This window comes from Cupressus sempervirens, chromosome 6 (genome assembly GCF_028749045.1).
Source record: "Cupressus sempervirens isolate cs-2001-9-10 chromosome 6, ASM2874904v1, whole genome shotgun sequence".
Taxonomy (NCBI): domain Eukaryota; kingdom Viridiplantae; phylum Streptophyta; class Pinopsida; order Cupressales; family Cupressaceae; genus Cupressus; species Cupressus sempervirens.
In genome coordinates, this window is record NC_143123.1 from 437,409,081 (window position 1) to 437,481,169 (window position 72,089).

At 32.1% G+C, this 72,089-nt stretch overlaps 1 pseudogene; it reads right to left on the minus strand.

The window, feature by feature from the left end:
* Nucleotides 1-25,091: 25,091 nt before the first annotated feature.
* LOC149552929 (DNA mismatch repair protein MSH2-like) lies at nt 25,092-58,695 on the minus strand (annotated as a pseudogene).
* Nucleotides 58,696-72,089: the final 13,394 nt, after the last annotated feature.

Genomic DNA, 72,089 nt, shown 5'->3' on the forward strand with positions numbered 1-72,089 from the left:
TGCTGATAACATGTTTTATAGAAGGGACAAATCTTGGTCCACACCTTACCAAACACAAGTCTCGGCTCAAGGAAGATTTCTTCAAATGGGTCCAAAACAATCCTTCCCAAAAGAGAGCACACAACTAAAGAGAAGGGGGACCCATTACGAAGGGTATACAGATGAAAAAAATCCATCAAGATAGAAAATTGAGCATCTAAGCTAGAAATCAAGAACTCCAAGTAGACAAAAGATCAATGAACCACCTTAGGAATCCATAGAGGCCAAGAGAACCTCATATCCACAATCCCCAATGTAATCCATTAAATGTGGCAAGGAAGGGGTAGAACAAAGAACAGCTGCACAAACACCTTCCCAATACCATCAGAATGGTCCTCCTCATCAACATCATCCTCCCTAGAAAATTCATAGTTTCAAAACCCACCTCCATTCTTCTTCCCACTTAGAGCCATAAATCGAAATGCATAATTTTATCTATTGTTAATAAGATCAATACTCTTTTTTAAAATATAAAGAAATTATTAGAAATGAACTTATTAAAAATATTTATAATTTCATTATTTTGATATACAAAAGTCTTCTATAAATTTTTTAAATAAAAACAATTATTGTTGAATATAATAATCTACTTAAATATATTTGTATTCACAATCAACAAATTCAAAAACATCACTTCTTCAACAAACTTGTCAAAGATAAAATCATTATGAGGAAGCCTCCAAAAGAAATCCTATAACACCAAACCAAATCAACCAATCATAATTAAGATCAATAATTTATATAATATATAAATAAATATAAACTTTAAAATGGTTTTAATTACAACTACTAAAATAATATTATAAATTGCAAATCAATTACTATTTACCACTTCAGAGATCTAACTATACCATGAACACTTGTGAATAGTGTTGGCCTATTAACAAATAATGTAAAATAAAATTATTGAATAGACAACCAATAAAAATATTAGTGAAATAAAATAGTTAAATAAACAAACATTGAAAAAATTAGAAAATAACTTATGAAAAATGTTATAAAAAATTAAATATCTAACCAACCAAAAAATAGTGGATAACATTTTTTTTTAAAATATTGTTTTGGTCCCTAAGGGCTCCCCCTTTGATAGAGAAGGAAAGAAACAAAGAGAAACAAGAAGTGTGGAAAGAAGATAAAGTAGAGTTAAGGAAAAGTGAAAGTGTGTAGGAGTGAATCAGCCAAGCAAAGATCAGAGAAGAGAGAAGACATAGCAGAACTCAGATCTAAACAAGTAAGGTAGTGCTAAATCTTACAAATTGTTTGATTATTACTTTCTTACCATTGTAGAAGAAAATTATCTTAAATGAGTGGACCTAAAAAGTTTGTGAAATCCTATGGTAACATTGATTAGTGATGTTTGTAAGTCCTTTAGAGTGGGCCACTCTTTAGACAAGACCACAGAGTGATAAGGTCTAGATGATCTTTCTATTAAAACCCATTAACTAGGTCACACTAAAAATGTGAATGTAACCTTTAACAATGAGATAACAATTTGGAGTAAATTGTTTACAAGTGTAAATTGTGAAGTTGAACGATTTCACCTAGTTATTTATTTTGATGTTAATAAATTTTTATTGGTACTAAAATATTTGGGAGGCCTATAGGATAATTGGTTATAACGAATTCATCCCTCCCCCCCTGTCAATATCTAACAATTGATATTTATTACTGTAGAATTATATCAGATCAAACATGGGCTTGGCCAAGAAATAGTGAATGAAAAATGAATTATGTGGGCATCAAGAAAGAAGTTATAGCTGCTAGAAGTTCATCTATCAAAGTGCAAAGACAATAAAGTCAGTTTACAACACACCAATATCATAGATGTAAAATGAGGGAAGCCATCATTATCTTCAAATTCTGCTAAAAGGAGAAAGACCCAATCTTTTATTATTATAAGAAAACTGAGCTAGGCCACATATATTAGTACTTGAATGTGGAATTTAAGACCTCCTATATGAAGGTCACCCCAATTCACTAGTAGACTGTCGAAGAGCTCTCAAAAAGTCTCAATCTTACTCCATGTGTGTAAAATGAAGGAAATCCTCAAACTTAAGGCTATGTAAAAAGGGAAGTGCCCCTATATAATTTTGTGTATCTATAGTGGACAAATGTCCGTGGACTTGACTAGAGGTTATCTTGACTCCTTTCTTTCCTACTAGTGCCTATTTGAATGGAGGAACCATGCAATTTTTTTTTTATAATTTATAAAAAGTTTGGCCTAAACCCTTTAGTGATAAAAATAAGTGGCAAATGATTGCTAATGTGCAACCAAATTCAATAGGTCTTTTCAATAAATTCTCTCGTTGGGAAGTGAAATCCATGGTCAAGAGTTTAACTCAAAACATGTCACCGCCTAAAGGGCAAAAAGAGAGAAAAAATAGTAGATAATTAAATAATATAAAAAATTTGTCAATGGTAAATATGTAGACATGATTTTTTTATATTTCAATTAATTATCTAATCCTCATTTTTGTCAAATAAGATGCAATCCAAGTCCATCGTTTTCATCCAACCTCAAATTGAATCCAAGACTTTAAGGAAAAAACCCAAGATTTTAATAGAACAAGTATTATTGAAAACTATTTATCACATAACTATAACAAAAATTCATATGAATACATAAAAATGATAAATAAAATAATTAAATAGCCAACCAATGAAAATAACTTTGAAAAACGTTTTGCACTTTGCCCAAAAAATATCGCATCCATTCAATTTAGAATTTGCACCAAGTCAAAGTTGCACACTCTATAAAAACAAAGTAGAAGTTTTACATTTTCATTTGTCACTACTCCTTATATAGTGTTTCGCACAACATCACATCGGAAGGAAAATTCAGATTTGTTGTAACTGAAGATCAATTATCTAACATGGAAGCTGCGAGGGCTCAGGACAGAATTGTTTCAAGGAGGTATGGCAAGCAATTATTTTTTTAATAGACATGATTTACCTACAATCAATAATGACAATTTGAATTTTCATATATATGTTTTCTATCAATGAAGATGAGGTAAATTCATCTTCATTGAAAGTTCAGTAAGAAGTTGTTTTACAATAGTAATGAGGAGCACTCTTTGTGATTTAGAATAATGATGTTCTTTTGGATTTTACTATTTTTTAAAAATAAATATGTGTGAAAATAGCTATATAAATTGATTTAGGTTTTCCGATTGTGTATGTGTTTCTAAGTATGAATATTTCCTGAAATTCTCAGTAACAAGGATCTTTTTTTTTTATTTAGAATAATAACATTGTTTTGGTTTTTACTGTTTTTAATATAATAAATATGTGTGAAAATTGATATATAAATTATTATAGGTTTTCGGATTCGATTGTGTATGTGTTTTGAAGTATGAACATTGGGGATGAAAGATAGCAAAAGATGTATAACATCTCTTGCTATCTTTAATTTTCATTGGGATGATACATATTATCTTGCATCTTTCATTTTCACCCTGATGATGGATCCCTGTGTGTGATTGGAAGGGTTGATGTTTAAAAAAAAAAATCACAATTGAATCGATAAACCTATGATCTTGCTATCTTTCATTTTCATCCCCATGATGGATCCCTAAGTGTGATTGGAAAGGTTGATGTTAAAAAACACATTCACAATCGAATCCAAAAACCTATGATAACTTATGATAGATTATAAACCTAATATAGCAAATATGTTTGAAAATAGTTACATAAATCTAATATCTCTTTGTATCTTAATAGTTGATCCATATTTCTGACAAGGCTCCAAACTAAATATTATCTATTTAAGAAACATTCACTAATCCCATCACAAAATTTCTAAGCATAATAATCTGTAGAACTCATGATATTAAATTCTGAAAATTTATATTTAAATTAATGTCACTTTCAAATATATTTTAGGTATGATTCTAAAGGTTGATGCAGATAAAATTGGCATTCTTGAATCCACAAACCAGGACAATAAGTAAGAAAAAAGATAATAATTATGCAAGTATGTTTTCTACACAATCTTTTAAAAAATGATTTAGATTAAGCAATTGTTCCCCTTACATTTCTATTCTGATGCAAAAGTTCTTAGGGTCCATTAATCTTGATCAGCTAGTCTGTATTTATATATTTTTTTAAAATATATTCTCTTAGACTTAAAAACTAAGTTTTATATGATAAATAATAATATTGTTGTCATCAAATTTGATTCTGGAATGGATTGTGTTTTATTTTTCACATAACTTTCCAATCACAGAATGTGATCCATCATTAGAATGAAAGAGAGAAAACATAATGATAGGTAAAAGAGTGATATGAAAAGTTGATGTAGAAAATAAAACACAATACGATCCAGAAACCAGGAAGACATTCTTTTAAAATGTGTTAGAAGTAGTCAAACCCATGTGGCTAGTTAGTTGCAACAAAACTGCCAGTCTGTCATACTTCCAGCCATTGACTGTTAGTGCTGTCAAAATAATACCAGATCCTCTGCAATGAATGAGGAAGTTAGTTTATTTTCAACATGAATTCAGGGAAGCTCTACAAACCTATAGGTGTTGTAACACATTGTGTGCAGCCAGATTAATAAAATAATTTTTGTTATCTGCTGTCACCATTTTCTTTCTCTTTTCTATTTTTTAATAAAATGTTGCATGACGGCCAAAAAATTAATACAAGGGTTGTTAGGCCCTTACCTTGGGGACGCCATGATTGCAGAAGAAGAAAATGCTATGTTGCAATGGAGGGAGGATGTAGCCCTCAAAAATTTCAGAGGAATACAGAGAAATAAGTAAACTTAAACGAGAACAAATTTGAGAAAATTGGCAGGAAAGTCTAGTTGGAGACTCGTTCTTCTCAGCCAGGCCTTGGGTTTCTTATATACAATGCAACTCAGGCGGGTATTACTCTGGTCTATTTAGTTGAGTACATTCATAATCGTTAAGTTGTTTCGTATTCTTGCTTAAAGATTTGTTCCTTTATGGGTTTTATGGGTAATTGATAGTGGCTTGGCAAGCATATTAGCACCCTTTAAGTTTTATGGATATTTGATAGTGGCTTGGCAGGCATATTGGCTCTCTTTAAGTTTTGTGTAAATAGAAACCAAAGAATTTAGAACAAAAGAGGTGATAGTTGTGTCTGAAATTATATTGAACGCCATTCCTGAAAATTCAAGGTTCGCTTATGGCATATGTGAGGTCATAAAAAAAATTGGTCCCTAAACATTCTTGAAATTTATCAATTACTCTCAATGCAAATGGCTCACGCGTCACATATATCTTACAAGATACTGGTACTTGGCAATGTTTAAAAAAGCTAAAGGGTAATTCAACTTGCAATTCACAGTGTCTCCCAAACAGTGGGTCAACATGCAGCTAGTCATTACAGAGAAATTTTGAATTGTTCCCGACTGCCAACAGCAACACAGATTAGAAGAACAGAAGGATCTGCTTTGGTATTCAAGTTTTGTGGTATACAAATTGCATCTGATTTCACTATAGAATTTCATGTTTCAGGGAATGCAATCCACTTGTCAGCTGTTAGGTCTCATCAAGGGCTAGCCACTTGACACATTTGTGCTAATCTGGTATATCATATTCCATGTGCTTTTGGTAAAAGAAAGAGGAAACGATATTCTCTTTACCTTTTTGGAGACATTCAGTTGCTAAGTTGTATTGGATGTCTTCAGGCTTAATCCAAATTTATCTTGACTTCCTACTCTCTCTCATGAAATAGATAGTCAAGGAAGGCTGTAAAATTTGGGGAATACAATTACTTGCTAGCTATCGGGTCTTCCAAGCTAGTTGATAATAAAAATGGCATGATAATTTTCTTAGCAAAGTTTGTATGTTTGCTATGTATACCTTGCATTTGTGTAGCAAGACTCCCTCATATCTCCTTGTTCATCCTCTTCTGCAATGACCAACATTAAAATGCTTTGAGATTGAAGGTAGTGGTGCTTTGTCATGCTTGAAACCTGCAAATGTGAAAATAATAGATGTTTCTTTAGTGTCCTTTGCATGATCATCTTAATGGTGGTCATTGCTACTACAACTTTATTTTGTTAGCTGAAATTCTATACGTTTTTGTTATGCATGAAATATATTAAATTATTACCATGGGCTAGAAACTACAGTGCAAGAATCGCTACAATGTTCTGTTCATGTTATAACTTTCTGATGCATAACGCTTTTGGCTGTACATTGTTATAATATTTCTTGTCAACTTAAAGTGCTACAAGGAATACTGCAACAACTGAGATTATGTGGATTCTCATACTACAACCATGAACATGCTATACCTTATGAGATTTTGTGCAAAATACAATTATAGTGACCATGTAATCAATGTTATGATGCGATCTGAAACTTCCTCTTTTGGAGTGCTCCACTTCTTCCACCCTTCTTGTTATGCACAAGTAATGATTGTTTTTCTTCTCCTACTTTGCATAACCAATTGAAGTTGGATTTTGTTCCCATGGCCATCCATGATAAGCACGGTATCTCCCTCGGTTGCCCATTACTGTACAACATGTGGAAAAAATACATGCTACAAAAACACCATTGTCATGGAAATATATACATGTTTACAACACAAAAATATCTTGTAACGATAGCAATAATTGTGAACTTTGCATATATTTCGGATTCATATCTCCTTTGAGTGTGTTCTTACCTTCCCCTTCCTATTGTCTTGGAGAGTAGATGGTTCTTTTGTCATCCTTGCTATGCAACATATATTCCTTAGTGGTTTTGTATTGCACAATATCATAAGCTATTTCACATCTGACTGGTACAAGGAACAAGATACTTGTGTTCTTTTGTAAAATATCCTTCTTGCATTTGAAACATTAATGAATTAGTTACGCTTTTTATGCCATTCTTGATTTCCCATACGTTGGGTTGACTCTTTCCTAGGCTTGGCTAGTGGTTAAGTTGGCAGAGTTAAATCCCTCCATTTCTACTTCACATATACTGGAAAGAGTAGTCTCATATTCTTCTGCCTTATTTGAAAGTGCTCTGTCTCCGAAGGCTCTACTTTGCCATCTTGAGGCAGAATCTCACTCTCCTCTACTACATTTTTCTTGTGTTAATCTAGCAGAGACAACCTGCAAAATGATGATTCATAAAAACAGGAATAGAGTATATTTTACCTTTCTTGAACCATTCTTGGTCTGTGCATGGTGTAGACTCCTTCAAACATTCACCAATCTCCATGTTCTTGATTCCAGGGCACTCTTATTGAGATATTTTCTCAACTCAAACTGTGATGCTTTGAGTGGGCATTGATTCTCCTTCCCTTATACTCTATCATAGCCCATCTGTGTTAGTAGCTTGGAGCCTACACCCTTAGTATGCTTTTCAAAATTGCCAACAGATTGATCAGATTTCACATTTTGGAAGAAGACATGTTTGTTGCTCTCTTTGCATGCATTTCACTATCTAAGAATTGGAAATTAGGTTGATATTGAATAAATACTAGTGTATATTTTTCTTCTTTTAAACCAAAATAGAGAACTGTATAAAAATCGATATTCCTAATGCTGATGTGTAGAAGGCTGAAAATATTAGAATTGTATGTCAAGATGAGAGGAGCACCATACTGCAGAACAATGTAAGTTTGTAGTTGTGCTTCATATTGTGCGAAGTCCATCTTCACATTCTGTGCAATCAAACACATTTGTTTCAAAGGACTTCAGTACTACCTTAACCATTCAATCGATATTTTCACTCTTCAACGCAATTGAGGTTGGATATGATGAGTTAAAATAACTCTGAATTTTTTTCTTATTCTCTCGTCCATTATACTCTTTGCCATTCTTAGTACTATTTATTGAGTGCCTGCTAGAAATATTTTAGGACTCACTAAGCTGTAGGTCTAACATGACCATTCTTCTACTTTAGAATGTGTTAGCAAGCTATGACATTTAGTCTTGTCTGTGTTGATGCAAAATAGTGTACTAAGAATAAACTGGTCTATTATCTGTAGAGTGTTTTTATGTGTCTTTGGGAAAGTTCAAAATCTAAAATGTTTTTCAGAAATCTTAGACATGGAGACGTACTTGCGTGATTTCATTGAATGTAACTATGGAAATATGATGTTTACAGCTATCAATTGAAGATTCTTGCCACAGCTATTGAGAGGAACACAATTGTTCTACTAGAAACAAGCTGCGAAAAAACACATATTGCAGTTCTCCTTATGAAATATATTGCTCAAAACCTGCAAAAGGAGCACAAGGAATGCCTGATAATATTCTTAGCACCTGCAGTTGCATTAGTCAAACAGGTAATGTCGAGTACACTATTCTGTCAATCTAAAATAACATGAGAGATTCGATGTGGTCAAGTGCCTGATTGAGAACATAATCATAACCTCTCTTCTTCAACTTTGAAAATTCCAGCAATTTGAATATATAACAAGACACACAAACTTGCAAGTGGCATGTTATATTGGAGGAAAAGCAATAAAAGACTGGAAAGAAGCAACATTGAATGAGGTAACTAAATGAAACTTGAATATAACATACCATTGGATTCAAATTGCTTTTCTATTTTAGTTCTGAATGGTGTGGGGATCAAATTGCAGGTGCTTGTGATGACTCCTCGGATTTTACTTGATGGCTTGGATAATAGTTCAATAACCCTAGAGAAAGTCAACCTCATGATCTTCGATGAGTGCCATCATGCAAGCAAACATCACCCATATGCTAAAATTATGAGGGTAAGTGATTGAATTTGTTTCTAAAATTTTGTTAAAATATGAAACTAATTAACAATTTATATGTTTGTATTGAAGGTTTATCAGAAAACGTCTCAACAAAAACCCAAAATATTTGGAATGAGTGCATCGTTGGTCACAAAAAAGGGTGAGTACACTATCTGATATAGGAAAATAAAAATAAAGCACTATCATCAAATTTAAGAGACATTTTTCCTAAGATCTCATCTTTCTAGCGGGTATGCATATGCATCATATATTCTTTTAGATTGTATGTACCTGGACCTATTAAATTTTTTCTGTTCTGACAGTTACTGTCTGTGCCTCATCTTACAAACCTACAATTTTTTATCATTATTCATATTCTTGACTGATGATGATATAGAAGTTGTTGTGTCTTTGGCCCAACACTTCATGTCATTGTTTCTGGATTTTCATGTCCTCCTCGTTTCGTGTTTTTATGGATGATGCTTGAATGATTATCTCATTTCAAACTTGTCACATCCCATCAGACGCCTCCACAGTGAATGTGCAAGGAGAAGATAAAATATATATTACAAAAAGAGATAGTAAACAAATAAATAAAATAACCAATTAGTATGATTTTTCTATGGATTGATGTGGAAATTATTAAGAAATAGAAACTATAAAGAAACATGGTGACAGCAGATAACAAAATTATTTCATTAATCTGACTGCACACAATGTGTTACAATTTCTCTCTATTTATAGAGACTTCCAACACCTATAGGTTTGTAGAGCTTCCCTAAATTCATGTTGAAAATAAACTAACTTCCTCATACATTGCAGAGGATCTGGTATTATTTTGACAGCACTAACAGTCAATGGCTGGAAGTATGACAAACGGGCAGTTTTGTTGTAACTAACCAGCCACATGGGTTTGACTACTTCTAACATCCTCCCTTAATTTCTACCACTAAAGACTCTTTTAGTGGGAGAAATTACAATAAGAAATTTAAACATGATAGGTCCCGGCATTAAGCCTTTTGAGGTACCCATTTACAACATAGAAAATTCATTTTTCTTGTTAAGTGGTTTTAGCTTACCACAAACTCTTCGAAAAAAAATGCTTGAGGATCTTTCACCCAAACAAGTGGTTTTTGTTTACCACAAACCCTTCAAGACTTTTAAGTTTTTCACCTAAATAAGTGGTTTTGGCTTACCACAAATCGTTCAATAGATTTACTTAAACAAGTGGTTTTGGATTACCACAAACCCTTCAAACTTCACAAAACCATTGATCCAATGATAGGTAAACCAACTCTAAACTTTTCTCTAGCATACTAATATTGAATCCATATGAAAAATAATCCATCTACCGAGTCACATGGGTACCCAGCGGTTGTGTTTGCTAGTTCTCTAGGAATATTTTTTAGATACATGGTTCATCAATATACTAAAAACTTTTGAAGTGTCGGGTACAACCGATAGTACACCTCTTGCTACAACCATCACTATTGTGATCTTCATATTGCAAACATTGACTTCAATGATCAGCCTTTCTTTTCATTTGACAACAACATATCTTCTCTAGCTTGCTCCAACTTGCATTTCCACAACTCCTTTTCTTTATCAGTTTGTTGAGGTTCCCCAATTTCTTTATTTACTAACCTCTATAAAGCCTTCTCTCTTAGAGAATTCTTGACTACAATCTTCCAATCTGCAAAACCACTTCCATCAAAGATAGGCAAAACTTCATTTGAAGAACCCATGTTAGCAAAAAAATCGGCCTTCAAACAAATCTAGCAATATTCCAGCAGCATAACAGCCCTGCAACCAAATATCACTCCAAAAAAAAAATCAGCCCTGCAAACAAACCATTTCCAACAATATATTTTCCTTCAACAAAACCCTCTAGCAATATTTTTAGCTGAACTTCTAAATGAATCTCCAGCTGAACCTGGCTAAACTAGGCTCTGATACAATATTGAAAATAGAAACTATAAAGAAACATGGTGACAGCAGATAACAAAATTATTTCATTAATCTGACTGCACACAATGTGTTACAATTTCTCTCTATTTATAGAGACTTCCAACACCTATAGGTTTGTAGAGCTTTCCTAAATTCATGTTGAAAATAAACTAACTTCCTCATACATTGCAAAGGATCTGGTATTATTTTGATAGCACTAACAGTCAATGGCTGGAAGTATGACAAACGGGCAGTTTTGTTGTAACTAACTAGCCACATGGGTTTGACTACTTCTAACAGAAATGCTATACTTCACCCTGTTTGGTTGAGGACAAACCCCTGGTGTAGTATGGTATGCACCAAATCCTCTTCCCAAGTATATGATAGAGCAAAAGAACAAGGAAAGGAATGAGGCCTATGGTGTAGTACACAATGCACTAACATCTTTCTCTTTTGGGGATGCACTGGGGACAGTGGATAGTTATGCACTGTATATGAGCTGACCATTATTCTTAGAGTGATTTTGTAAGAGCCAATAATTATTGTCTGGTGTATCCTATATTAGTTAGTCACTATTGCGTAGTAATATATGATGGAGCTACTCCCCGTGTATGCGATGAACAACAAGCTAGTTAGCTTGTACTGTACCTGCAGTGTGAAGGACCTAGTCCTTGTATAAGGAACACCTCCTCGAGACCTCTATGTTATTGGAAATGTTGGGCAAGCATATCATAGTGGTCCAGACCACTATGTTATGGAAAATGTCAGGCAAACATTAATGTGTACCTATGATGTGAGGGAGTTAGTCCTTGTACCCATGTGCATATGGCTAAGTGATAAAACTAATGACTGATAAATATGGGTATGGAACCAACATTGGATGGTAGTAGATATGTTTTATTGGATGGGACCAAGTTCTTAGTATCACATAATTAATAGATAAGATTAAAGATATCCAGATCTCATCAAGAGGAGAGAGTAAACTTCCTTTGATTGCTAAATATGAAGCCTCTAACTTACCTTGGGAGGATACATAGGGAGGGTTACTAGAAGTGTTTATAATCTTCACTTTGGAATTAAACAAAAGTTACTTGGTTGTTTTAGTGAAAATCAAAAGTAAAAATAAAAGTTGCAACTGAGGGTGGTTGCTACATAGGCATCAGGTAAACCAAGTTCAAACACTAGAGACCTATGAATCCCACTTGAGTTTAGATTAAGGATATAATATTGTACCATTGAATGATCCTAATTAAGTCAGACTCTTGGTCCACATTTTCTTTGAAATCCTTCAATTAATTTTAAGCCTATGAGAATGGTTGGCTAACCCTAAGACATCCTAGGGAGAGTGTGAAAGGGAATATTCTTATAAGAATTGTCAACAAATATCAGAGTGTGTAGTGAAATTTGTGTTATTTAATTTTTATTTATTTGATAACCAAGTTTTACTCTAATTTGAGATCTTGTCATGTCTGGTAGTTATCATGGTATATCTAAAAATACTAAGATTTGTCTCTTTATAGGAGCATGAATTGCTAATTATACAATTGGCAACACCCTGCATGGCTAGTTTGCAAAATAGTAACGAGACTCACCAATTCGTCAAATATCTTATATTTTTATAAGGCATTTCTATTAATATACTTGGCTCTCTGAGTCACTGCTGAGTCGCCATTGAGTTCGAGCCGGGTCACGAGTCTAATTGCCCTTGCCGAGTCAAAGCCGGGTCCGAATCTCATTACTTTGGTTCGTAACTATCTTAATACTTGACATTACTATATATTTGAATGAGCAAGAGAGAATGCTTACAAATTAAACAAAATTGAGTTGGTTGATTGATATCCTTTATTTAATGGGACCAAATTCATAGTATCGCTTAAATCAATAGTTAAGGTTAAAGAGATCAAGATATCATCTAGAGGAGAGAATAAAATTCCTTTGATTGCTAACTACTAAGCCTCTAACTTCCTACAAGAGGATAAGTAGGAAACATCACCAGGAGTGAACCGTCAAGGCTTAGATCTAGGTCTAGGGATGACTCTAGTTATGGAGACTGAACACTATCATTATTGAGCATGGAGTGTGATATCATTGTTGCCAACATGGTGAATGGAGGAGTATTTATAATCTCCACTTCAAAATTAAAAAAAAGTTACTTGGTTGTTTGAGTTAGTGAAAATCGAAAGTAAAAATAAAAGTAGCAACTTAGGGTGGTTGCTACATAGGTATCAGGGAAACCAAGTTCAAACACTAGAGACCTATGAATCCCACTTGAGTTTAGATTAAGGATATAATATTGTACCATTGAATGATCCTAATTAAGTTGGACTCTTGGTACACATTTTCTTTGAAACCCTTCAATAAATTTTAAGCCTATGAGAATGGTTGGCTAACCCTAAGACATCCTAGGGAGGGTGTGAAAGGGAATATTCTTATAAGAATTGTCAACGAATATCCGAGTGTGTAGTGAAATTTGTGTTATTTAATTTTTATTAATTTGATGACTAAGTTTTACTCTAATTTGAGATCTAGTCATGTCTAGTTGTTATCATGGTATATCTAAAAATACTAAATTTTTTCTCTTTATAGGAGCATGAATTGCTAATTATACAGTTGGCAACACCCTACATGGCTAGTTTGTAAAATAGTAACGAGACTCGCTGCAAGTCACCCAGGTTGGCGAGTTAGGTTACCCGTGACCATGACCCACGAAGTCATCAAATATCTTATATTTCTATAAGGCATTTCTATTAATATACCTTGCTCTCCGAGTCGTCACTGCAGAGTCAGATTGAGTCCGAGCCGAGTGACGATTCGAATTGCCCTTGCCGAGTCAGAGCCAAGCTGGGTCCGACTCTCATTGCTTTGGTTTGTAACTATCTTAATACTTGACATATTGCTTTGGTTTGTAACTATCTTAATACTTGACATAACTATACGTTTGAATAAGCAAGAGAAAATTCTTATAAATTAAAAGAAATTTACTTGGTTGATTGAATTAGTGAACATTGTTAAGTAAAAATAATAACAGTAGTAACTCAGGGTGGTTGCTAAAAAACTGAATAAAACTTGTTTTACCCATAAAATAGCAGGATTTGTCTTATCTCATGTACTTAGGAATCATCCTAGGTTTACCCTTGGTATAGGCAAAATAATTTAATATGTAAGTGAATAGAGGCTTTTGCACTGAGATATTAGATTAGTAGTAGTGAAGAACGGACACCAAGAACAAGAATAAGTGGTACTGGTGATTAATCCTTTTTTAAATTAAGTCTAGAAATTTCCTAACCATAAATACTGATTCATTCCATTACTAATATAATCTAATATGATACAATATACTGTAATTATGAAGTATATATCTCTTGGAAATAACACTCAACAGTTCGTAAATAATATATTTAATGTTGAGAAGATGCTATTAGCTATTTATATTTGCATTGATATCCGCAGGGTTTTCTTCCAGCAGTGATTGTGAGAAACAAATAAAACAAATTGAAGAAATCTTGGATGCTCAGGTAAATCTGATGACCCCTATTGTGAGAAACTAGTAACATTTCCGTCATTTCTTGGTGTTTTCTTCATTTCTCGGATCTTAATTGTAACCGCATTAATTAACATGCCCAAACAGACCATTACAGTGGAAGATAAGCGTGAACTTGAGTCGACTCCAGACCCTCCAAAGCAAATAACTAAATTTTATTCCTTGTCAATTGAACATCAAGCCCTACAAAACAAATTGGTTTCTGTGCATCATCTTTTTGAGGAAAGCAAAGCAAAAAGCGTCAGAGCAAATGTTGAATATTGTCTTCAGAATCTGGGTTTGCTTTGTGCTTTAAAGGTATGGTTTTTTACTATTTTAATATTAAATTTTTATTTCAGTAATGTTCTGTTGAGATTTTCATTTGTCACACTGAACATATATAGGATGTTAAAGAAAATATGTTTGTAGTTCTCATGGTATTTAAGATGGGCAATTGGAGATGGATTTACTGTTGCTCTAACTAAACCCCTTCTGTTATCTGACTTGTTTTCATTTGAACAAACTAGTAGTCTAGCAATCCATGCTTATAAATGACTTTGTGCATGCCAAAGCAACCAAAACGTATATATCTTACTTGGTAAGCATGAGCTGCCATAGCTGTGCTGGACTGTAATGTTTATTTCAGATAAACATTTTACCCATCTTGCATTTCAGATACAAGTATAGCCTGGATACATATGATTGCATATCCCTGTAAATGCAATTGCAACAGAGGATCTCATGGCAAAGTCAGTATGCACAAAGAAAATAAGGTTAAAAAGCATTTTAGAACATTAATGTTCTTTTATAAAAATGAAAACATTGAAGTTAACAATAACTGATCACTTCTCATTGTCTCAAATAGCTATTTGTTGAATAACTAAAATGATCTGGTAATTTGTGAGATTGAGGATTCAATGTAAATTATCGGAATCAGCGGCAAAGTTCAAATGGTGAGTTCAATTAACTGGTTATTGGAGTTTTTAACAAAATCTGCATTTCACCCTAGGATGTATTTTTTTACTCAAATACAGAATTTTGCAGAACTCTTTTGACGATACCGTTTGATTTTTATGGACACGCTTTCTTTTTAATATTTCAGAGGCCAAATCATTAATTCCTTGGCAAGTCTTAGTATGGTATCTTCCATGCACGACTCTATTGTTTGATCCAGCTGTCACTTGCATCAAGTGCCTTTTTGTGCAGTGGCTACATGACTGTTATTTATCTTGATATTTTTAGATTTTGACTTATAAAAAAATCAGTTGATCCTTTCGGTTGTTCATTAAAAATCATAAAACTAGTTTCTTTAGATTTAGAAGGTTTAAGCACTCTTATTGGTACAACATTCACATGAGTTTATCTCTGAAAACTTCTAATCCTTTAACCGATAGTGATGCTGATCAAATATTCTAAAAGCAATTTAAAAAAAATATTTAGAAAAGAAAACTATTGATAAAATTTAAAAATGAAGGAGAATAAACCTGCTACTGAATCTTATGTTTTCTACATAACTCACCTCCTTCTCTGTAGATGGAGAAACGATGTTCTCATTAGACCACTAGAGTTGCATTTTTCATTCACAGACAAACTCAATGCAGTTCTGATGATCTAATTAAAAAATGATTTCAACACTTACAACTGCAACCTCACTTATTTTATAAATGAATTCACAGTCTAATGAAAATACTAAGTCCTGTATGAAGTCTCCAAACACATGCTTCATTAATAAACTAACTGAAAATGCTTTGAATATTACATGAATTCAGAGCGAGGACCTTGCATGCAACTTTACTACTGAGATTTTCTCCACGTGTCTTCCACAATTTTGCTAAATTATCATTATTATTCTTTCACACTCTAAACCAAATACCTGCGCGTCTGCTGAATCGTGGATTACTTCGTCACTGCTTGATGCCTGCCTGTGTGTGTACTATACCTGCAGGTTGTGCCTCTTCCACAGTCATGTAGCTAACATGCACAGATCAATCACCAGGTTGTTCAGACCTAATTACATTAAGGTGGGTTCTTTTGATATCCACAAAGTAGATTCTGTCATCATATAGATTCCTCTCACTTTGTTTTTTCATGGTTCTTTGGTCAACTAAACTTCATCTTAGTTACTGTTCCACTATGTGATCCAATGAAATTTCATTTCAACTATGCAAATTAAGTTTCTTACGATGAATCCAAAAACATACCACAAACTGTTGTCAAGGATCAAGCTTATCTATACCTACTCGGCTGTCGTAGCTGGGTGTAAATCTTTTTCTGCCTGTAATTAAGTCTAAGGCAGTGCATCGATTGAGCATAAGTGCAGGTGTAAATCTTTTTCACTTTTGTGATCCTCTACTCCTTTACGATATACTAAAATGATCAAGATTCAAAAGAGATAAAAAGACTTACAAATAGGGCTTGGGAAACATGATTTTGTGTATGTTAAAAGAGATAACATCTGGACAACATCTTGATATTGGAGCTTTGCTCCTTGAGAATGATGTTTTGTTCTGCTTTCAGTTGCTTAAGCTATATCCTATATGTCTACACTTTTGCCTTCACACACTTTATAAAGGATAGCCTCAGGTCTAGTGGTTATTAATAATAGCTAAGTGAATTTAATTGTTTCTTTATGATAATATTAATTTGTTCAGAACTTTTATTCGTGTCTTCTTGTTACATAACTAATTATTAGACTACACGAGACTGATTTTATACATTAACATGAAATCTGTCAATCATACAGGCTGTTCAGTTATACAGTGAAAAAGAGAAGTTACGTGAGACTGCTACTGGAACGGTAGAAATGGAGGAATATGCTCTAGATGATTATCTAAAAGATGCTCGTAGACTCTTTGAAGAAGAATTACCATCTGGTATGCATGTCCACCACACTTTCAAGGGGTAGTAAATCATGAACAATAACTTTCACACGAAACTTATATGGTCAGTTGAGAAATCTTTATTAATTTTTTTGCTTTGCACTTCTAGAACCTAGAATAACTGACATAACTGCTAGGATGGTCAGAGTGCCATCATGCAATCCAGGCCAATTATATAACATAGATGTAAGATTGCTAAATATTTGTATAAATAGGCATTCTAATGACTCTGAACGTTCATAACATGGACATTGAGGAGTCTATTAAGAAATGCAGCTAAAAGTGATCATCATCAAACAAAAATACATCTGACTGAATCCGACCATCTTACTCTGAATTCAATTGTCATGGATTTTCATAAATCCGAAAGAAACAAATTACAGCTGAAAAAACAGTAGTTGTTTTTCTTGTAGTATAAAATGTTGTTACTTGTTCGGTGTAAACATCAAATTAAAAATATTGAATTTGAGACTTCAGATGTGAACGAATTATTCAAGACACCTGAAGGAATTCACAATGCTGTTAAACATGGCATTTTAACTCAAAAGTTGGAGCAGCTAGTGCATTTTTTAATACAGAAGAGGTACGAGAAATCATAGTAATGTGATATCAGTGTCTATTTGTAGTTTTTTTATTGCATTTTGATAGAAGACTGACTCCTAGTTTTAACAGTGATGAAGATCCCAGAAAGGTTTCCTGTATAGTATTTGTGGAAAGAGTGATTGCAGCTGCAGTAATCTCAAGTTTTTTTACAACAGATTGATTGTTTGAAATGTCTGAAGACTGATTTCTTATCTAGTGTAAGCTCTACATTTGGTGGCAAGACACAGAAAAAAGCTTTAGAGAACTTTTCTTCTAGAAAGGTTGGTTGGATCTTTCATTTACTGGAAACAAATGTTAATTTGATTACGACCATGCTATTCAAACTTACCTAGATGTTAAATTTTTCTTAATACGTGGTTCAAATTTTTTCTTAATACGGTGTTCAAATGTTACATCAAATTTTCAGTTGCATCTTTTTCAGAAATATATTTATAAAGGTTATTGAATTATGATGTTTTTTGAATATGAATGTGCAGGTTCAAGTTTTAGTTGCAACAGATGTGATTGAAGAAGGTATTGATGTAAAAAATTGTAACTGTGTCATCCGTTTTGATTTACCCGTAAGCCCGCGCAGTTATATTCAATCTAGTGGACGTGCTCGCCATGAAAACTCAGAGTTCATCTTATTTGTTGAGAGGTAATTTGCGAATATAAATTCAAGTAATTAATGTAATGTTCAAGCTTACGGCTTTTACCTTGGAAAAATGAATAATTTTTTTTTTTAAAATGTAAATTACTATGTTCTTATCTGTTTAAAAAATGCATAAAATACGTTATTACAACAAGCTTTGAGTTTGGCATCATAGTCTAAACCATGGTCCCTAGGAGATGCATGATGTAAATAATCACTTTGTTTTTTCAACTTCAGTAGAATGTGAGTTTAGCTATTAATTATGGAAAATTTCATTTGATGATTTCAAATACCATAGAAGTCATAAGGCATTTGCAATTTGATAAAATCTAGAAAATTTATAACCAATGTTAGTATTATACTTTTATACTAAATGTTATCAATTTTTGAATTTCACAGAGGTAATGAGAAGCAGAAGGATGACTTATTTGATATAATCAAGAGTGTAGCCATAATAGAGGACATAATATCAAGTAAAAATGACGCTTCTATAATGAAGAGGAGTTCAATTGAAAAGGATTTGTCAGTAGATGTTGAACAACTTCCAGAAATCACAACCATTGTAAATAGAATGCCTTACACTAAGGAGAAATGTGTGGTTGAAAAGGATAAATTTAGAACTTTAAATGAAGTTGAAGATTTTGGTGATGATCTTGGAGGAGTTCGTGAAAGAGAGGACAGAATTGAAGAAAGAGTAATTGAAAATTGGGATGAAATCGAAGAGGATTGCAATGACAAAGAGGGAATAACATCTACGAAATCAAGTATGCAAACAATTCATTCTCTTGTATTATTGGAAAACCTGACATTAAAAATAATTTTGCTAAACTTTTAGTATTATGTAGAAGTAAAACTATATTATTTATTGGAATGAAATTAATATTTGATAAATTTGATTGTGATATATCAGTTGAAAGTTTTCTCTTATATTTCCTTTTATTACTTTTTTTTTTTTTAAAGAAAATATTTAACTTTTTTTAAAATTTTGAAGTCATATTGTATATCCCAAATAATAATAGAGGTAATTAAATTATATTTCATATATTAGTTATTTCTTAAAAGTGTGTTTTCAATAAAGGTAATTATTTATTTTAATTACATTTTATAAAAAAAATTATTGTCAAATAAAAAACATTAATGAAACCGAATAAAATGTCAATAGTCTTTGGAGAAAATTTTGTTTTGATGATATTTTTGTTCGTTTATAATCTTTATTAATGAAAATTATGCAGGATTTTCTTTGATGATTAGTAGGTTGTGATATTTGAATATTTAATTGTCTGATATTATTTCTTTTTCTTTCTGCAAGGTCTACCTGAAATAAAGGAGTTACATTCAACTGTTAAAATAGACACATTATCTGATAGTTGGGATGAAGAGGGGAGAGAAGTTACTTTGAAAGTTTACGAACTCCGTTTTACATCTAAATCCAATGATAATAAGACATATTTGAATTTTGCCATGTTAATTAAATCTGAATTAGATGACGACATTGCAAATACAAATATAGATATGTTTTTAACTACAGATACGCTTGTTAAGGCAGAATTTTTACAAAGAGGAGAAATGACTTTGGATTTAACTCAGGTATTGAAAGACAAACAACTTCATCTTCCAATTTATATATTACAATTTGCTTCCAATAAGTTATTTACTTCTTTTTGTATGAAACTGATAATAGTTCTGTCACTTGTGTATTAAACAGATGAGGAATGCAAAAGATTTTCAAGAAATAATTTTCAATGGAATTTTTGGAAATCTGAGGAATAAGAAAAAATTCATGGAAATGAAAAACCTATGGTGCACTTCCTATACTTACTTACTTCTGCCCTTAGAATCAAATCAGTCTAGTCCAACTGTTATTGACTGGAAATGCATCGAAACATGTGCAACAAGAGCTAGAGAGTTTAAATTACTTTCAACTATTTCAGAAGAGGCTTCTATGATAGGAACAACAGATTTGCACAGTCGAGAGGACTCTGAAATTTTGATTTTGGCTAGTGACATCTGTGAATCTTCACATTTGATAGATAAAGCAGTGCTTACTGTTCATAATGGAATGCTTTATCAAGTCGTAGAAATTATTCACGAAAAAATTGCTGAGAGTCCCTTCCCTCCCAAAAAAGTTTCTAATCCATGTTATGGTAGCTATAGTGAATATTTTCTGAAAAAGTGAGTATCTCATCTTTGATAGTCTTAATCTTAAATGCCCGTCCAGGTGTATTCACATAGAGTTGATTGCAATGGTTCTAATTAATTTATCATAATGATTTTGCAGGCATGGAAAGAAACTGAAACATTTAAATCAACCACTTCTTAGGGTGAAGCATGCTAAGCGACCCCGTAATTTTCTTACAAAACACCAAGAAAAGGCAGTGGAGAAAGAAGGACCATTTGTGGAACTTCCTCCAGAGTTGTGTTTGAACTTGGATGTTCCAAGCTCATTTATGAGATCATTGTGTTTGCTTCCATCAGTTATGCACCACCTCAGTTGTTTAATGCTCGCAAGTCAACTTAATAAAACAATTAAGATAGAACGCCCAAATTGTCCGCCTATATCCGTGCAACTGGTAATTTCATTGCTAATCATTTCAAACTGATGTTATTTTGTTTGATTTATTTATTTAAGATTAATTGTTTCACTTTTGTTTTTCTATGCAGAAGTAAATTCTTCTTAACCTCTTACTGAACACTTTTTCTTTCTTCATAGATACTGGAAGCAATCACTTCACACAAATGCTTAGAATGTTACTCCTATGAGCGGTTGGAGTTATTGGGTGACTCCTTTTTAAAATACGCCATTAGTTGACATCTTTTTATGAAATATGAAAATGAGGATGAAGGACAGTTATCATATCGTAGAGCTAAGGCAGTCTGTAATAAAACGCTTCATGATTTGGCATTGAACCGTAATTTGCAGGTACTAAAATGCTATATTTTTATAGTTAGTTGATAAAAAAAAACTTCTAAATTAAAAATTCTACCTGGTAGAATGAGCTCCTGTTTTTTTAACTCTTTATTCATAGTTAGTTAATAAAAACATCTTAGTAAATATACTATAGATTAGAAATCCTACTGCTAAAATAAATTGATATTTTATGTTTCTTAGACAGTTTTCTCTCAAGTTTTAAGAATTAGTGACAAATACAATATGACCCTTAATATGGGCTGAATATATTGATATCCGCCTTATTTGAGGAAAAAGATGTGCGTCTTTAAACAATTTTCTTTGTCCATCTTGATCTTTTACTTCAGTCAATTGATTTAATAACAGCTGATACTGTTATGCTGATTGAAGACTATTGCTTGTTTACGTGGAAGAATTTTGATTTTGATATAGTCTATATTTAATAAGTTGAGTATTTGTCAATTTCAAGTCTAATCTAATAACTTATTTTTCTTTTGCTTTGTGAAAAGGGATATATTTTAGATGATCTATTTGATGTGTGCAAATGGGTCGCCCCTGGGCTACATTGTAGAAACATTGTTCCCTGCTCTTGCAACCCAAAAGACTCCAACAGTCTTGAAATGGGCAAAGTTTGTGACAAGAGGCATCGATGGATTCAATCCAAAACAATATCAGATGTTGTGGAGGCCCTAATTGGAGCACATTTGATCGGAGGGGGTACAAATGCAGCCCTTGAGTTCATGAGATGGATGAACATGGAGGTTAATGTTGAAGATGAGTCAGTAGATATTGCATGCAAACGTTCTATAAATTATCCTAGTGTCTTGAATGCACGTTTGGATGAACTGGAATTGATCTTAGACTACCGCTTTGAGAACCGATGCCTCTTGGTAGAAGCAATCACACATGCTTCAATTAGCGAACAAGGACGACATTCTTACCAGGTAATTTTATATTGAACTTACCTTGCACAGTCCAAATAGTATATTTGATAGTACTTGGACAATTAATTTTTTCTAGAATGTAGAACTGAATGTTGATATTATGTGTTAATTTTACAGAGGTTAGAATTCCTAGGTGATTCTGTACTGGATCTTGTTATTACTAAGCATCTGTTTTCAACATATGAGGAATCATCCCAGGGAATTTTATCAGACTTACGGCAGGTAGCTGTTAACAACGAGAACTTTGCTCAAGCAACAGTGAAACATAATATTTACAACTATCTTCGTCATAATTCAGATGAATTACAAAATCAAATATTAAAATTTGTTGAGGAATTTAAACAACATAGAGGTGGTGACTGCAAGTTTATATCATTTGGAGGAGGAATGCATGCTCCAAAGGCAAGTTAGTTTAACATTTGTGAGAATTCATCCTTGAATTTTTGTTTAATCAGCTCACATTTTTTAGTTATTGAAAATTTTATATAACGCTCAGTAGCATGATTGAGGAGCCTTATTTTATGCATATTAATATAATTTATTGGACTGGAAGTCCATCTAGACTTTTTATTATTGAACATCAAAAGTACATAGATAGGTATACAATAAAAGATTTCCAGTGGGTATTTGTGTAATAAATTTCAATTTATTTTATTGTTTGGTAATTAATTCCTGAATATATTATAGACATGTTATTAGCATTCCTCTTATTGCATGTTAACATAAATGTTCACTTTGATTACAACTTATGTCATTTTACTATATTTCTTAAATGCAGGTACTAGGAGATATACTAGAAAGCATTTCAGGTGCAATATTAGTGGATACTCGACTAAAACTTGATGTTGTCTGGAAAAAACTAAAACCTATTTTGTCTCCCATTGTTACACCTGAAAACATGGAATTGCGACCACTACGGGAATTGCACGAGCTCTGCTCTTACCACCATTATGAAGTCAATGTGGCCACCACAAAGACAAGGAATGTTCATCTGGCCAATGTACAAATAAAGGTGAAGGGATCAATTATATCTGGAGAAGGATCAAACGTGAAGAAGAGGTCTGCAGAAACTAAAGCTGCCAAACATGCATTGGCACAGTTGAAGGTATTTTCAAACTTTTCTATCATTCTATTTCTCAGAGAGGGTTTAGCAAGGAGCCTCAGTGCATACAGTCTTAGAAGCCTATCATAACCGAGAGATTAAGTTGTTTAATTGGTGAATCTAAATTTATTTTCACTGATCAATAGCATCACATGGACAAGCCTTATTATAATTGGGAGTTCCTGATCCTGGAATGGTGGTTTTGTAAATAAGGTAATGGGAATATTTCATGGACGTTCAGTGGACGCGACTGGGAATGAAGCTATGCATGCATCTAATCTCATTGCTCAAGAAAACATGGTTTGTCTCTTATATAATGTTTATTTTAATTATGCTGGCTGAAATTTTTCAAAGAAAGAGTTGTATTCAGTTAATGGAGATAATATTTTATTGTTGGGCCAGATAACTGCTAGCAGTACACAAGTAGATTCAGGAGAAGTGGATATGTTTGTTTCACTCGATCAGTGTCACAAAGGAAAAATACATGAGGAGATCTTATTTTGTTCCAACAAATCAATGCAAGGTAAAGACCTGGATCTACTTCCACATATAAAATCCACTAAAAAGCATAAATTTGAAGAGGGAGAGGAAGGTGTGGGTATGATAGAAGAGCCTATACATGATACTATAAAAAGTAATCGTCCAGAGAAGAGGACCAAAGCTAGAAAGACAGATGCAACTCTACTGGAGGCATCAGTGAATTCCTTGATACCTAAAGATCATATTCATGATGCAAAGGATGATTCTAACAAGATTTGCTCCCCTGAAGGTATTTATAATTTCTTTTAAAAAAAGTCTCAACATATTCTGTTATGCATGATTAAATCCGTGGGATTTCTATGGTAACGTGACTTTATATCTATGTGAAGTGGAAAAGCTATTGTTGGAATTTCAGGCTACAGGCACCCATTTCTAATCTTTTTCAAACAATAGTAATGTACTAAACAGTGGATATATAAAAATGGTTGTCCTTTGAAGGTTTTCTTTTGCTTCTTTCAGTACATAAATTTCAGGCCATAAGCTATAGTTATAGTTCAGGAACTGTTGAAGTAATGAAGTAAAAAGTAGATATAAAAATGGTTGTTCTTCAGAAATTTTCTTCTTACTTCTTTCACTCAAATTTTTAGTCATAGGCCAGCTGAATCGTTAAAACTTGGAAGTGTGCACGAAATATGTTAACAGTACTGAATTTTTCATTAAAAATGTGAAGAAATGAAGTTATAAATTGCATATTCATATTTTTCTGTTTTTATAATTATAAAGAATTATTTTGCTATGAACAATTCAGGTGGCTTCTTTAGCATTCCGAGTGAGGATGTAGATAACACGCTTTTCTTGAGGAAGCATATATTGGAAGAGGGAAAGGAAGATGTGGGAATGGAATATGTGCTTATACACAATGACACCAAAATTAATCATCCAGAGAAGAGGGCCAAAGCTAGAAAGATGCATCTATTGGAGACATCGGCGAATTCCTTAATATCTGAGGACCATAACTGCGATGAAGAGGATAATGCCACAGGGCACAGTTGTAAAGATGACTCTAACAATAATTGCTCCTCCGGAGGTAGTTTTGTGAGTTGATGTTTTTTTCAAAAAAACATTGCTGTTGTGTTACATATGATTAAATCCATGGGAAAGTCTATGGTGATGGACATAATTATCTATGATAAGGGGAAAAGGTGTCCTTGGAAATTAAGGATACAAGCACACTAGTCTTATATTTTTTTTTACAAACTACACTAATAACTAAAGATACATATTTATAAAAATGAGCATCTTTTACTTCTCTTCTACTTTCATTGTATAAGTTTCTTGGTTGTCAGTTGTAGTTATGTCTTAAGAACAGTTGAACTGTGAAAAACATCACAAATTTATCATATAAATTGAAATTTTTCGTAATATAAAAATAGGGAGAAATAAAGATATAAATAATACATTTATATTCTTCTGATTTGATAATTAAAAATAATAATTTTTTTATGAGCTATTTAGATGGCTCAACAAGAATTCCAAATGAAGACCTTCTTCTAATTTGATAATTAAAAATAGCTATTTTGCCTTGAACTATTCAAATGGCTCAACAAGCATTCCAAATGAAGATTTAAAAAGTAATCTCCCAATGAAGAAGGCAAAATGTTGCCTCTCGCGTACACAACATTTATTAAGTGTAATCTTAGGTTTGAATATTTCTTCTAAAGGACAATTTTAAATTTGAGTCGTTCTCATTATGATTTAGCTATATGTTATAATTATTTTAATTAATGATTATTAATGTTATTGGATGAGGGCTATCTTTTTTTTTTAAATAATGAATTAAAAAATTATTCAGTGGCTAGCCAATATTTGTCTTTTCCAAAAAATAAATAAATTATAAACTAGCGCTTGTACTTTTGATTACGCAAGTCAAATGATGTCACTAAGTGTTGGCATGGAATTTTGTGTGCAAAGTAAAACATTGGTAAGATAATTTATATTTTTATTATTTTCTCTTCCTTGGAACTAATGAAATACACATTGGTAGACTTTTTCTTCATTGAGGCTCATCTTGTCTTTTCAAGAATTTATTTTCTTTGCAAGTTTTACCAATATCTTGCACCCTTTTCATCAGTAGTGAATTTTATAGGCTCTTGGTTAAATGGCTTGTGCTTTTATTATCCTTCTTTAAAATAATGGGTGAAACATGAAGATCGACATTGTTATTAATGAAGAACAAACTACTATAGTAGTTTCAATCATTATATCATGTACATGAAGTTTGGGAGCATTTGAGCTATCAAATTTGTAGATCTAATGTAATGTCTACCCCTAATTTACTTTTCATGTTTTATTGCCATATTCTTTTAGGCTAGCTTTATGGTTATGTTTTATGACTAACGGTGATTGATTACCATATTTGATTGGATGTTATTCCATACTCAGTTTATATATCTGATGAGCTACTTGATGCTAAGTTATTTTATGTGTTCATGATTAGTCTTTCGATGATGATATGTGTATGTTCGTATATTGATTTCAATTATTTTATGATGATAGTTAGATGGATGATTATTATGCAATTTCTATTGTTACCTACCCCATACTTGCATGTGTATGGTGTACATGCATGTCTTACTTTATGGTTGACATTTTTGATGTAGTTGAGGGAGGTAGTCATAGTCACGTACTAGTCATGATCTACATGATGCACCACTCCCCATCATTGTCTATTTACTATAGATTTATATGTATATGTGTATGTTTGGCTTTTATGTAGATTGCAAGTGCTAGGTATCAACTTCCCTAAATTATTTGAACAAGTGTGCCCTATCGCAGTATCTCAATGGTAAAAAATGAGAGATAGTTCTTAAGTGAAAATCTTAACCCTAAGCCAATTGTCCTATAAAGTAGGACAAGTATCTGAGTTATTTACCCTTCCGAATTTGTCAAGTGACGCGAATCTAAGACTTTGACCCTTTGAGTTTGATTTAGTACTTCATCTTTTAAATGAGTTTTTTATTTAGTTTTGTGGGTTTATTGTGATTTTCAATTATAATTAAATCAAATGAAAAGATTATTAAATGATTTAATTTTTTAAAAAAATTATATTAAAAGAACTAATTTTTAATTATATTTAATTAATTAAATAAATATAAAAATTAAATTTAAAAGATTTAATTAAAGTTTAAATTTTGGCATAATTATATTAATTTAATTTAATAATAATTTATTTAGAAGATTTATCTTAATAATAAACTCTAAATATTATTATTAGTTAAATTAAAATATATATTATTAAAAGTGTGATTGTAAAAATGGAAACCTAATGGGAGAAAGCTCTTTATTAAGAAATTAGAGCTCATTTCTACACACATAGGTGGTTTGGAGGAGAAAATTTTGAGAAAGGGGGTTTTCAAGAAGACGTGAATTCTTGCAAGCTTTGACCATTAATTTGGTTAGCATCAATTGAGATTTGCACAGTAATTTTCATTCAAAATTTTTCTATCTTCTCTGTGTTTGTTATAGATCTGCTTTGAGAAATAATTCTGATTGAAACCCTTGTTAAAATTTATGTTCGTTATTATTGAAAAATATCTATGAATGAAATCAAATTGGAAATTCTTGATTGAGAAATCTTTTTTTTTAATTGGATTGATTTTGGAAATTATGAATTAGGATGGGTTTTAGAAAATAAAACTAAATTTAATTATTAAATTTGATTATTTTTATATGGAACCACAACAATGCCCTAGAATGGAGCAAATCATGTTAAAAAATAAATTTTACATCCTAGTAGAAAGGCATGAAGAGCGCATCAAAGAAATAGTGGTTGACCATAGGTAAAATGATTCAAGAATATCTAAGAAAATCATCTTCAAGCCAAACAAGTAGATTAATCAAGGGCAAAAAATGGATGAAAAGGAAGGATGGAGGCAGGTTCGACCCCAGAAGCAGAAAAGCTCAATGCAAAATTTTCAAAAAAGGGATCAAGGGGGCCAAACAAAAACCTAGATGAAAACAAGGATGAAAACTAGAGAAAGCAGACCATCTTCGAAAAAATTAGGTATGCAAAAGAGATACAAATTTTGAAGGCAAAATTGGGAAGGATAGCCCCTAAAATCCTAACTCTAAACCGGTCTAATCCCTATTTTTGCCAAAGCCTATTTCATTTCCAAAGCCAATAGTGTCCCATTAAATCTCAACCCTAAAATTAGCACCCAACATCCAGTAACAAATTTCAGGGAGAAGAAAACATCAAAACCACTTCACCCTATATTCCAATTTGGGGAATTTCAATACAACAAAATAGTCAATCCATAGCAAGCAAACCATGAATCATGAATCATAAACAAAAATGGATAACACGATAATCATAAGTGATAAAAATATAGGAGAAAAATAGTTTGAATGTGAAAGAAGTGGACTATATGCTATCTGGATAGGCCCACAGAAAGACCAAAATTGATGAAATGGCTCAAATCAATGAATGTGAATCAGGTAAGTATATCCCCCCTTTTGGATTCTTTAATTTATATAAATTGCAAAGATGTAAAATTTAGAACATATTTTCTTAAAAGAGAATTAAAAATTAAAAATGGTTATAGTTTAAACTTTGTAAAATAGAAGCCAAATTTCAATGATATAGAAATTAAAAATCTCAATATAACTAAGTGGGTATAATTAAAAAAAAGTTCCAATGACAGACATATTCATTAATATTGGAGAAAAACTAGGAAGAATAAAAGAATTTGAATGACATCATTCAAAAACAACCAATGTGAAATTACTAGTTAACCCCAAACCAGATAGTGATGAACAAGATCAAATCAAAATAATAACAAATCGTTCAATTTATACAATCAAATACATGGTCTATACTAGGAAAATTAGACATGTTAATTATCTTTAAAAAAGAATAAGAAAAGCATCAACCTACAAATATTTTGAGGAAGTAAGGAAAGAAGATCATGTAGAGATTCACACCATAGAAGAGGTAAACGTAGAAGAGAAATTGAGGAAACAAGAAAAAAAAGAAAGAGCACAAAATAAAATAGACAACATAATTATTGCAAAGAACAAAAGACTGAAGAAGGGGAGATTACAGAGCCTAAAATCATCTAGAGTATTCTTAGAAGTATAGTAATAAAATGAAAAATAGTAGAGGAAGAAGATGCCAATCAAGCAACTCAAAGGAGATTTAGGGAAGGAATCTAACTACTGAATATACTAGGAAGAAAAATTGAAAATCTAAGAGAAGAACCTAGGCATTCAGAGTCTAGAGGAGAACATCAAATAAATTAAAGAACTCAATAAAGATATAAATCTAAGAATTAATGACGTCATAGATCAAATAGAAATTATGTGAACATCATAAGATGCATAAAAAGATATAACTCCTTATAAAAAGAGAGAGAGAGGAACAATGGAATAGGTGCATACAGAATAAATAAAAGGATATCCAATAGAATGAACAAGATCAAACTTAGAGAGAACACTTTGATAGTGAACAAGATCAAGAAGAAAGGGAAAAATCAAAAAATAGAGAAAGCAAAAAATTCTTGGCTAACACCTAAAAATGAAGATAGAAGTAGATAAGAACAATCCAAAGAAAAAACAAAAATGGAAGAACTCATAGAAGTAACTAGTGAAACAAATGGTGAATGGAATGATACTATTCCACCAAAAACTTCAAGCCAATGGTATAATATCACAATCAGAAAAAGATCCAAAAAAAAAAAGCTATAAATTTTGAGAAACCCCAAAGAATTGAGGTGATCCTTTTAGAACACAAAAAAACACAAATGAAGAAAACGAAGAAACAATAGCAAACAAAGTAAAAGTTTGGAGTATAGAGGACTACAGGGTAGTCACAGAGAACCCAGAACAAAGTAATGATCAAAATACTGATAAAGAGGATGAGACAAACTTAAGGTAGGAATGGGAAGAATATGACATAATGATGGATTCAAAACAAATAATTATAGAAGAATTAGATGATGAGGAAAATGGACAAAATGAAAAAAAAAGGATACAAAACAAAGAGCAGCTGAATTTAGAAAAATAGATAATAAAAGAGATGGAAAGAGAAAAGGAAGAGGAAGAAGAAGGAAGGCAAACAAAAGGTATTAGGAATGCAAATGAAAATCTAGAATATTTAGGCATATCCATCAAAGCAAAAGATGAAGAGAGGAAGGAAATCCCTAAAAGAGATGAGAGAAGTAGATGGTTAGGAAAAGGAACAAAAAAATATTACTCAGATTCTTAAAGTAGGGAAGGGGAAGAGCCTTCCTGGGACAATATGAGAATGAAAACTTAGAATGGTAGGGGTCTTAATGCTCCTAGAAAAAAATGATTAATAAAAAAGAAACTTAACACAATTTGAATAAAAAATTATATTAATGCAAGAAACTAAACAAAACAAAGAGGAAGGTATAAAAATAGGTAAGAAAATAGGTAGTTGGAACATAATCTTACAAGAATCAAGAGAGCATTAGGAGGATTAGGAATAATTTTGAATCCAAGAAAGATTAATTTAGACTTAATGAAATCTAATCAATACTGGATGACCTATAAAGTTAAGAGCGTCAAAAATGTTCTACAAATAATACTAATAAATATATATGGCCCAACTCAAAGTGCAGATAAAAATAGTTATGGGAAGAAGTTAGCCTATTTATGAGAGACCATAATAATGGCAATATATTAATAGGGAGAGATTTTAATGTAATCTTAAGTCTAGATGAAAAATATGGAGGGATGTATTATACCTCGCAAGCCTCCAAAGATTTCAAAAATTGGATAGAAATGAATAAATTATTAGATATCCTCTCTAATAATGGAACATACACTTGGAACAATAGAAGGGAAAACTTCACTTATAATTGGACAGATTCTTCCTTAAAGGAGAATTAAGAAACATAGATAGGGATTTAGAATCAACCATTTTGCCTATACCAGGATTAGACCATTACCTAGTAAGAATCAAATCATTTGAACCTAAGAAACCTCATTGAAATTCCTTTAAGTGCAAAAAAAAAATGGTTCCTCGATGACAAATTTATGGATCAGATTGAGTATGGTGGAAGCGAGGTAACTTTAAAGGATCTAAAATGTTCTATTTTGTGGAAAAAATCAAAATATTAAAAGAGAATATTCTTAAATGGAATAAAAATAAATTTAAGAATATCTTTAAAGAAAAATTAGACAATGAAGAAAATCTAAAAAGTCTTAATGAAGAAATAATAAAAAGGGGAATGGATAATGAAAAATATATAAAGGAAAAAGAGATGCTAACAAAACAAGAGATATTAGCAAAAGAACAAACTGAATAATAATAGAAGCTCAAATAAAAATGCACCTATTAAAAATGCCAGAATCAATTCCAAAAATAGTAACTTCAGAAGACAACAAGTGGCTAAACAAATCCATAATCATAGAAGAAGTTAAATCAAAATTGTATAGCATGCAGCTAGAAAAATCCCTAGGGCCAGATGGATTTCAAACTTTCTTTTATAAAACAATGTTGGGATATTATCGGGATAGATTTAAGGGGTGTTATAGAAGCATCTAGGAATGGGGGATCTTTATTATCAGAGATTAATCACACTTTCTTAACTCTCATACCAAAAAAATCTAAATCTGAATATCCTCAAGACTTTAGACCTATTGCCCTGTGCAATACCATTTACAAATTTTTATCAAAAGCCTTATCCAGACCGCTTAAATTGATTCTTTCTAAACTTATCTTAGAAGAACAAACATTATTTTTCCCAGGTACATCCATTCTAGATGGTTTAATAACTGTACAAGAAACAATACATTCAACAAACAAGAATAAAGAGGTAAGTATGTTTATGAAGTCAGATATACAAAAAGCATATGACATGGTAGACTAGAGATTCCTATGCAAAATACTGGAAGCCTTTGATTTCTCCCAACAATGGATTAACTTCATTTTTACATGTATATCTAAACCTAAAATTTCACTCCTAATTAATAGGACCCCTGTAGGGTTCTTCGATATATCAAGAAGAATAAGGCAAGGAGACCCACTATTGCCTTTTCAATTTATAATCATGGTAGAAGCTTTTGGATGGTAGATTAAAAAAATGCAAACATAAGGCAATATTAAAGGAATTACACTAACAGAGAATGTCCCAAACATCACCCATTACCAATTTGTAGCTAACACAATCTTGCCTGATAAAAGCACATTAGAGGAAGCGCAAAAATTTAGAAAGCACAAAAATTTAGAAATATTATCCAGTTATAGATAGAAGTATCAGGACAAAAATTAAATGCGAAGAAATCATACATCTTCTTTATTAACAGTAAACTTGAAGTAGAAAATTATATTTGTAACATCATGAGTTATAAAAAAGGAACATTCCCATGTAAATACCTAGGTATAAAACATGAAAAAGGTTCGGGTAGTAATAAAGGCGAGAATAATATCTTAGATAGAATGGATAAAAAAATAGGACATTGGAAAGGGAAATAGTTAACAAAAGCAGGAAAAGTAACAAAGATTAAAGCTATCTTTTCAGCTCTGCCAACTTTTCAACTATCATATCTTCCACTAAAAAAAAAAAAAAGAAGTAAAGTTGAGAAACTTCTTTTGGAATGACATGGAGGAACATAAGAAAATGGGACAATATAAGAAAACCCAAGGAACTAGGGGGTTTAGGGATAAAAAATCACAACTGGCAAAATGAAGCCTTAGGAGCTAAACTGGTTTGGAGACTTTATAATGAGAAGGAACAAAAATGGGCTAAGATTCTGTATAAAAAATACTTAAATGCATTTGACCCTACTTCCTTATTGAGGATGAAAAATTTATCCAGGGGATCTATAAGTTGGAATTTCATAGTCAATTGCAAAGAACTAATTAGGAAATATATAACTTGGGACATGATAAGAGGAGAAGAAGCCCTTTTTTGGGAGGACTCATGGGATGGTCACCCTTCCCTTGAGAACTTAGGCATCCCAGAGAATGTTAAAAACACATTGATAAATTTATTGGGGGCAAAAGTTAGAAATTATAAGCATTTGATATAGAAATATGGCAGAGCAACATGGAAATGGAAAACTCTAGAAAACGTTGAATTGGACTCCAGAGAAAAGGAGGCTTTTCAAAGGATTATCAGAGAAAGGAAAGTAAATCAAACGGAAAGAGTAGATAAGCACATATGGGGAGCTTCAAAAGATGTAAAATACTATGTGACAAAAGTTTACAACCTCATCATTGAATCAAAAAGATGGGAAAATGTAGAAATGCCTCTGAAGCTTTGTTGGGATTCTGCCTACCTCCCAAAAGTAGGAATCTTTCTTTGGGTTGTCCTCCAAAATAGGATTCTGACAGTAGACAAACTCAGTAAAATAGGTTTTGAGGGGCCCTCAAGATGCATTTTATGTAAGAAAGAAAGTGAATGTATAGATCACCTATTATTTCAATGTAGTTTTTCTCAGTATTGTTGGGAATGGTTAAGACAAAATCTACCCTAGATTGCACTATTCCCTAACAATCTAGAAAGCAATCTAAAAGGTTGTCCTATTGAAAAGTTTCATAATGTCTACAAAAAGTTTGGAATATAAGCCCTTCTATCCAAATGTGGGAAATATGGAAAGAAAGAAGCAAAAGAATATTCTATGAAAAGGAATTTACAAGATTCTTGCTAAAGAATAAGATAGAAGCATGCATAGTAGAAGTAATGAATTCTCACCTAAACGAAACTATTATAGAAGAAGGAAAGTTTACAAACTGGGATGGAGTGATGAAAATAAATTGGGAAAAATTGATTAACCCCCCTTTAATTTACCAAAAAAAGAGTCAAGAGGCTAGGGTCAATTGCAAATGGGAATATGCCCCCTTAGTTGGATAAAACTGAACTTTGATGGAGCCTCCAAAGCCAACCTAGGTGTATAAGGATTATGATGTATAATAAATTAGGATTCAAGAAAATGGATTATCAAAAGAGTAAAACATATGGGAAATATGACTAATACTTTAGCTGAACTGGTAGCCCTCCAAGAAGGACTCAGATTATGTAACAATTTAGGGATTAAAAGACTAATCGTTAAAGGGGATTCTCAGATTATTCTTAATTCTTTGAGGAAAAGGAGTACCTCAAATTGGGTATTAAACTCAAAATTAGAAGAAGTTTTAAAGTATTTTGATATCTTTGAGGAGACTAAAATTCAACACATTTTTAGAGAAGGAAACCGAAAGGATGATTTCTTAGCAAATAGAGGGGTAGATGGAGAAGAAATATTATTAGTTAATCAAGAAATTTAAAACCATTATTAAACACTATAATAAATGTAAAATCCTTATAAGTAATAAGAAAATAAAGTTAATTTTTAAGGAATGATGAATAATGATGGAAATATTAATCATCAACCATCATAAGTTTATTAGGCTTCTAGAGCCTTAGGTACTCTTTCCATCTATAAAAGGAACATCTATATCCTATAGCAACATATGACATCTATTTGTTAAATTCAGTGTAGGGCTTAGTATGGAAACAACTATGGTCATTTTTCATGCATTAGAACCTAGGATGATGGCTTTTAGGGGTAATGTCAAGCATGAAAGGTGGAATAGGATTTTGAATCCTATGGATAATCTTTCAAGGGTAGTGATCAGTAGGGTTTTAGGAGATTAGATCTTCAATTATGACTATGCTTGGAGGATGAACAACTCTTTTATTGAGTCCTTCATAGCCTATCTAGTTAGGGCTAACATAGAGCATGGTCTGATTATAAATCTATGTTGGGATATCTTCAATTTAACTTGGTTAAAAGGGTTGGAACATACAATTAAGAGTATTGTGAATCAGAAGATTCTACTTCTGAAGGTATGAACCACCTATCTAGTAGACCAAGTCAAGATAAGATATTTAGGTGCCCTATTTTGACAATTAGGGACAATGCCAACTTTTTCCAAGCTTGATAACAAATGGAGGCAAATATCTCTTTTCTCCTGAGTTGGAGAGGAATGGTGGTTGAGAAAAATATGGAATGGCTACAGAGATATTTGAACCTATATAATAAACAAATTTAGAGCTCGAGGTTGATCTGGAAAGCTTGGAGAATGTGGAAATCATTCTACCCAATATGTACAAAATAAGCAAAGAACAAACATCTTTCATCTCTCTTCTAGGATGCTCAGTGACAAACCATAAGGAAGCTATGGAGATTATCATGGTTTGCATTAATAAGGATGATGTATAGATGACCAGTCTTATTAAGCTTACTGGTTTAGTTCCAGTGTGTAGGGTTTCGACTTTAGGGTTTTTTTTGCAATGCTTCGTTAGTATGGGCTAAGACCTTTTTGTTTGTTTCCCTTGTAAATATATGGCATTTAAAGATGTATATGAGGTTCTGTTACGTTTTCCTCTTAATCTTTAAGTTTTCTAGATAGATACAATTGCATCTTACTCTTTGTATGAACAAATTTGTAAATTTATATAAATACATAGTATTTTCACTAATCTACTCTTTATGTGTGGAAAATTACCCTCGAATCTCTTTTGGCATTTCTATTTTCACTACTAAAGAATTTTTGTAGTATATTTCTATTGAATTTAAAAGTTTCTACATTGACAACATACTGAAATAGAGAAGGACTAGAAAGCATTATAAAACATGAAACTCAAACAGGTACAATCAAGGAAACATAATTTAGTATCATTAGTAAGGATATCACTTATCAGTTAACAATCAATCCTAAACTAACATTAACAAGGGTACAAAAATTTAGATCATTATTTCATTAACCTAAATCATTAAAAGATTGAAAGAGGATTTTAAAAATAAATTCTAAGAATACATGGTTCAAATTTTGGCATTAAGTATAAAAATTAACCAGTTAAATTGAATAAACAAGAAAGAGAATGATCAAAGCAAGTTAGCAATTAGACTATTAGGATTCTTTGTCAAAAACTAACAATGTAAATACATATTCTAGAGTTTTTTTGGAATTTGATTGTGTAGCATTTTTTAGCATTGATCACACACAGTGATCCATCACCAGGATGAACAGCTGGAGAATAGAATGATGGATCATTGTGTGATCCTGATGATGGATCACTGTGTGTGATCCGAAACATTGATGCTAAAAAATGCTACACAATCAAATTCTAGAAAAACTCCAGAATATTATCAATGGATTATGGAAATCTAATTTCAATAATGTAAATACAAGTTGTCATCTAGTAAACTTAGGCTAATGGATAGGAAACTAATTCCCCAAAATGTAAGCCCCTTCAAAAAATTAAGGTAGAATAACCTCAAACACATTCTAATTAGGTTTCATGAAAAAATAAAAGAATATGGTTAATTATCATTGTAAAGAAGATGTTTAATTATTTGATCATTTTCTAATTATCTGATTACCTTGAATTCCATGGGAAAATTGCAAGATCAGAAATCTAATACAATTAGACTTTAATTTAGCCTTTTATTATTAACTTAATAGGGCCAACACTAAACATGGGTACTAATTTGCATAAGAAACCAAGTTTGAAAATACATTATATGGTGATTTAGAGGATGGATTATTAATAAGGAATCCCTTTATTTTACCTAGATTGTGAACTTGTTAACTATGATTTGGAAGCTAACTACTAACCTTTTTGGGAAATTAGCTATCTTTTTTTTTTTGTAGAATTTCATCAATATCTATCAAATTATGTAAACATTTGGTTCTCTGGATAAGGATTTCTACTTTTCATCCTCTCAAGGAAGTTTTTTGAGTATGACTCGAACACATATATCAAAAAGAGATTTTGTAAACTAGGGTATGATCCTTTAAAAATGTATAATATAGGACTTTGGTCCTAGGCTAGACTAGAGGTTTCTAACTCTGTTCTTTCCTACTAGTGCCCATTTGAACGGAGAAAATTTGTAAGTTATTTGATTCATTATATTATAATACAAGGCTTCGGTCATTTACACACACACACACACATAACACTCAGTGAAATGAAAACTTGAACCTTGTTTATAAATCAAAATCTTATATTTTCAAAATCAAACAAATTATGAAACTACACTTGTTGTGATATATGTTTTACTTTGTGTTTGATTTGGGTTTGACTTAGTATGTTGACTAAAGGCTTGAGAGTTACCTTTTTATGATGTTATATGAGATGTTTTGTTTTATGCTTTGATCTTTCAGATATGGATCAATGTTTATTATTTGGTCACGATCTTTTATTTTTGACCATTGTGATGTATTTATGTATTTCTATGATGATTTTTGATCATATTTTTATTAGTGCTTTCTAGTTGTTTGTTTAAGACTAAGGTGAATGGTGTGATTTTTCTAGTGTAACCTTTGAGTTTCGATCAATTACTCTTTGGTGCTTTATAGTTGCTTGTATATGGCTGAGGTGATTATTGTTAGTTTCTTGTTATAACCTTTGAGTTTTTGATTAGTTATCTTTTGGTGCTTTCTAGTTGCTTATATAAGGACTGAGGTGAATATTGTGATTTTATGAGTTGTACTTTTCATTAGCTTAGGGTAGGTTATCTATATGTATGTTGGGAAGTGGCTCACAATGGAAGCCTAAGCCCTAAAGATATTTCTTGGGTAACCCATTGTAAGTTATTTTAATAAGTCATAACATTTCATTAAATGGGTTTCAAATGAATTACTAAGAGTTAGTATATTCCTCGCTCAAGCCTTCAGTGCTAATATAGGCTAGGATGGGAGTAGAGAGGATGCTTAGTTGTGACCTTGCCATGGTAGTATGCATTGTCTATACGAAAGGATATTGATTTCACATAAAGATACTAGGGGGCAAGAGTCTAGAGGCTGCTAGGGTAACCTTAGTGTTGACTCATGCCATGACACTTGCCTACTTACATAGTAGATTTCCTATGTGTCTTTGTTGCCTCTGGGATTAGATGATACTTGTATCTTTATACCCTTTGAGATAGTTTTCTATCAAATTTTCCTTGACCTAGATATTGGTGATGACTTTTGTGGTTTTATATCCATATGGGACTTGAGATTATCTCCTCGGCATGGTGGGAGTGGGCCATTTAGGTTCCACAAGGCCAGGTGGTAATTTTTCTTATACCATTGAGACAGTTGGATGTAATTGCATTCACAATGTACTGTACTTGTATAATCAAAGATCTTATGAGATGATGTATTATATTCATGATGTATATTAATTGAGCTTTTCATACCCTGCGACTTGTACATTGGATAATTATGCATTTTGGTTATGCCAAGTGACAACTTATTTAATTGAATTCATACTTGTGATTATATTATGATGTGGATTTTGGTTATGTATCAAATTTTGTATTAATGAAAACTCATGTATGTGATTCAACATTATGTAACCTTTAAGAGATGTAATCTATTTTTTGTTTTTTTGGTATGTATATGAGTTATTTCTTCCGCTATATTATCTCTTGTTGTTTTAATCTTTCAAAAAAAATGTTTGTAAAGATTATAAGTGACACTTTAGCTTAATTTTTTTTGGGTTCCCTAGTGGGGTGTTACATCTAAGATACTTAGCCCTTCAACTAATGCACATGAATGTTAGTTTGAATCACCATGGAGGCTTCATAAATCTCACAATGGTTTGACCAAGTTCTATCTTATGCCATTTCATTGAGATTTAATTTCTTCTTGGCTCTCCTCATTTTTTGGTTCATCCAACATGATACTTAATTGAAATTTCTTGCCTCCTTATTTGGTGGGCATTTTAGGCTAAGGAAGAGATATCTTGTTGAAACTTTAACATATAATTTAAATAGATAATAAGACGTATAGTTAAAACTTGGCTATAAACCATAAATATTTTATTTCAAAAGAGAATAATGTTGAATGTTAAACTATTCTATAATAGTACCTCAACCTCTGAATAAATTATCAAATTCATTCATGTGTAGTCCTAGAAAATACAAAGAAGATCAATTGTAGAATTCATTTAAAATAAAAAGAAATGATATCCATGCCTTATAAAACCAAAAAAATCTCATATTCACAGTTTTCAAGTCTATATTAAACTCCAAAAATAGAAAGATGCCTTCTTTGTACAACAAACTGCCTATTCTAGTTTTAGAAAATGCATTTTCCCCATTTTCTCATCTATATGAAAAGAACACAGAACACATCAAAATCTTCACACAAACATAGCAACTATCCAAGAGATAAACGAAAGATGCCTAGTTAAACATGAAGCTACCTATTTCACTATCAGAAATCGAAACCCTGAAGAACACATTCAAGGCAACAAAATATGAGACCAAAATGATTAAAATAGGGGAAAACTAAAAGGATGTCGTTAAAGGAAAAGAACTTATCAACATTGGATTTATATTGGAGCATCAAACTACTCCTCTACCAAATGCAGTGACTCTTGTGATAACCATAAATTTGTTCCCAAAAGTTTAGCACTAATGAGCTATGAATTAATGCACAAAACAACTGAGAAGCTTATTCAAGTGAGGCTACATAATTACATTTACATTTCCTTAATGAAGTTTTTAAATTAGACATAAATAGAAAAGGGAACCTATTAGTTATGTCCATTTTGCAAGTTTGTACTCTCTTTCTCCTACTGTCCAATAAGCTTTCTTGATCATCTCCAACTCACATGCCTCCTTTTACCTCATACCCCCTCCGTTGATGAAATCATTATCTTTTATCTGCAGAATAATTTTTTTGTCTTCCAAGATGCAGTTGCAATGGAGAAAGAGAAAAATGAGCATCCCTAGAAAAGGGCAAGCACCCCCTTTTTAATAAAAGACAATCCTACCATTGTAATGGACCCAACTGATTTGATTTGACGCATATGTCCAAACAACTCTCCATTTTCTTTACTAATTAATAAATTTTCTAAAAAAAAATTCAAACAAAATCTATGTGGCATTACATTTTCCATTTTGTTCGATTTGTGAACAAACGGGTTGTGACATCCTCCCCGACTTAAAGAATGCATTGTCCTAATACTAGGTCAATATGTACAAGTACAATCAATGATAAAACAAATAAATAATTTGAATTTAGTCAAACTTTCATTGTTCAATGTTCTAAATAATACATGTACTCCTATTTAGATTCTATCATAATCAACAAGATTATTAATATGAATGCATTCTAATACAATCAACACACACAAACACTCATAAGACACTATTTTTCAACCCAAATTTTTAACACTTATTTGAAGCAATCAATTCTAGAGAAAAATTAATACACATTTTATATAAGCACAGGTATAATAATCATTTCAAGAACCTTTTTCTATGCAAGTGTATGAATTCCATTACCATCTTTAGTTTTACAAGGTTAGACTACCTCTCTTCGACAATATTCCCCCTTTCTTATAATGTGTCGTTCCCTCTATTCATTCATAGGAACAACACCAAATGTCAATCCATCATATATCATCAATCAAATCGAATTTCCAACGAAATATAAAATCAAATACTTCCTTATCTCAAGAAGTCTCAAAATTAGTAACATATTGCCTTAAAATCACATGATATTACACGTATATCTGTGCACTTACCATACCTTGGCATCACCTATGGATTTTTCCTTGCTAGTAGGTACTTCTTATCCACAACCTACCATACTTTTACACATGCACTCACAATATCATTAGCTCATATATAATATCAATATCTCAAGGAGATCAATTCAAATATTAGGAGTTAAAATTTTTGTTCGACTTTATGACTTCTTAACTTATCTTTCAATCAAATCTTGATCATGAGTAACATAAATAATCAACCATTCATACCATGTGTACCATACATACCATCTAATATGTGGTGTGTGCTAAGTGAGTACCCATCCACACCAATAGGTTAGTGTCCACGAAACATAATCAAGTAATGTTATCATGATACATCTAATTCATCATTGTTTAAATCATCATGAAATACAAAGACATCTGCACATAAAATCATCAATGTACTTATTAAAATTTGATCATCATAATGCATACATATGCCTGCAAAAGGTGACATATAATGTAATTATATCATAATACGTCATATAGCTCCAAATTAACAACATACATTTAACCAATATAATAGAAAGATCAAGGATAGAAAGTCACACAATCAAATGTGTCAAGTAACATTAACCCAAGTTCTACATCAATAGATTATTCAACCAAATCCCAACACACATGTCGACCAAAGGGTCTAAGTTTATGTCGAACACCATATCGACTAGGAGTCAAACAACTAACTCAAGATGACCACATCAATGATCATTATTCATTGACCAAATTGACTAAATAAAAGGATTCAACAACTTTCTATATAGTAGAAGTCACATGCATGGTGGATCATCACATATACATAACACCAATGCAAAACTATTATCAAGGTAGGTAAAAGAGGGATCTATACTTACTTGTTTGCATTCTCATAAGACAACCACATATCCATATACTTGTCACATAAGCCAAAAATTCAAGTTAGGTTAGTCCAAAATTGTCTACAATTAGTTTAATTTAACAAGTAGATACAATATAGATTCTAATTAATTTTTCAACTTCATTCTACTTTCCAACTTACAAGTTGAAATGATAGGTATAAGAATAATTACATTTCATAAACCAATTATCGACCAAATTGTTTAGCACAACATATCATCACATGAATATTTCATACATGAATATACTAAATAAGTTGACATGAATGTCAAACTATATTTCATCATATGTAAGAGCCATGTCCTACTAAACAATTGTCATATCATTATTTCCAAAGACACATAAATGAGCAAGTAAAACCCTAGTTGTATAGTCAACAATTATTTCACTCACCATAATTAAAGGTTAGAAAATAATTTTCCATTTGAGAGTGACATTATCCAAGGAATCCATCTATCAAAGTGCGTGATTTAATAAATATATGAAGTATAATTTAAAGCATCATACCTCAATGACATCATAGAAAATGTTGACCTACACATTGAACATGGAATAATAAGCACATATACAAGTGCAATGTCATCTACCATATGATCAATACCATTAAGTAAATCAGCTAGGTATGCTCACCAATCACCTACAAGGATCAGTAAATCCAATTTTTATCTATTTAGTGACCTTAGGCCCTCAAGCCCATCTTATCACCATAGTGTACTTAACCAACATATAAGCACATGTTGTGATGTATGACCTTCATGCCATTAAATCATCACATAAAATATGGTTTGAGGCACTTTAACCTCACCAACTATGGAGTGATATTTCCTCGAGATTCTTCCTAATATGAAGAATATCCCGACCCTAGCACAAGACACCTAACTTCCTAGAACAAGATGGATCAGATGGATTTGATGCAGTTGTGAAACACACTACATGCAACCATGTGCCTAGTAGCCTAATCACAAAATGTAGTAAGGAATAAAAATAAACTACACATCTACACATGTAGTAAAATCAAATAAGCATAACCATATACATATATGCATTATCTGGAAAACAAATGGCTTGGCCAAGCACTTTATAAAGCCAGATTTATTGGTAGAGAAAACAAGAACAACATGTAACCATTCTATAGAACTGGCAGATAGAGAAACTAAACATGAAGTATCCATCTATCTTTTCCATAACTGCTACATTACACCCGGCCATGAAGGAAAATAACAACAATTTGTAGTGTCAGTATTACATTGATAGGTAGAGTGGAAAATGAAAGCAGTACTTCTACCCTTCTTGTTTGTCCACATTGGGCACCCACACTAGAAGGTAAGCTTCCAAAATAATAAAAATAAAATAAAATAAATGCAAAAGGAAGAATGACATGGTCTTCACAATCTACTCCCTCATACATCCTATCAAGGCTCCACAATAAACATCATAGATGACATCACTTCCAAATTACAGGACTAGCATCATCAAAAATAAACACACCCTAGCCACCTCAAGATCAAAGAAATCTTGAAAACAAGATTCATAATTCTCAAGTCAAAGTCCGAAAAGGAGATACAAAACCAAAATAAAAGTGAACAAGTGTCACGGTAAATAGGTCACATAAGAAATTTGTGGCTTGGTGGTCATAAAGAATGTAAAATTTTAAGCTAGTCTTTCATCACATCCAGTTTCATGAAATTGAACATAATAAAATAAAAACCCAATTCACTTAAAGCACACTGACTATCACTAGTCACCAAGAGGGAGTAGATGTTTGAAGATAACCAAATTTCTCATGCATCACATGCAATTAATTTTGATAATCACACATTTCTAAATGCATAATGGAACGTGCAATACTTTTGTAATGAAATTCATGTTCTTCCTACTTATTATATTAGGTTAATCAATGAACCTCATGAATCTGGCATAAAATAGAAATAGATTCTTGCACCACATGTGCATCACATGTCATTTACATAATAAAAAGATATTTTTTAGTGCTATCACATGTCAAATCTTCATTTGGTAGGCTCTCATAGCCTAGTGCAAAATTCAACCATCCTTTGAATATCTCAATAGTTCAATTTTAATACTTCAATATGCATATTATACCATCACATGGTTTTAAGTAAATATAATCATAACATATAAGGTACACAATTTACCAGTCATTCCATAAACTTCCCATTTTTTACAATCTTTAAAAGAATGCAATTTTAACTCAAGATCATGACATGCATAAGAAACATCATATCCTTCTATGTCAAAAGTAATCATAGCTAAGAGGCAAAACATGCAATCTATGTCATCAACTCATACAACATAAAGTAAACTAGTTGACTTACAGTTGTGTGTCTAGCATAGTGAACTCAAGGCCCAAGTGTGGAACCAAGAGCTCTAATACCATATGTAAGGACCACCCTTGCAAAACCAATGCCACATCAACATTCTCCATAAAATGCAAAAAATTCAACGAGAGTCAAGTCCTTTGAATATTGAGTAGTCAACATTAGTTGATTTACATAAACTATCATTAGCTTTAACTAAAATGATATATATACATATATGCTCAAGTTTAAAAGAAATTAAAATTTCATTGCCAGATTACCAATACCATATACTGGATACTAGATAGTTTAACCATGATGACCAAGTTGAAATGAGCTACAAAACTTGTCTAAGAACACAAGGGCGAGAATATTGTAGGAGTGCTTTACCACCCTACCTCGAAGTTCTTAAGCTTTCCTAGAATCTCTCCTGAAATGAAAAGTACCTAGCCCAACAGTGAGATAGTCTAAACAAGTAAAAATTACAAGAATAATGGACTCGTGCTACACAAATAATGTTAGAACATTAATTGGTCAACAAGATAACAAAACAACATTTTCTAGTTATCACCTCAATATCACAATTCCATCTCCATCATTTATAAAAAATTAAACATAACATGGTTTATCCAACCTTGAGTTTCATATACCCATCAACATACAAGGTAAAACTATAAAGTCCACTCATCATGAATTAATTTAATTACATCATCTTAGCTCATGTCTAACAAGAAAATTAGTCTAACTTCAAAAAGGGCATACAAGTACTACCATCAATTCTCTATTGACACATGTTATGATTATGCATATATTAAGCCAATTGTATAGCTAATGATGAAGCCCTTTTTTTCATCAATTAATATTATGTTATCCTATCATAAATCCTCTCATAAAATATAAATACACAAGATGTATACAGAAAAATGCATTTTCTAATATCTAAATAAATAAGAAGACCTTAACAATAGAAACCTAAATGCATTCATGTCCATAAGCAAAACAATAAAATAATCATGAGAGGAAAGTTTGCTACAATTTATACAGATGAAGCTTTAGACAAATAGCAGATGATTCAGGGCATAAACAGATTGACTATGTATCAAATTGAATTCTCTTACATAATAAATGGTGCTTCATAATTATGAGTTATTAGCTTGTCAAAAGATTAACACTAATATTAGTCATTCCCTGAATTATAGTTGCTATTTTTTTTCAATAATTAAATTGTAAGTTTTGTCAATGGCTTTAAGTACCAAAGAGAAAAGAATGGGATTTAAAGTTTGGTTTAACATGGCAAATTATAAGAGCGTCAAGTAACACATGACAAGTTTGAGTATGTGGAAAAACAAAGTAGGAAGCAACATATAAGTGTTGGAGTACTAAAGTTTTAATGATTAGTACAAAGCACATTTTAGCCTATCAAATTACTAATAGAACCATTTATTGTGAAAAGCAGAAATGGTGAAATCAGTACCAGTTTCAATTGAAAAACTAGTAGTGCTTTAGGAGCAATGTTGGAATGAGTAATTTCTCCCTCAAATGAATTGTAAAAGCATCATTGTTAGGTAAAGTTCTGGAAGTCATAAATAATTCTAGAAAAGTCTATTTGTGTTTTGTTTGTTAATTTAGATGTTTTCTGAAATGATCTAAGACTTCTATAAATAGAAGCATCATGTAATGTAATTGATATGGAAAAAATGATTATTGAAATATATTATTACCGCAACAGATTGAATATTTTTTTCATTTTTGTTTATTTTGTCCAGTTAGCATTCTTGATCATCTCTATGTCACGCACCTCCTCCTTTTAACTTATACCCCCTCCATCGATGAAATTGTTCTGTTTTATCTACCATCTTCTGAGATGCAGTTGCAATGGAGAAATAGAAAAGACTAAGCACCCCTTTTTTACTAAAAGACAATCCTACCATTGTAACTGACCCAACTGATTTGATTTGATGCATTTGTCCAAACAACTTTGCATTTTTCTTTACTAATTAATAAATTTTCTAAAGGAATTTTCAAACAAAATCTTTGTGGCATGATGTTTTCAATTTTGTTCGGTTTGTGAACAAATAGGTTGTGACACTACTGGATGCATCAATGAATTCTGGCCAACCTTAAACATCACACACTAAGGAAGAAATTAAGTTTGAAAAAAAAAAAGTCAATGTTGACTATTTAACACTTTTAGCCTAGGAATGAAGCTTAGTGTGTGATGTTTAAGCCGTCGAGTGAATTCCTTGATACCTAAAGACCATATTCATGATGCAAAGGATTATTCTAACAAGAACTGCTCCTCTGAAGGTATTTTTAGTTTCTTTTTAAAAAATTCTTTAACATATTCTATTATACATGATTAAATCCATGGGATTTCTATGGTAACATGGCTAAATATTTATATGGTAAGTGGAAAAGCTATTGTTGGAATTTCAGGCTATAGGCACCCATTTCTAATTTTTTCAAACAATAGTAATGTACTAAATAGTGTATATATAAAAATGATTATCCTTTGAATGTTTTCTTTTGCTTCTTTCAGTAAAAAAATTTCAGGCCATAAGCTTATAGTTATAGCTCAGGAACTATTGAAGCAATGAAGTAAAAAGTAGATATAAAAATGGTTGTTCTTCAGAAGTTTTCTTCTTACTTCTTTCACTCCTTAAATTTTTAGTCATAGGCCAGTTGACCGTTAAAACTTGGAAGTATGCACGAAATATGTTAAAACTTTGAAGACCATAATTGCGATGAAGAGGATGATGCCACAGGGCATAGTTGTAAAAATGACTCTAACAATAATTGCTCCTCTGGAGGTAGTTTTGTAAGTTAATATCTTTTTCAAAAAACATTAAGCTATTGTGTTATACATGATTAAATCCATGGGAAGGTCTATGGTGATGTACATAACTATCTATGATAAGGGGAAAAGCTTTCCTTGGAAATTAAGGATACAAGAACACTAGTCTTATATTTTCTTTTACAAACTATATTAATAACTAAAGATACATATTTATAAAAATGAGCATCTTTTAGTGTTTTCTTTTACTTCTTTCCTACTTTCATTGCATAAGTTTCTTGGCCATCAGTTGTAGTTATGTCTTAAGAAGAATTGAATTGTTAAAAGTATGCACAAATTTATCATATGTATTTAAAGTTTTCGTAATGTAAAAATATGGAGAAATAAAGATATAAATAATATATTTATATTATTTTGATTTGATAATTAAAAATAATATTTTTTCTATGAACTATTTAGATGGCTGGACAAGCATTTCAAATGAAGACATTTTTCTGATTTGATAATAAAAAAATAGCTATTTTACTCTGAACTATTCAGATGGCTCAACAAGCATTCCAATGAAGATGTAAAAAGAAATCTCCCAATGAAGAAGGTAAAATGTTTCCTTCCACATACACAACATTTATCAAGTGTGTAATCTCAGGTTTGAATATTTCTTCAAAATCTAAAGAATAATTTTAAATTTGAGTCATTGTTCTCATTATGATTTAGCTATATCTTATAATTATTTTAATTAATGATTATTAATATTATTGGATGAGGGTTATCTATTTTTTTTAAATAATGAATTAGAAAATTATTGAGCCATAAAGGATGGCTAGCCAATATTTGTCTTTTCCCAAAAAAAAAAAAAATATTTTTTTGAAGGGTGCACCAATCAAATGATGTCACTAAGTGCTGGCGAGGAAGGTTTGCAAAATTTTGTGTGCAAAGTAAAATATTGGTAAGATTATTTGTATTTTTATTATTTTCTCTTCCTTGGTACTAATGAAATACACATTGTTAGACTTTTCCTTCATTGAGGTTCATCTTGTCTTTTCAAGAATTTATTTTCTTTGCAAGTTTTACCAATATCTTTGCACCCTTTTCATCCACAGTGAATTTTATAGGGTCTTCGTTAAATGGCTTGTGCTTTTATCAGCCTCCTTTAAAATAATGGGTAAAACATAAACATTGACATTGTTATTAATGAAGAAAAAACTACTGGTGTGGGAGCATTTGATCTATCAAATTTTTAGATCTAATGTAATGCCTACTCCTAGTTTACTTTTAATGTTTTATTGTCGTATTCTTTTAGGCCAACTTTATGGTTATGTTTTAACACTAATGGTACTTGATTACCAGATTTGATTGAATGTTATTTCATACTTAGTTTATATATCTGATGAGCTACTTGATACTCAATTATTTTATGTGTTCATTATTAGTCTTTCAATGATGATATATGTATGTTCATATAGTGATTTTAGTTATTTTATGGTGATAGTTAGATGGATGATTTGTATGCAGTTTCCATGGTTACCTACCCCATACTTGCATGTGTATGGTGTACATGCATATTTTACTTTATGGTTGACATTTCTAATGTGGTTGAGGGACAGAGTCATAGTCACCTATGAGTCGGGATTTACATGATGCACCACTCTCCATCATTGTCTATTTAGTGTAGATTTATATGTATATATATATGCTCAACTTTTATGCAGATTGCAAGTGCCAAGCATCAACTTCCCTAAATTGTTACGATGAGTGTGCCCTATCATAGTATCTCAATGGTAAAAGATGAGAGATAGTTCTTAAGTTCAAATCCTAACCCTAACCCAATTGTCCTATAAAGTAGGACAAGTATTTGAGTTATTTACCCTTTCAAATTTGTCAAGTGATGTGAATCTAAGATTTTGACCCCTTGAGTTTGATTTAGTACATTATTTTTAAAATGAATTTTCTTATTTAGTTTTGTGAGTCTATTCTTATTTTCAGTTATAATTAAATCAAATAAAAAACTATTAAATGATTTAATTCAACAAAAAAAAAATATTAAAAAAACCAATTTTTAATTATATTAAATTAATTAATTAAATATAAGAAATAAATTTAAAAGATTTGATTAAATTTCTAATTTTGGTATAATTATATTTATTTAATTTAATAATAATTTATTTAGTAGTTTCATTTTAATAATAAATTCTTAATATTATTATTACTTAAATTAATAAATATATAATTAAAGGTGTCTTATAATTTAATAAAAGAGAGTATAAATTTAATAATGTTTATTTTAATTAAAATATAAAAAATATTTTGCATATAAAATTAAAATAATTAAGAAAAGGACACCTTTGAGAAAAAAAATTCTCCTACTCCAATTTTATCTTTGCAGAGATTTAAAATGTTGCAAATTAAATGGCTCAGATAAGAAACAATTTGATATAGCATAGAACAAAGAAGAACATAAACATATAGCATGATCATGTATTCACAATCTGAAACATTGATTCAAATACTTATGCACAATATTTTCTAGAAATCTATAAATGAATCAGATATAATAAAAATATCTTTCAAGATGATTTCTTTTCTTGGCTCTCTCAAAGAGAGATTTAAAGATTTTAGAAATGAAGATTTTCCATGTATACTTACATTTCTTTAGGATTGGTAGAACTATTATCATCTTCTAGTGGCAAGAATGTACCAAAATGTTTATTATCTCCACTTTGTAATGTAGCATTGAAAGATTGAAAGGTCCTGCACCATTCTTGTGTATCTGAAGAGTTGAGATACTCCAATTTGTTTGATAGATTGTGATGCCCCCAAATCATAAAGGGCTATTCACATTAATAGTCTTCCTTAGAACTTCCTTTCCATTTGTATCACATAAGGAAAGGTCGATGTGAAATTGGGATACCTAAATAAAGATGGGCAAGAAAAATGAATAACAACAAGATACCTGTTGTTAACATCTCAATGCAGTTTTTGAAAGAGACTTGATTATTTTGAGATTATCAAAATAAAAAATGTAGCTAGGAGAAAAAAAAAAGAACAAAGAGTTGTAAGATGGTGGCTAGAATATTGTTTCTTCTTTTATGTGAGTGGTTGTGTGAAGGAGAACAAAAGCTCCAGATTGTAATCCCAAATATATATATACCTCGCCATTCTCATAGTAATCGATATAAAACTTCTCAACATGAACTTTTGTTTGAAAATTGGGAATTGGTTTAGACAAAATCCCATTTGGAGTAAGCACATCCCCCATCATAAAATTCAAGCCTCGAGGAACTGTAACTGAACCCAAGTAGCCCCCCATAGAACTTAGAGGTTCCCCTACCATTATGAGAAAAAGAGTTGCATGTAAACTAATAGGTGCAACCCTACCAGCAAGCCCTTTGAATCCATATAGACCTGATTCGTTGAAGAATGCAAGCCTCAAATTTTGAAAACAAAAGATCATATTATCCATGGAATAAGAGAAGAAACATTGGATGAATTCTATGCAATCATTTCTTCCAAATAATCACAATTAGCTTACCTCATATCCTGAACCCATCAAAAGAACACCATGGTCTTGAATATGAGTTCAAGGAAGTGATTCTATAACTTCTAGTTTTAGGATGGTGGATCCAGACTTCATGAATGCCAAGGAGAACGCTATAAATGTTTTGGGGAACCCTAATGAAAGGGTTGGTAAATGCCATTGTACGACTATAGTATGGAACAACAGACTGTGCCTAGAATTGCAGTGACAGTTACTAGTTTTTATTAAGTTTTGAAGTGAATAGAGAATTATTTTTGGATTTTATTAGATGGAATAGTGTGTATAGTGTTAATTCCTCCTTGTGAAAGCATTAAACTAGATCTTTTCAAAATTTTCAAGTGATTTGTTTAATTCTTTCTAAGTAGACTATGATCCCCATCTAGTATCTATGATGTCATTATCATGACATTATAAATTGGAAGCATGGAATGTCAATGTAATTCTATAAAAAGTAGAATGCAAATTTTAAAGACAGACAACATGCAAGCATCCCCTCATAATAAAGACAAAGCCTTGAAAAAAATCTAGCATTGAAGGATCCCTCATTTTGGTAAAGATTATCAGAAAACTATAAGAGACATGAAATTTCCACAGTTCATGATAGTTCTAGTGAATGCTTTTGGATATAATGATGTAAATTTTTTCAGCATCAATAGTTTGGATCACACTCACATTTTTTCTCAAATGCTAATGCTGGAAAACACTACACAGTTATATCCAGAAGCATTCGTCAATACCATAAAACTATCCTTGCTTCCTCTATAGGCTGTATTCTAGATGCCTATATGAAATCTCTTTCTTGAAGCATATAGGGGAAAAAGTAGCTATATGTCATATATTAATTATGGCATGGAGTCCTTGTAGCACTGAAATTTTCAAAGATTTTCTTAATTGATGTCTTTAAGGATGTGAAAATTTTAAAAATAGACCATGACTAGAATGGCCCACTGCCAATCACAATAGATAAAGAGTGTAAGTAAATCAAAATTTTCAAACCTGAACCAAGTCTTCCAACCATTCAACCTCTGAGCTGAGATATTTCAATGCCAAACATTAATACCTAACTCATTTAAACACATAATGAAACCAACATCATATGAGGAGTACATTACCACATCACTGGACTAATTTCTGCTGCCTAATGATCTACATGTTGCTAGACATTGAAGCTATCAGTACAAAGCAAGGAGCTATTAAAATTATTAACTAGGAGAGAAAATCAAATAAAAATAGCAAATGATTATCTTAACTTACCATGTATGGCTATGCAATGAATTTGTGCAAAGCATTTTCTAGCCTTAATTTTGACATAAATTCCCACCAAACATAATGCAAACACAGCTCCACCAACTACTCTGCATGCTATGGTTATTGCTAATTTTTTGCCCTGCCTGCAGAACAGAACACTTTGCCTTTCATAATATTCCCAACAATAGGTTAATTTTCAGAATTATGGGTATCTTAATTTGATATAAAGGAAGCCTAATTAAAAACACACCTTTGTTTCATGTCAGGAAACTTACTTCTATTTTTGTTAAATGCTTATTTAATAGTAAAGTGATTGAATCATATACAAATGGTAAATGGGCATTCATTGGTTGAAACAAAGTAAAGCATTAAATTACTCTTCGTGAACCAGGCTTTAAAGGAATGCATAGGATTATAAGATCATTTGTCAAACCCAAAATAAAGAGTAGTATGACAAATACTAGTGCTTAAAGATCTATGTCTTTCATAGTCTATATTATTAGAAAATTATTGCTTGGTAATATATTGTATAGAGTGTTTTGAATCGAGTAGTCTTAGATAACCCTGAAAAGCACTCAAGTATAATGACAAACCAGCAAAAAGGGTATTGTACATAACGAGCATAAGTAGACTATGCTGCTATGAAAACAAGAATTAACATGGTTGAAGTTCTAAACATACCAAAATTAGAGAAAAGACAGACACTAAATACAGATTAATAATGAAATATGAATCATCACACAAATGAAATTATAGTTCATATAGTTTTGGCTTGTCTAAACCAATATAGAAGATTAAGCAATCTAACACATAGAGAGCAGCTCAAGAGTTTTCTATAAAGCTGAAATCAAGACAAGTAACTATTTGAATTTTGACTACAATACACGAATCCAATCTTATTCGGTGCTTGATCACAATATTTTTCCAAAGTAGAAAAATTAAAATAGGTAGCCTAGATAATATAAAAGCGAAAAAATTAGAAGGTACAGGTTGGGTGCACATATGGAAAAAATCAAAGTAAGCCCCAATCTTTTATTCAACATCCCAATCACTAAATCAGTTAGTTCCAACTTCCACATATCAATGAATATTCACCATCAAAAGCATCACAGTTTAGGAGAGGGGTAAGGTTTCAAGTATTTGTCAAACAGTCTTATCTATCCACATTGAGGTGAGCATGTCATATTTACAGCCAATTCTTACACAAGACATGAGCAAATCCACAAAGTCACTTGAAATATGAGTTTAATTATAATTAACTATTATATAAATGTGTTATGAAAAAGATGTGTAAAAACCATACTTGTTGGATGATTATGTGTCTTTTCATGCCAAAAGCAAAAGGATAGATAATGACACTACATACACATTATAGCTATACATATCTTCCACTAACAGCTATGCATCCTTGCCACAAACAAGTCTCTAATGTCCATGACTTGCATTCAACATTTTTACATACCCATAGCGGTGTAATAAACAGCAGTGCTAACAAATTAATTTGTTAAAAAATAAAATTATTATTCTCCAAGTGCAACAATGAAGAGGTCCAATTCTTGCAACATAAAAAAAAATTAATCTTGTAATTCTTGCAAACATATAGGTTTGTTGAAGAGGTGAGACTGACTCTTAAAGAAATATGAAGCATAGAGTTAACTACTTAAGTGTTAACATAGACTGTCATTGTATGCTATCAAAGGCCTATGAGTTCAAGAACCAGTTCATTCAAAACCTATCTTACAACATTACTTGATATCCATACAATATCATCCAACTGGCATTAAGAAAATTTCAAATCAATCATCACCTAGAAAAAAAATTTAGTTTTCCTGCAATAATACATTCCTTTTGGAAGATTCAATAAGCATGCAAAAGGAATAGCTTAATCTAGCCATTATTATTTGAAGTAATCATGTAAGCTTTAAGGACTTTAAATAAAAACAGTCAGGACTCAACAATATGAAGACATATGAGTTAAAGCAATAGATATATTAAAAAGGAACACAATATCAGAGAAAATTTTATTAATATGAAGGAATATGAGTTAAAGCAATAGATATATTAAAAAGGAACACAATATCAGAGAAAATTTTATTAAGACTGTGTAGAATTATTTCTCACAAAGATTAAATAGTAAATAAGGTAAAAAACAGACTGAAAAAACTTACCTCAGTAAATGTTGCTGCTGTCTATACCACACGGGTAACAAGTTTCTTTTGACTACTTGAATATTCATCTGATAACTTATTATATTGCTCCCAAAGTCGCTTAAGTTTTGCATTTGTAAATTTGACTCCATCCTTCCATGTTTCTAAGACTATCTGTAATGTATTCAACTTCTTCTGTACTTTTGGTTCCTCTTGTCCAAACTGTGTGCTTTTGACAAGTTTTAAAGCCTTGTCAACAGGAAGATCTAGATCATCTATTGCTCTATGATGTACTTTTTGAATTTGTTCTTCCACTTCATCTTGTTCACTCTTAAGTGTCATCAGACTAGGATCGTAACCAATTGAGATCATGTACTCTCCATTGTCAAGTTGATCGAGATCAATAACAGCCTCCACAAGTGCTGCAAACTTTGTCAAATGCTCTTCATCTGTCCAAAGTTCAAAGACATCCAAATATCTTTCCTTGATCAACAAAGAAAAGTCCCCTTGATATCGTTCAAGTGAACTTTTGATTATAGGAAGTCATATGCTTGTCTATCACATGTAAAATAACTATAGTGAACAAAAACAATCCAAAAATAGTTTAAGTGCTTAAAACCATAGTTCTCATCTTGTAAAAGATGTGATATCTGTAAACTGCAAGCTTAGCATGATAGCTAAGAACAATCATAGATGATGAAATACACCATTTAATCGGTAAGTGCAATTGCGCAGCACAAAAATAAATTTAGATACAAAGCAATGATCAACATTCATTCAAAAGAACGATGTCATTGTTGTGAAAGAAACACTTAAATTCAGTGCAAAAGTATCCATGTGATCATAAAAGAGAAAAAACACAAAGCACGTTTATTGCAAATACATAGTATAAAAAATCAAATACATTAAAACTTAAAGGTCCTTGCCTGATAGAGCTTTAGAATATCTTGTAGATTGGCCCCACCCTTCTCCAATTTTTGCACAAGTCAGTCAATATCTACAATTCTCTCTAGATGAAGTCTTAAATCTTGGCGTAATACTGCATCCTCAACAAATGCCTGCACCATATCCAGTCTACACTTGATCTCTTCTACATCTAAGAGAGGTTGCTTGAGCCACCTATTCAGCAGTCTCTTCCCCATGCCAGCAGTACATGTCCTGTTCATCAATCCAAATAAACTAAAGTTTTTTCTTCACATCTATTTTACTTTTAGGAACATTCAATGCTCGTAAAGCTGCAGCATCCGGCCGCATAAAACTGCCTATGTGATAATACTGAATGGTAAACTTTCTATAATTGCTGTCATCTGCAAGCAAATCTGTGTAAGAGGGGAGGGCCCCCCGAGCTCCAGCAGCAGACTCTGAACTTGCAACTATATCCTTCAATGACTCAAGTGGTACAAGGCGACGGAGATCTTGATCAACATCCCTATACTTGAAATCAGATTTCTTCTTTTCAGTTAAGAGAACATTAGAACTTGCCAATACATCATGCACGCATTTATTATTAGTGGACTTTCTACTGCCTAGAGGTAACAAGCATTCCCCACAACCAAGAGCTATCATAGAAAATTCCAGGTTTGAGTATAGGCTGTCATCAAGAAACTCGGTGATGCCTAAAGTTCTCTTTGTCGGGTCAAAAAAGGCCATACCCACAAGGTAATCATTTTCATGAATAACATATTGAAGAGCGATTATCATTGGTGTATCTTGCATGTCCTTGCTAGCAAAGAGAATGTCCTCAAAACTGCCAAGCTTGCCAGGGGTTCCAGTTTTTGCCAACCTCCAATTTGATCCACTTCCCTCAAAAGGCTCCACAGTATGATCAGTTCTCTCTAACAACAAGTTTTTGATAATTGTTTCAAACATATTCCTGCTAATGCTCACACTTGAGAGAGCATCATGTCCGTTACCCAACTGACAAAGAGTAGTTGTGGTGTGGTAGTAAGTTTTTGCAATGAAGAGTGCATCATCCCCATGAGTAGTACAGTAATCCTGATATCATTAAATCTTTAGTCAGTTCTATGATCATCTTATCATCTGTCAACTTGAATAACTCAGTTCAAGATATAGCTGCAGAAATTATGCTGAAGTTATACCTCTTAAATATTATAGTCTCACAAACATCAATATAAGCTACAAATCAGTAAAAAATAGAAAGCGGCAAACTATAGCATCGAATTATACTTTTTCCTGTATGAAAGAAATTAAAATGCTAAACACTCTTCGTGTAGTGTTTAAACTTTGAAGACATGATTCAAAAACCAAATAAATTATTTTCTCCAAACAAGTGCAGATTATTCAAACCATATTAAGAAGATATATTGGCATGAATATAGCATTTACTTTGGAGTTCTGATGTTAAAGATGGAACATACCAGTACTTATTACTGGACATACTTTCAAGGTGACACCTTCAAAATTTCAGTTCTGTCTTACACATTATTCAATCCTAAATTAAAGCAACACACCAGTGTTTATACATTTCAACACACACTTCACTGATTATAAAATGCAAAAGTTGGTAAAGATGCATGAATTAAAATAAGGATAAAAATGTTTTAAAAAAATTGAAATAGATTTTTTCTTTAAATAGAAAAAATAAAGCAACACCATTGTTACAGATACTTAACATTCACATTATTTATGAATCTTCTGTACCTCAAAACATATCCATCCTTTTAATATTTGGATAAATTAATACTGCATTAAGCTTTAAGACAACTGCAGGAAAAAGGACAATTAATAGAATTGATTCAAAGACATTTCCATAATCTTGAAAGGGATAGAAAGATCACTGAAAACACTATTTGTAGAACCCTAGATGGGTTACAAGGAGAATGGTGTAACTATTATTCGAGGATAAGTCAATTGTAGGAAAACTATAAACTTTTTTTAATAGAGTATGCTTAAGGTCAAATCCAATCCAAAAGTGTTTGAGGTTCATTAGAGTTGACAACGGTAGGTTGGAAGATTGGTGAACCTATCATAGGTCATTGAGGTTAACATTTTCATTCTTTAGGGATCCCTTCATCTTGATTGGAATTCATGATTATCATGTATACAAGATTTGTTGAAAATCTGATTTGAAGTTAGGCTTGGAACTTCTTTAGTTGGAAGGCAATGAGTTCTCAAATTATCTGCATGTAGCTATACCATACTAGGAAAGAACACAATAATATGTCACACTCCAATAGGCTTGTGTTACACCGTGTTGTAAATTATGAAGTTTTCTAAGGGCCCACAATATGGAATCCCCTATAAGTCCCATGTGTTTGAAAGGGAAAATCAAAAGTTGTTCTTCCAATGGAAAAACATTAAATATTCTTGAAATAGGACAGCTTCAAGAAACGCTTAACTCAAAAGTATAGAAATTGGAACCATTATTCAATCAATTAGCCTATGATCTCTACCTATTATTCAACTCACATGATGTGTTGGAAAAGTGAGAGACAATCGAAAGAATTTCATAAATACTATGTAGATGTGCAAATATTATATGACAACACAACAACATTAAATGATAAAAATAAGAGAATTGATGTTGAAAATATATTGATGATGAGGAAATAAGGTGGATTGGCAAAGTTGGGTTTACTCTCAAACTTAATCATGAGGTTACAACCTAGGAGAGGAAGAGTATACAATATGAAACATTATGAGATAAATGGAAAAATATAAATTCATTTGAACTCCCATGGAAGAACACTTGTAAGCCAAATAGCATTTTTCTTGGAGGTGACCTACAAATCCACCTTTAGCTTCAGCTAGAAATTTAAAAACATTAATAAAAAAAATAGCTTTCATCTTCCCTCCAGCTATTGAAAAGCTCAAATAATACTAAGAGATAATGATGCTTAGGTTAAACTTATAACTTAGCCAAGCTACATATTTTTCTTGCAATAAGGAAAGAGATGGAAAAGATACTAGCGAGACCTTTGAGGATATCACAAATGGGTGAGTAACTTGTTTATTGTTCCACTCCAAGTACTTTGAAAGTTTTTCTCATCATTACTTTTATTGATTTAGGGAGATAATATTTTCTAGTGATGGGGATAGAAAGAAAAGCTCTAGTGTAGGAGACAAAAAGCCATCCGCTTTTTCCTTCATTCCTACTCCTTTGTCCTCTTTATTCCATTCACTTTGTGCTTTTGTGTATGATTATTTGCTGCCTGATGTATTGGTCCATTGTGTTGTTTTCTATGTTATTTTCATAAAGCTTGATTGAGTAGTGTCATAAATTGTCCCTTTACAATTCCACAATTAGTTTAGGCTGACTTTAGTGGTTGTGCCTAATTTTATACAACTGTGGGACCATTTGCATAATCTTGGTGCATTCTATAATTTCTACTTTCTAAGATAGTTTTTAATAATAAATAAATAAAATTAAATATAAAAATTAATAAATAATAAAATATAAAATAAAATAATTACAAGTTAATTAAGTTAAATGAAAGGTCAAGAGATGTAAAATGAAAAAATGTGACTCCCTCGACATTAGATATAGATGGGAGGAGAGTTCATTTGAAAGGCTGAGAGAGAGGAAGGAAGAAAGAGGAAGGAATGAAGATGAAAGGAACATAGATAAATAAAATAGGGAAGTGACTCTTTCAAAGGGTTGTAATTCTTTGAAAGGGTTGTGACTCTTTTAAAGGGCATAAATGTTGAAGGGTTTTGACTCTTTCAAAGGGTGGAAACTGTGACAAGTTGTAACCATTGCAAAAACATAGACATGATGAAGAGGTGTGAATTTCCCCCAAATTGGAAGGTATAAAGGGTAGAAGATTTCATTGAAGAAGAACATCCAATCGAGATCACTTTGGGGAATAATATATTATTCTCAAAGGCAACAATGGAAAGTGGTGACTCAATCCTTATGAAAGGTGGTAACCCTTCCAACAATAAAGTAAAAAAGAGGATCAATACAGTACTCATTAAAAGGTGGATCAGAGTGGAAGGCGTAAGCAAATCGTCCAACAATTAATACATTCAGAAGTTCCTTGTTAAACATCATGGGAACAATTCAAGAATATATCCTAAGGAATCATTGAGGAAGAATCAAACACAATAATAAGTCAGAAGCAGTTACAGGAAATAAACAATAAGATAAAATGGAGATTAGGCATATGAAAGCAATAGACCCCTGGGTTTTTCACAATTGTTATTACCAGCATCTTGTAATCTAGCAATTGCTCTTGTGGTATTTATCATTGCCTATGTGTTGTTTTTCAATCAATTATCTTTATAATGATTTGATATAGAATGTATATTCAATAATCAATTTTTGAACTTTCATCATTATAGAAGGATGTGTAAGAGAAAGAGGAATCATGAGGAATTCCATCTAGTTAGGGACCCCAGGTGAATGATTGACCCTATTGCTAGCCACCTAGGCCAAAGCTCCATTCTTAGGCATAGATAGAACAATCAAGGTATTGAAGATCAGTAGTTGCAGGAGCTATCTACTATACCTGTGAGGCAACATATTGAAGATTGATTATCATTGGTGTATCTTACATGTCATTGCTAGCAAAGAGAATATCCTCAAAACTGCCAAGGTTGCTAGGGGTTCCAGTTTCTGCCAACCTCCAATTTGATCCACTTCCCTCAAAAATCTCCACAGTATGATCAATACTCTCTAACGATAGGTTTTTGATAATTGCTTCAAACATATTCATGCTAATGGTCACACTTGAGAGAACATCATGTTCGTTACCCAACTGACGAATAGCAATTATGGTGTGGTAGTAAGCTTTTGCAATGAAGAGTGCATCATCCCAATTAGCAGTATAGTAATCCTGATATTATTAAATATTTAGTTAGTTCTATGATCATCTTATCATCTATCAACTTGAATAACTTAGATTTTGTGTTATTGATAGAAGTTTGTGACTGCTCTTGTTTCATATCCTTTATAGCTTTGTGTGCCCCCATCATTTGATAATCTATGATAGAGTGTTGAATCTTATTCGATGCTTGGGTGAATAGATGACTTCATATCTTAAAGTGTTATATCACAACCTCCATTAACCAATGACTATCTTATATGTGACTCTTGATTTGAGTCAAAGTTTAATATTTTGATACTTTTCTAGTAATAAATAATTTTCTATTGGACCCTCACCAATATTTAGTTGATATATTGTCAAACTACTGCCATTGAAGACTTACTGGTTTCCTTTCCACTCACTTCCTTCCTCAAATGGGATGTTAGCATACTCTACTACTGCAATGTCCCCTATTAAGAGTTTTACTAACTTACTCTACTATTCACAACTAGGGTTTAGATCCCACTCAAATATAATGATATAAAACTTTCCTTACTAGAAGAATGCCAATTCCTATTAATAAACTTTCATCATTATGCATTTAAATTATATTAAGGAATAGTTGATGATTCATAATACATTTTCAACCATTCAATTGCTTATTGCACTCTTCATCACTAACCTTTAGAAAGATGGAGAATTCCTTATCCGTGGGACTTGGAAACCATTTTTGAGTAGGCTCCCTCAAAGGATTTGTGGCACATATATCTAATACCTATCATGAGGCTACCTCCTCAAAGATTAATCTCTTGGCTACCTGAGGGACTGCAGGGAAGAGAATTTCTAATGAGGAACAGGTAGGTGATAATTGGGCAAACCTTGTGGTATGCTATTGGGTTTAGTTTGAAGTGAAAATGGTAAACTTCACCCAATTGGGTTTAGCATGGGATGCATCTAATCCCATTCCAAAGTATCTACTAGTGCCAAGACCAAGGAAAGGAATGGGACCCATAGTGTAGTGCACAATGCACTAACAATCCCTCCTTTAGGATGCACATGGGTGGAGAATGAATAGCCATTATATGTGAAATAGTCACTATTGTCTTGTGATTCACATGTGAGTAGTTCACTATAGTCTTTGTGATGTATGTTGGAGCTACTTACTATGTATGTGATTTATGAAAATCTAGTTAACTTGTGTACCTATGATGTGTATGAGCAATTTTTTTTGTATATGAGACAGGTGCTCATTATAATCACGATGTGTGTGATTTGTGATATGGGGTTGAGGTTGTTCAGAGCAACTGTCAAATAACTATTGAAAACTAGAACACTAAGGAGGGCTATAATTACCTATTTACAAAATAGCTAAGACCAAAGACAAACATCTATTCAAAATAAGGATTGTTTGTATGGTGGCTTGTGGACTGCAACACCATCTATTATCATATGGGAGTTATGGTAGGAGAGAAATAGATGCATTTAAAAAAATAAAAGGATGGGATAGGAACAACTTACCAACAATATGGGGGCTGCCATTATCAAGATTGTGAATAATAAAATATTGAATATGCAAAAAGTGGTGGAAAAGATGAATTATTGGGATGAGAAGATGAGAGATAGATGGATTTGGGTTTTGTGATTCTTTGGTATGTTAGTTTGAGCTTCACTTGGTTTCAAGAATACTATAATATTCTCTACTTAACAAGGTCAACCACGTGAAGGTGGAAACTCATTTGGCCTCACCCCCTCCCCTTAACATCAATCTAAATTACCCATTATTATATAATTACATACTGCATTCATTCATTCATCCATTTATGAACTATAACATTCAATCAATAAAATCACATGACATTGATTAATATGATATAAAATTTATTAATACATAATACTAATCAAGACTTCATTAACACATAACATTATTCATTAACATAAAATAAAAATCAATATTAATATGCAACTTTCATAGATAATTACTTAAAACAATTTTTTTCATCATCCAACAAGGTTTATCAAAGACCATTTTAAAAACATCATTTCTTCTTTTTGTTTTTCTTAACTCTGTTAAAAAAAGGCTGATAGGAGCATCAATATCTTCCTTATTTTCCTCCTCTTGTGGTACATGTAATGTCAAATTACGATGGCTCCTCCTCTTTGAAGGAGTAGGAGGTTGTTGCACTAAAGGGGGCTCTATTGCAAGAACAAGTAAATGGGTTAAATTGGCATACTCTTTTTCTTTTTTTAACTATTACAAGTCTATAATTAAGTACTAGTACAACATAACATTCATTTTTCTTACTTGAAAATGCAACATCATGTCCATTAACATTTTGATCCACTACCACGTCAACATGCTGAACACTTAGAACATGCTCCATTCCTTCACCATGATGTTCAACATATTCTAAAATATTCAAAAAAAGGATACACATCAAATTGCAATTGAAGATGTTAAATTGTATTCATAATTGAATAATTAATTTCCAATAGAAAATTAATACCTCCACCACTATAATGTACATCATGGTCTTCATTATGAGTAGGTTCTATGGTACTTAATGTTGTACATGTTGTACTTAATGTTTGCATTTGCACATATGGTTTTGAAAGAACATAATAATACGACATTTGTTTCTATATAATTTGAACAATTACAATAATTAAGGTTTACCTCTATTAAAGAAGGTGTGTGAGATGGTGCATCCCTCTTTGTGCGACATGGTGGTCTATCCATTTCACCCCATAAAAAAGAATTAGTAGCAAAATGAAAGTAATAGACTTACCAAAAAAAATATTAATAATAAAGTATATTGTATATGTAAATCATTTATCTTAAGTTAGCCAAAAATTTGGTGCAACTAATCTGTATATGTAAAAAAAATATTTGACATGTTCTACTTAATATTAATATCTACACATATGGTTTTGAAAGAAAATTTTGGTTGTACATGACCCCATCATAGTTGAAATTTATTGTACCTTGATAGATGTTTCATTTATCATCATCTTCATCCATTTCATCATCATCATCATCATACTTGTCACTTTGATCATTTTCATCACCACCACCATCTTTATCACCATCATCATCATCTTCATCACCATCATCATCATGACCATCATCTCCATGATCATCACCATCTTCATCAACATGATCATGATTCTCATTGTCATCATCATCATCATCACCATTATCACCATTATTGTCAACATGACCAAAATCATCACCATATTCTTCTTCATCATTGGGTAATAATCTTTCGTGATTATCATTTTCTTTGTCTTTTTCTTCTTCAGTATCTTCTTCCATCACATTATACTTTACCGCCCTTCCTCTTGGATTGTGTCTAACAAAAAATGACCAACCTAATTTGTGTGGAACACCAAAGTAAAACACTTTCTTGTATTGGATTGGGAGAACATAGGGCTTATCTCTGACTAGTTCAAATGACCTTGTATTAATCATTGTAAATCCACTATCATGTTCAATGACAGTTCTATTAGGACCATTTTGATTAAGTCATAGCCTAAACCATTTGATGAAAAATAGAACTATTTGAATGAATTAAAGTTGCACTCAAGTATATCATCCAAAATGTCATAGTATCAATTTTTAGATTGTTGAGGATGTATGTCAATTTTAGAGAAAATATTGGTGTCCAAAAAGACTGCATTTATCCCAGAATCACACATTTTCTTTGTTTCATCTTACTTTTTTATGCAAAATTTACAGCCATGGTAGTACATAGCTTTGTGATGTTTGACCTATAATTTTTCAAACATGTCAAGATTATTTACATTGATTTGTGAGTTGATATTAAACTTATGGCTTATGATTAGTAATCTTCTAAATACTTTTGTATCTCTTAATCCATATACCAGATCAAGTACCATTGGCATAACATTAGGATCTTCATTATGATGAGCTTCTTTAACCAATGATGCAACAACACTATCCCATGTTAATGAGTGACCATTGTTTTGAGACTGTTCAATCCATACCATCATCCAATCAAGATTATTTGTAATATACAAATGTAGTGCATCCCACTCACGACCAACTATAAAGAAAATAATTAGACCAATTAGAAACAATTTATATTGATGATGGATAAATTAATAAACTACAAAGAAAAAACTTATAATTACTTGTTAATCTCCTCAATCTACCTTTCCCTATCAAGTACTCTCCTTTGAATTTTTCATTAGAGTTGGGATCCCAAATATGATCTACATGGATATTTGCTACAAACTTTGGAAGATATTCACTAATGTAAACCATGGTCTCGTAAATCATATATCCCTCTACCATAGAACCCTCAGGATGTGCTAATAGAGGTATGCTCTGATACCACTGACGAAGGGCCACACCACCCTTACAAAATCACAACCAAGAATGCAACAATATGAAGACAAAGAGATAACAAAATACTTTCCAAGCAATTTTATTAACTTGAAAATCCAATTACAATAAAATTTTTGCAAGATCTCTCAAGATCCAATCCAAACCCAAGCTAGTCCAGATCCACACTCTAGTAGAAACCTCTGAGATCTCAACTTGTGCTCGCAAGCCACCAAGCAACCTCCTTGTTTCTAAACCGCAGCCACTAGCTCTTCTGCAACCTTATCCAAGATCCAAGTGTAAACTGCCTCACATTCGACGCTCTGTCTACACACTCACAACTCCATCACAATCTTTTTGTAAACTGCCTCACATTCGGCGCTTTGTCTACACACTCAGGAAAACTCACTCTTCCCTTTCTCCTTCTCTTTCACACCTTCTAGCTTTCACACATTCAAGCTTTTCCTTCCACAGCTTCTACTTCTCAAGCTACTCCTCCTCAAGCTTCCACTTCTCAAGCTAATCCTTGAGCTTCCACTCCTCAAGCTTCTCCTTGAGCTTCTACTCCTCAAGCTTCCCCTTGATCTTGATTAGAAATGCTCATATGCCTTGCTTAAATAGGCACTTACCACCCCATGCATGACTTATCCACAACCTTCTAGAATTCCTCCACAACCTTCTACAACTTCCATAACCTTCTACAATATCCACAACTTTATACAATATTCATAACTTTCTAGAATTCTACCCACACACCTCGATAAATGGAATGGAAACCATTTATTATTTTATTTTTTCTATTATGCCACCTACGCACCTCGAAAATAGAAATTTCTCATTTTTCTTTCTTTTCTCCTTTTTCACTTTCTCTCTCCTCCACAATTTTTATTTTTATTTTTATTTTTTTTCTCAATATTTTTTTTTTCAATAATTCTCCTATGCAAGATGCTCCTGCATCAGACTCCCCTGGTAGATAGAAAAGTGTGTCCCACACTTTGACGCCAAAAGAAAGATCTACCACCATCTTCATCTTCACCAAAGGCTTCCACCTCAACAGGGACAAAAAAACCACCATGCAAATCTTCCGCATCTACATTACTCTATCAAACACCAGAATCTCAACCATCCAATCAGCGTGCTCACTCCCAGAAACAAACTGAACATAATTCTTCATCAACAAACCCTCATTCACATCAGCAACTAGTGAATTCACACCCATAGCAAAAAACCCCACATCAACAACAAAAAACTCCATATCAGCACCAACATGTAGATCTCCATCAATACATGCCAAACTCTCAACACCAACAACCTCATTGCTCACAACAAGATGCTCTGCAATACATAACTCACCTCCAACAACTAGATCATCCACGACCGAATGCTCCACAATCTCCATGTCAGACTCAACCAATTGATCATGAAAACCAACATCTTTCCCAACATCAACAACATTAGAAATATCTTCATCAACAACCTCTAGTTTCTCTGGAGGTTCTGCATCAGGCTCCACAAACTGATCAACAAAACCATCCTCTTCCACCTTGACCTTGCGATGCCATCTTCTCTCATGAATCTCCTTAACTTGATAAGCCAATCTATCATCCAATTGAGAAAACATCTTAGAAAAATTCCTCTCCACTATATCATGGATTTTCGCAATCATCTTAGGGTCCAATCCTCTTGGAGCCATCTTCCAAGATCTTCGTAAACCCTCTGCAACAAATCCTTCCCACACTCCTTGTGACAACCAAATTGTTTGCAAGTCAGATCACAACCTGCCACCTTGCACGAACAATCAAGAACCACATCACAAGTATAGGACAATGGATTTGCAATCCACAAGCTCTCTACAATCATGCTTCAACAAGTTCAAACTTTCATCTTTGCATCCATCAATCAATCTGCATGTCCTCCCAAGGTCCTGGTGCAAACTGCCTCAGCTTTGGTGATCTGTCTACATGCTTAGGAACTCCCACTCTAATAAACATCACCCAACCAAGGTCCTGGTACAAACTGCCTCACACTTCGGCGATCTGATTGTACACTCAAGAACTCCTGCTCTGATAAACTTCACCCAACCAAGGTCCTGGTACAAACTGACTCACACTTCGGTGATCTACTTGTACACTCAGGATCTCCTACTCTGATACCACTAATGGAGGTATGCTCTAATACCACTGACGAAGGGCCACACCACCCTTAACAAATCACAACCAAGAATGCACCAATATGAAGAAAAAGAGATAACAAAATACTTCCCAAGAAATTTTATTAAACTTGAAAATCCAATTACAATAACATTTTTGCAAGATCTCTCAAGATCCAATCCAAACCCAAGCTAGTCTAGATCCACACTCTAGTAGAAACCTCTGAGATCTCAACTTGTGCTTGCAAGCCACCAAGCAACCTCCTTGTTTCTAAACCGCAGCCACTAGCTCTTCTCCAACCTTATCCAAGATCCAAGTGTAAACTGCCTCACATTCGGTGTTCTGTCTACACACTCACAACTCCATCACGATCCTGTTGTAAACTGCCTCACATTCGGCGCTCTGTCTACACACTCAGGAAAACTCACTCTTCACTTTCTCCTTCTCTTTCACACCTTCCAGCTTTCACACATTCAAGCTTTTCCTTCCAAAGCTTCTACTTCTCAAGCTACTCCTCCTCAAGCTTCCACTTCTCAAGCTACTCCTTGAGCTTCCACTCCTCAAGCTTCTCCTTGAGCTTCTACTCCTCAAGCTTCCCCTTGAGCTTCTACTCCTTAAGCTTCCCCTTGAGCTTGACTAGAAATGCTCATATGCCTTGCTTAAATAGGCACTTACCACCCCATGCATGACTTATCCACAACCTTCTAGAATTCCTCCACAACCTTCTACAACTTTCATAACCTTCTACAATATCCACAACTTTCTACAATATTCATAACTTTCTAGAATTCTACCCACACACCTCGATAAATGGAATGACAACCATTTATTATTTTATTTTTTCTATTATACCACCTATGCACCTCGAAAATAGAAATTTCTCATTTTTCTTTCTTTTCTCCTTTTTCACTTTCTCTCTCCATAATTTTTTTTTTCCTCAATATATATATATATATATATATATATATATATATATATATATATATATATATATATATATATATATATATATATATATCAATAATTTTCCTATGCAAGATGCTCCTGCATCATGTGCCCTTTGTTGAACCAAGCCCTTCATAAATTTCAAGTGCCTCTCAACCATCCACATTGACCTAGTTTGTATAGGTCCACAAAATTCAATCTACTCAACTTGATGTATGAGATAGTGTTCTTGAGCATTGAAAAAGATTGAAGGTAGACACTTTTTATTTTCACACATAAGCTATGGAATTTTTCTCTTCCAATATTTTATATCTTTTTTGTCAATTTCTTTAGATGATAACCACCTAAAAGAGATTCAACACACAAGAACATATAAATGAGATTTTAGATAAAATTATACAAATTTAAGAAAAAAAACACTTATAACCTCATATATTTTCCAAGGTTGTATATAACTTGTTTAATCCTATTGGAAATTTTTTTTTTTATGACTTCTTTTAATGCATCACTATTTTGCTCTGTTAATAACCAAGGAAGCGCACTTGTATTTATGCAGTCTCCATTGCTATTTGATTCAATAAAATTTTTTACTGCATTGGATTCATGAATGTCAATACAAATTTTGGCAATTTTTTCTCTATCATGCCTTCCAATATTTTCTATAGTTTCTCTATTAAATTCTTTCTAATATGCATAGCATCAAACAAATGCATGATTGGGATATCCTTGTAGTACAATAACCTACTAAATTGTGTAGGATAACTTTTCATTCCTCTAAGAATTTGGTTATTGATGCCTTGGTGACCTTCATGAGAATCAATTACATCATTAGTAAATAAGACAATACAAAAATATAAATTTTAAACTCCGGACAACAAATTAGACATTACCTCGACGATTTAGTCGATCGTATTCTAATTTTCATAAATTAGGTGTCATTCTTTGTGGCCTTGATGATGTCTCTTCTTTCCCATTAAAAAGATATTTTCAGTAATTTGATACTTATGATTATTGTGAAGAAAGTTCCTAAACTCATCAAACACCTACTTTCCTAAACTTCTTGAATGACGTGATTTCATCTTCGGACCACAAACTGGACATGTGAATTTTTCTTTTGTCTAAAAACCTAAAAGATCATGTACAATTGTCATGTGCATCTTAAGCATACAATAAGTAATGTGTAAACACTATAATAGACCAAAAATATGTGATCTTAACAATATAACATACCACAAAAATGAGTTAGCCCAGAGGTATCATGTATTGTCCATACAAGCATTGCATCAAATTGAAATTGTCGATGTCTTATTGGTCTAGAGATGTCATACATAGTGATGTCATTCCATAACTTCAAAAACTCATCAATTAGGGGCTCAATATGCACGTTCATATCTTTAACTTGGTACTTACCTAGTAATTGAATGAACATAAACATTACATAGTTATTATGACCATTTTCATGCATTTTTTATAAATTAATTTAGAAAACTATTAAATGAAAAAATACCTAGCACAATCATTCACAACATTCTATGCTCCCTCTTTATGGAGATCCAAAGAGGAATGTTATTGTTAATAACAAAAATAGGCCACACTGAGTAAACAGATCTCATATCTTGAAATGGATTGACATTGTCTACTGCTAATGAAAGCTTCAAATTATGAGGTTTTTCTTTAAAGTGTGACTATGTTTCTTCTATCTCTTTAAATGTAGAACCATTCATAGGCATTCACATAATGGCATCTTGACTTCTATTGCATGCATGGTAATTCATAAATTGTGACGTGCTAGTGCACTTGAATAATCGTTGAAGATGTGGAATAATGAGAATGTACCAAAGAACCTTGTGAGGCACCTTTTTTGTTATTTGATCTAACTGATATCTACTAATATGATAATCAGGGCATTCTATTGCAAATTCATGTTGTTTATGATATAGAATGTGATCATTGGGACATGTATGCATTGTCTGATACTTCATTCCAATTTGATTTATAATGGTAGATAATTCTCGGTACCAATGAGGTAAAATGTTTGATGGTGGTAACAAAAACTCACTTATCAACCTACAACAATAAATATGCATTATTAATATAATAAATATTAATTGTTTGTTAATATTGAAGATGAAAAAATTGCATACCTTAGCATACATGATATTTCTATATTGGATAAACCATTCATAACCTTTAAGTTCACCAACAACACTATAATTGAGAGAAGAGTTGTTTGGGAGCCTTCGTATAGGTCTTGTGTGCCTTCTCAAGTAAAGGTATATCAAGATTATCTTCATCATCATTATTAGATGCACTAGTACCATCATCGTGAGCCTCTTCATCACCTGCTCCAATATCATCTTCTTCAAAAATGTCCTCTAGCACATTATCATCTTCTTCCATGGGAGTGTTAACCTCAGCTTGGATATTCACACCTCTATGTTCCTTTAGTAGGAAATCCGCATTTACCAATGGACAAAAATCATGGCCACCTTCAATGTGACCATGTTTCCTACAGTGTCTCTACACTGTTGTGATTAGAATTCTTCAATTCTTTAAGCCTTTACAATTTTTGCAAGGACAATTACATTTATTAGCTTTTCTTTGGAACTGAGACCACAATGTAGCCATTGTCTCATTAATTTGTTCTAGGTTCATGTTGTTAGGTGTGGTTTTTCTTCATAAGAAAATATATCTGCAAATAAATTGGACATGTTGTACTTAATGTTTATATCTGTGTATATGGTTTTGAAAGAAAAATTTGATCTAACTAATGTGTATATTATCTACAAAAAAATTGAACATGTACTTAATGTTTATATTTGCACATATGTTTTTGAAAGAAAAATTTGATGTAACTAATGTGTTCTCTAATTGTAACAACACTTCTACATTATAATACAATGAAGTTTTTGCAATTATGAGTGCAATTCCCTAGGTCTCCAATGATCTAGAACATAAAAAGATAGTAAATAGATAGATTAAAATTTTTTGAGCACAAACCAATGAGCTTTTTTACAAAGATTGTGTAAAGAAGTGCTCAAAGGTTTTTAAAAGAGTGCTTAACTATGAATGTTTTTACATGTGTTTCATCAAGTGTTTAATTGCTTAATGCACTAAGACCACTTTAAAGGTACCAAAGAATAGTGTTTGGGGTGAAATTTTATTTCACAAAGGCATATTTGGTGCAAATAGATCTGGAACACCTTAGAAGGTAAAATAAAATGTTTCCAAAACTATGCATTCTACTTGGCATTTTCTAATAACAATAGTTATAAGAAAGATCCCTTCTCCATTGTTATATGAAATTCTACATAAATATCCTTAGTATTTTGTCATTCTTCACTTTCCAATTTGGATCAAATAGATTGTTAAAGATGTGACTCCATGTAACATGAGTGTTGTTTGCAACCTCCATAATTTGAGTACACATTAAACTACCAAGCACTCTTTGCATGGAGATGAGACAAGATACTCAACATGGATTCTTTCCTTATTAATGATATTTTGTTAAATTTCTATGTGACCATAGGTGTGTAAAGATGTTACAGATGCCAATGTGAACTCTAAGGCATACAAAATCAAAAGTAACAATCATATATGCTCAGGCAATTCATGATAACTAATAATTTAATAAACAAAATGTGGTGAGACAAATTACCAATGCTACAAAATAAAGACCTATTTTTAAAAACTAAAAGACTATAAGCCAAAAAAAAAAAATTGAATACACAAAGGAAGTGCATCATAGGCAATGGAAACTAATGCAAAAAAAAAACTTTAACATTGTTATCAATGCCCAATCATAATAGATATTCGTAGTGTTCCTACAGTATACTCTATGATTGATAATGCATATGAATGTGAAAATTATTTCTAGATGATAGTCAAATTTTTTTTAAATATCTTACAATCTAGGGTGAATTTACTCAGATGGAACAAGCTGAACTTTCAAAATGTGTTGAAACAAAAGATAATTATGTATGCAATCTGCTACAATTTCAACAACCTACACAGAAGCACAACATCATCACATGGAAAGAAGCCAAATATACATGATAATATACTATTAATAACATAATCTTATATCTCTCTTAAGTAAGATAAATTTACTTGCCTTAGGAGACTTGAAACCAATGAAACTGTAGTGTCTTCTACTTATAACTTCTTAAAATATTGTTATATTATAACTTAACCACTTGAAATGTTCCCAACACCATAGGAGACCAGGCTACACTAATATGTACTTTGTTAAAATGTCTCAATATAAACAACAGTAAGACCCTATTTATTGTTAGTAGTTTTTTGTAGTCCATTGATTATAATTGGAACTTGCAGAATTTAGTGTTTCCTTGAGTTCAATTTTTTTGAAGGAGTTATTGTTATAATACAATAAGATAGGTTAGGGGTATACACGTAATTTGAATTCAATTAATTCATGGACTTGAAATTCATAGTTATATATCAATTCAAGTATTCTTTCAAAGACTATGATGTACTAGACTAGTGGTCAAATAACCCTAACAATTTTATTTTCTTTTATACATTGATTAGCTTCTTTTATTTAAACAAGTATTTCTTTTCTTTTTTTTAACTGAAAATGAGTAAAATGAAGAGAGAAGTAGTTGAAGCATTATTCAGGAGCTTCCAAAATTTTGCATGAAGGTAGTGCCTACAGACTGTAGCGAGTGCCCCATTTGCCTTGAGGAGTTCCATGTAGGAAATGAGGTATGCAGTTTAATATTATTATAAGCAATTGCGTTACACTTTTTTAAGGGAAACTTGGTTCATATATTTAACACTTGGTTGTGTTTTAATGATAAGCAACCTCTCTAATTATAGGTTTGTGGGCTACCTTGCACACATAACTTCCATGTTGAATGTACTGATTGATGGATGCGCCTTAGCATAAAATTTCCTCATTGTCATCTCTTTATTTTTCCCAACCTGGACCTTAGTGCCTTGAAAAATGCCCAATGTTCTCAAACTAGAGACATTAGTAGATCTTCTCAGGTATTTGCAAATGCCCAATCTTCTCAAACTAGAGACTCTAGTAGATCCCCATTTCTTTGCAAATGTGGTAATATTTAGGTGGTTAATCTAATTGTTGTCATCTTCATAAGAGTGCATATGTCATCTTCATTATTCGTAGGTAAGAGTACATAAAATTACATATAAGTATTATAAAAGTAAGTCAATTAAAGATAAAAGACTAATGCAATAATAAAATAATAGTTAACAGTTCAAGGCAGACCAACTTCTGTAATTGTATAAAAACATTTGGTCTTGGGTACCAAATTTATTGTTACTAATAACACTCTCTCTCCATCTTTGTAAAACAATTATTCATTTTCATCGAGTTAAATAGCCACTGTAGAATCTGGATGGTAGTGATACAAGACACATACAGGTTAGTAATCTTGAGGGAATGCATGCCCATTGAAAGTGGCACCAAAAATTTATGGAGAAGACCGTCAAAGAATATGTTAAAATACATTTCATTGATGCAACATAATTGATGGTCATGTTCTACATAGGATATCAGTTAGAATTGTAGTTGCAAATTTAGTAAAGCCACATTTTTGAAATACACTGATTTACAGTAAAGAATTGTAGCCCATAGGAGATATGGAATTAAATAAATTTAAGGCAATATCATAAACTCCAAAGAATTCATTTTAGACCTTAAAATC